Consider the following 72,089-nt stretch of genomic DNA (forward strand, 5'->3'; position numbering starts at 1 on the left):
TATGGAGCATCTTATGGGGCCATAATATATGGAGCATCTTATGGGGCCATAATGTGTGGAGCATCTTATGGGGCATAATGTATGGAGCATCTCATGGGGCCATAATGTATGGAGCATCTCATGGGGCCATAATGTGTGGAGCATCTCATGGGGCCATAATGTATGGAGCATCGTATGGGGCCACAATGTATGGAGCATCTTATGGGGCCATAATGTATGGAGCATCTCATGGGGCCATAATGTGTGGAGCATCTCATGGGGCCATAATGTGTGGAGTGTCATGATTCTCAATGGCGAGAGAACATAGCCCAGCATATATGAGAACTAGCTCTTGGAAGATGGAAACTATACTGACCATGAACTAAACCTGCCGCACAACTAGAAGTGGCCGGGTAGCATGCCTACGTTTTTTTATCCCTAGATGCCCAGCGCCAGCCGGAGAACTACCTAATCCTAGCAGAGGAAAAGACAGTCCTGGCTCACCTCTAGAGAAATTTTCCCAAAAGGCAGACAGAGGCCCCCACATATATTGGCGGTGATTTTAGATGAAATGACAAACGTAGTATGAAAATAGGTTTAGCAAAAATCGAGGTCCGCTTTCTAGATAGCAAGAAGACAGAAAGGGCACTTTCATGGTCAGCAGAAAACTCTATCAAAACACCATCCAGAAATTACTTTAAGACTCTAGCATTAACTCATAACACCAGAGTGGCAATTTCCGCTCACAAGAGCTTTCCAGACACAGTAACGAAACAGCAGCTGTGAACAGGAACAAAATGCAAAAACACACAAGGACAAAAGTCCAACTTAGCTGGGAGTTGTCTAGTAGCAGGAACATGCACAGAAAGGCTTCTGATTACATTGTTGACCGGCATGAAACTGACAGAGGAGCAAGGTTATATAGCGACTCCCACATCCTGATAGGAGCAGGTGAACAGAGGGGATGATGCACACAAGTACAATTCCACAAGTGGCCACCGGGGGAGCCCAGAATCCAATTTCACAACAGTACCCCCCCCTCAAGGAGGGGGCACCGAACCCTCACCAGAACCACCAGGGCGATCAGGATGAGCCCTATGAAAGGCACGGACAAGATCGGAGGCATGAACATCAGAGGCAGTGACCCAAGAATTATCCTCCTGACCGTATCCCTTCCATTTGACCAGATACTGGAGTTTCCGTCTGGAAACACGAGAGTCCAAGATCTTTTCCACAACGTACTCCAACTCACCCTCAACCAACACCGGAGCAGGAGGCTCAACGGAAGGCACAGCCGGTACCTCATACCTGCGCAACAATGACCGATGAAAAACATTATGAATCGAAAAGGATGCAGGGAGGTCCAAACGGAAGGACACAGGGTTAAGAATCTCCAATATCTTGTACGGGCCGATGAACCGAGGCTTAAACTTAGGAGAAGAAACCCTCATAGGGACAAAACGAGAAGACAACCACACCAAGTCCCCAACACAAAGCCGAGGACCAACACGACGACGGCGGTTGGCAAAAAGCTGAGTCTTCTCCTGGGACAACTTCAAATTGTCCACCACCTGCCCCCAAATCTGATGCAACCTCTCCACCACAGCATCCACTCCAGGACAATCCGAAGATTCCACTTGACCGGAGGAAAATCGAGGATGAAACCCCGAATTACAGAAAAACGGGGACACCAAGGTGGCAGAGCTGGCCCGATTATTGAGGGCAAACTCCGCCAAAGGCAAAAAAGCAACCCAATCATCCTGATCCGCAGACACAAAACACCTCAAATATGTCTCCAAGGTCTGATTAGTCCGCTCGGTCTGGCCATTAGTCTGAGGATGGAAAGCAGACGAAAAAGACAAATCTATGCCCATCCTAGCACAGAATGCCCGCCAAAATCTAGACACGAATTGGGTCCCTCTGTCAGAAACGATATTCTCCGGAATACCATGCAAACGAACAACATTTTGAAAAAACAGAGGAACCAACTCGGAAGAAGAAGGCAACTTAGGCAAGGGAACCAGATGGACCATCTTAGAGAAACGGTCACACACCACCCAGATGACAGACATCTTATGAGAAACAGGCAGATCCGAAATAAAATCCATCGAGATGTGCGTCCAAGGCCTCTTCGGGATAGGCAAGGGTAACAACAATCCACTAGCCCGAGAACAACAAGGCTTGGCCCGAGCACAAACGTCACAAGACTGCACAAAGCCTCGCACATCTCGTGACAGGGAAGGCCACCAGAAGGACCTTGCCACCAAATCCCTGGTACCAAAGATTCCAGGATGACCTGCCAACGCAGAAGAATGAACCTCAGAGATGACTCTACTGGTCCAATCATCAGGAACAAACAGTCTACCAGGTGGGCAACGATCAGGTCTATCCGCCTGAAACTCCTGCAAGGCCCGCCGCAGGTCTGGAGAAACGGCAGACAATATCACTCCATCTTTAAGGATACCTGTGGGCTCAGAATTACCAGGGGAGTCAGGCTCAAAACTCCTAGAAAGGGCATCCGCCTTAACATTCTTAGAACCCGGTAGGTAAGACACCACAAAATTAAACCGAGAGAAAAACAATGACCAGCGCGCCTGTCTAGGATTCAGGCGCCTGGCAGACTCAAGGTAAATTAAATTTTTGTGGTCAGTCAATACCACCACCTGATGTCTGGCCCCCTCAAGCCAGTGACGCCACTCCTCAAAAGCCCACTTCATGGCCAAAAGCTCCCGATTCCCAATATCATAATTCCGCTCGGCGGGCGAAAATTTACGGGAAAAAAAAGCACAAGGTCTCATCACGGAGCAGTCGGAACTTCTCTGCGACAACACCGCCCCAGCTCCGATTTTAGAAGCGTCGACCTCAACCTGAAAAGGAAGAGCAACATCAGGCTGACGCAACACTGGGGCGGAAGAAAAGCGGCGCTTGAGCTCCCGAAAGGCCTCCACAGCATCAGGGGACCAATCAGCAACATCAGCACCCTTCTTAGTCAAATCAGTCAATGGTTTTACAACATCAGAAAAACCAGCAATAAATCGACGATAAAAGTTAGCAAAGCCCAAAAATTTCTGAAGACTCTTAAGAGAAGAGGGTTGCGTCCAATCACCAATAGCCTGAACCTTGACAGGATCCATCTCGATGGAAGAGGGGGAAAAAATGTATCCCAAGAAGGAAATCTTTTGAACCCCAAAAACACACTTAGAACCCTTCACACACAAGGAATTAGACCGCAAAACCTGAAAAACCCTCCTGACCTGCTGGACATGAGAGTCCCAGTCATCCGAAAAAATCAGAATATCATCCAGATACACAATCATAAATTTATCCAAATAATCGCGGAAAATGTCATGCATAAAGGACTGGAAGACTGAAGGGGCATTTGAAAGACCAAAAGGCATCACCAAATACTCAAAATGGCCCTCGGGCGTATTAAATGCGGTTTTCCACTCATCCCCCTGCTTGATTCGCACCAAATTATACGCCCCACGGAGATCAATCTTAGAGAACCACTTGGCCCCCTTTATACGAGCAAACAAATCAGTAAGCAGTGGTAACGGATATTGATATTTAACCGTGATTTTATTCAAAAGTCGATAATCAATACACGGCCTCAAAGAGCCGTCTTTCTTAGACACAAAGAAAAAACCGGCTCCTAAGGGAGATGACGAAGGACGAATATGTCCCTTTTCCAAGGACTCCTTTATATATTCTCGCATAGCCGCGTGTTCAGGCACAGACAGATTAAATAAACGACCCTTAGGGTATTTACTACCCGGAATCAAGTCTATGGCACAATCGCACTCCCGGTGCGGAGGTAGTGAACCAACCTTGGGTTCTTCAAAAACGTCACGAAAGTCAGACAAGAATTCAGGAATCTCAGAGGGAATAGATGATGAAATGGAAACCAAAGGTACGTCCCCATGAGTTCCTTTACATCCCCAGCTTAACACAGACATAGCTCTCCAGTCGAGGACTGGGTTATGAGATTGCAGCCATGGCAATCCCAGCACCAAAACATCATGTAGATTATACAGCACCAGAAAGCGAATAACCTCCTGGTGATCCGGATTAACACGCATAGTCACTTGTGTCCAGTATTGTGGTTTATTACTAGCCAATGGGGTGGAGTCAATCCCTTTCAGAGGTATCGGAGCCTCCAATGGCTCCAAATCATACCCACAGCGTTTGGCAAAGGACCAATCCATAAGACTCAAAGCAGCGCCAGAGTCGACATAGGCGTCCGCGGTAATAGATGACAAAGAACAAATCAGGGTCACAGATAGAATAAACTTAGACTGTAAAGTGCTAATTGAAACAGACTTGTCAGGCTTCTTAGTACGCTTAAAGCATGCTGATATAACATGAGTTGAATCACCACAATAGAAGCACAACCCATTTTTTCGTCTAAAATTCTGCCGCTCGCTTCTGGACAGAATTCTATCACATTGCATATTTTCTGGCGTTTTCTCAGTAGACACCGCCAAATGGACAGGTTTGCGCTCCCGCAGACGCCTATCGATCTGAATAGCCATCGTCATGGACTCATTCAGACTCGCAGGCACAGGGAACCCCACCATAACATCCTTAATGGCATCAGAGAGACCTTCTCTGAAAATCGCCGCCAGGGCGCACTCATTCCACTGAGTAAGCACAGACCATTTGCGGAATTTTTGGCAGTATATTTCAGCTTCATCTTGCCCCTGAGACAAGGACATCAAGGCCTTTTCCGCCTGAAGCTCTAAATGAGGTTCCTCATAAAGCAACCCCAAGGCCAGAAAAAACGCATCCACATTGAGCAACGCAGGATCCCCTGGTGCCAATGCAAAAGCCCAGTCTTGAGGGTCGCCCCGGAGCAAGGAAATTACAATCCTGACCTGCTGTGCAGGGTCTCCGGCAGAGCGAGACTTCAGGGACAAAAACAATTTGCAATTATTTTTAAAATTTTGAAAGTGAGATCTATTCCCCGAGAAGAATTCAGGCAAAGGAATTCTAGGCTCAGACATAGGTGCATGAACAACAAAATCTTGCAAATTTTGTACCTTTGTGGCGAGATTATTCAAACCTGTAGCTACACTCTGAAGATCCATTTGAAACAGGTGAACACAGAGCCATTCAAGGATTAGAAGGAGAGAAAGAGAGGAAGGCTGCAGTATAGGCAGACTAGCAAGTGATTCAATTAAGAGCACACTCAGAACTAGAGGAAAAAAAAAAAAAAAAAATTGTAGCAGACTTCTTTTTTCTCTCCTTTCTCAGCCAGTAATTTAACCCTTTTTTTTTTTTTTGTGGCCGGTCAAACTGTCATGATTCTCAATGGCGAGAGAACATAGCCCAGCATATATGAGAACTAGCTCTTGGAAGATGGAAACTATACTGACCATGAACTAAACCTGCCGCACAACTAGAAGTGGCCGGGTAGCATGCCTACGTTTTTTTATCCCTAGATGCCCAGCGCCAGCCGGAGAACTACCTAATCCTAGCAGAGGAAAAGACAGTCCTGGCTCACCTCTAGAGAAATTTTCCCAAAAGGCAGACAGAGGCCCCCACATATATTGGCGGTGATTTTAGATGAAATGACAAACGTAGTATGAAAATAGGTTTAGCAAAAATCGAGGTCCGCTTTCTAGATAGCAAGAAGACAGAAAGGGCACTTTCATGGTCAGCAGAAAACTCTATCAAAACACCATCCAGAAATTACTTTAAGACTCTAGCATTAACTCATAACACCAGAGTGGCAATTTCCGCTCACAAGAGCTTTCCAGACACAGTAACGAAACAGCAGCTGTGAACAGGAACAAAATGCAAAAACACACAAGGACAAAAGTCCAACTTAGCTGGGAGTTGTCTAGTAGCAGGAACATGCACAGAAAGGCTTCTGATTACATTGTTGACCGGCATGAAACTGACAGAGGAGCAAGGTTATATAGCGACTCCCACATCCTGATAGGAGCAGGTGAACAGAGGGGATGATGCACACAAGTACAATTCCACAAGTGGCCACCGGGGGAGCCCAGAATCCAATTTCACAACAGTGGAGCATCTTATGGGGCCATAATGTGTGGAGCATCTTATGGGGCATAATGTATGGAGCATCTCATGGGGCCATAATGTATGGAGCATCTCATGGGGCCACAATGTATGGAGCATCTCATGGGGCCACAATGTATTGAACATCGTATGGGGCCATAATGTATGGAGCATCTCATGGGGCCATAATGTGTGGAGCATCTCATGGGGCCATAATGTATGGAGCATCTTATGGGGCCATAATGTGTGGAGCATCTTATGGGGCATAATGTATGGAGCATCTCATGGGGCCATAATGTATGGAGCATCTTATGGGGCCACAATGTATGGAGCATCTCATGGGGCCATAATGTATGGAGCATCTCATGTGGCCATAATGTGTGGAGCATCTCATGGGGCCATAGTGTATGGAGCATCTTATGGGGCCATAATGTGTGGAGCATCTTATTGGGCCATAATGTGTGGAGCATCGTGTGGAGCCATCAACCTTTATGCAGCATTGTATGGGGCAAATGTTTCTATGGAGCATCTTATTGGGCCGTTATTAACCTTTGTGCAGCATTATATGGGGCATATTTTAATATGGAGCATTATATGGGGCGTATTTTGTATGGAGCATCTTATAATTCTCCATACAGTTCATGATGGGCCCCATATGGGGCTCCTGATTCACTATGGATAATCAAAAACACTTATCCTACTGATGTCTCAATTAATTTTACTTTTATTGGTATCTATTTTTATTTTTGACATTTACCAGTAGCTGCTGCATTTTCCACCCTAGGCTTATACTCGAGTCAATAAGTTTTCCCAGTTTTTTGTGGCAAAATTAGGGGGGTCGGCTTATACTCGAGTATATACGGTAGTCACATATAGGCAAAATACACATTAATGTGATAAGTGCCATCCAAGTAATGGAATACTACAGTAAGGTAATTCAATGACAATCATGAAGTGCTGTGCACATGATCCATAAATTTCTGTCCGTATTTGCAGCGTTTTATTTTCTGTAGGCATGTCAATTCTTTTTGCATTTCTGCAGCGTTTTTGACTCATTGACTCAGGTGACATCAACCTCACAAATATTAACTCCACTTGCCACCGTAACAGGGCAAGTGGGAAAAGCGAGGCTTAGAGCCAGAATCTATAAGATGCGCCATTTCTGGGGCAGCTGAGAGCTGATGTTTTTAGCCTGGGGGGATGCCATTATCCATGGCCCCTTCCCAGGCTATTAATATCAGCCTGCAGCTGTCTGTCTAGCATTTGCTGGTTTGATTTTATAGGGGGACCCCATGTCAATTTTTTTCTAGGGTTGCCCTATAAACTAGCCAGTAAAAGCTAAGCAAACAGCTGTGTGCTGATATTAATAGCTTGGGAACCTATCTGCGCTCAGCCGTTGGCTTTTCCTCTGCTGGTTATTAAAATTATGCGGGAGCCCACACATTTTTTTGAAAATTTTTTGAAAAATAAATAGATATTGCATTTCACGCAGATTTCTGGCAGTTGCTTTCTGTTACAGCATATGTAGGTTAATTATGTTAATGCTCCTACACAGGATGGTGTGTGTGTGTTTTATTTAATATTAATAGGGGTATCTGGCTGAAGAGGTTGAACAAGTAAATTACATCATAATTCTTTTTTTTTCTAATAATATATCTTTACTTGGCTCTATGGATTTACAAAACGCATGAAAAAACGCATGCAAAAATGCATAAAAATGCATAAAAAGCATATTTCCAGCTGTGTTTTTCTGCTGAGATGCAAAAACTTTGCAGAAATTTCTGCAAGCCAATACGCAATGTGCGCACATAGCCTTAAAGTTCCGTTTCAGAATCAAATCAAGTAGTCCATAGGAGCATTGTAAATGCAGCTGTTCCCATTCAGCAACAAAATCCTTATCCTCTTGCTAATAGGAGATCTCTTTGAACACATGTATCCCACATGGAATTCTTTTACATTCCACATAGGATTTTAAAAAATTGATATTCCAAATATCTCAACCATAAGGGTCAGTGCAGCGGATGGCACAACAAACACCAACAACGGGATGGGAAAAGGGGAGGAAGGCCCTAATAGTAGAAAACTAGGGATGGGGCACCTTGTAACTCAGCCTGTGCCTAAGCTCCCCTAGTGCCCTATGCAGGTCCTTCCACCCACCACTGTCACAAACCTGGTCTTTAGCAGTCACCTCACCACTGCAGATGATACAAACACAGGGGAAAGTGACAAGCATGAGACAGACATTGAAAATACACAAGTAACTTATCTCCAGACACTACTGCCAAGCTCCATACCACAGAGGACACAGAAATAGGGCCCCAAACTCCAAAGAAGTAGTTGATTCAGTACTGATACCAGAGAGCTGCAACTATACCCCTGGGTATATTCTGGCCCAGAGGGGTATAAACAGGCCTAGGTTAATTTGTACACCAGAGTATAGTTTGGCCTAGGCCAGAATATACCCGGTGTATAATCTGGCCTAGGCCACTTTAACCCTGGGTATATTTTGGGAAGGGGCATTAATCAGGCCTGTTTCGCCGGCACCAAAAATCTCTGTGTTTCCATATATAATTGTAATTGGACAGAACAATCACGCCTAGAGGTACTGGGTGCTCACCTAATCAAGTCCATGAAAATTGCAAGAAAAGAAAAACATAGTGGCACCCAGAGGTCACAGGTCATGATGAAGGTCAGTTAGATTGAATCACCAATATACAAGTGCTTCTCATTAAATTAGAATATAATCAAAAAAGTTAATTTATTTCAGTTCTTCAATACAAAAGTCAAACTCATATATTATATAGAGTCATTACAAACAGAGTGATCTATTTCAAGTGTTTATTTCTGTTAATGTTGATGATTATGAAAACCCAAAAGTCATTATCTCAGTAAATTAGAATAATTAACAAAAAACACCTGCAAAGGCTTCCTAAGCATTTAAAAAGTCACATAGTCTGTTTCAGTAGGGTTAGCAATCACAGAAGTTTAATCAAAACCATGGAAACAAGGGGCAGACATAGGCACAGGGCCCATTCCAACCTCCAAAGCAAGTAGAATTATGCATTATGATGAGCTATTAAACTGCAAAGGGTCCATACATTGTTCTTGCAAAGGGACCCTTTTCTGTCTGTGTCCACCAGTGTATGGAATAGTGTATGGGTAAAAAATTTAACCCAGCCAAATTTTTTATCGCTTTTTTTTTTACATACCACCGTACCAATAACCGCGTTAAACTGTATGGATGACTAACTGAATCTAGAAATAAATTTGGAACGTAAATATTTTGAAAGTGTAGCAAATGTACTTCTACACTCATAAAGGCTTTGCAGAAAGTGCAAAGCCAGGAAAAATTTATAAGGAGGGTTATCCATAGACCCCTGAAAGGCAACAAATGGCGGGCCTCATTCAAATATTTTATTTATATTTATTTATATTATGTTATTTGCTGTACTCTTACACTCATAAGGGCTTTGCACAATTTTAATGAAAGTAATTCAGTAATCCAGGTTCCGCTTCTTCTCCTTTCTTGGGAGGTTGGAGGGACTGCCTCCACTTGTTTCCAAGAGCCTGATTTCCAGATTACTGGGCTGTAAGTGACCCGGCTTCTAACAGTGACAGAGCCCCAACATATAAAAATGGGCAACAACCTCCTTTTTCACCTGCACCATCGACTGCTCCCATATAGGAGGTGTGGAACCCAAGGACAGTTTGATCTTTCAGGGGTGGTAGTAGCCCTGTCTCGAGCTGCCTCAAGGAGGCTCTTCCAGGCCAGTTAATTTCTCAAAAAGGGTTCATCCTGCTCCCCTCCTTCTGGGATCACATGCACTGCATACCAGCGATGTTTGTTGTGAATTTACCTTTTGGCTCCCTCTAGTGGCTACTAGTGATTTGACTCTGGGTATGTCATTCATCCCTTGTATGCTCACCTGGGTCGTTAGGTCAGGGGTGTTGCTATATAAGCTCCCTGGACCTTCAGTTCAATGCCTGGCAACGTTGATATCAGAGCTAATCTGTAGTGCTCTTGTCTACTGATCCTGGTTCCTGCTTGATTAAGCTAAGTCTGCTTTCTTGCTTTTTGCTATTTGTTTTGGTTTGCATTTTTGTCCAGCTTGTATATAATCTGTTTCCTGACCTTGCTGGAAGCTCTAGGGTGGCTGGTGTTCTCCCCCCGGGCCGTTAGACGGTTCGGGGGTTCTTGAATCTCCAGCGTGGATTTTGATAGGGTTTTTGTTGACCATATAAGTTATCTTACTACATTCTGCTATTAGTAAGTGGGCCTCTCTTTGCTAAAGTCTAGTTCATCTCTGTGTTTGTCATTTCCTCTTACCTCACCGTTATTATTTGTGGGGGGCTACTATCCTACTTTTGGGGTTTATTCTCTGGAGGCAAGAGAGGTCTTTGTTTTCCTCTTCTAGGGGTAGTTAGTCCTCCGGCTGGCGCGAGACATCTAGCGACCAACGTAGGCATGTTCCCCGGCTACTGCTAGTGTTGGCGTTAGGAGTAGATATATGGTCAACCCAGTTACCACTGCCCTATGAGCTGGATTTTTGTACGTCGCAGACTTACTTGTTTCTCTGAGACCCTCGCCATTGGGGTCATAACAGTTTGCCAGGCCAGTATTAAATGTTAAATGCATTGCAGAAGCGGGATTATAAGAAAGAAAGTTCTGAGTTTTTTTTTCTCTCTCTCATTTTTTTTTCTTTTCCCCTTTACCTCAGAGTGGCTTGTGTTTGCTGCAGACATGAATGTCCAGACCTTCATTACAAGTGTGGACCAGCTTGCTGCTCGTGTGCAGGGCATACAAGATTATGTTATCAGAAGTCCTAGGTCAGAACCTAAGATACCGATTCCTGAACCGTTTTCCGGAGACCGATTTAAATTTAGAAATTTCAGGAATAATTGTAAATTGTTTTTGTCCCTGAAACCCTGTTCATCTGGAGACTCCGTTCAGCAAGTAAAAATTGTTATTTCTTTTTTACGTGGCGACCCTCAGGATTGGGCCTTCTCGCTGGCGCCAGGAGATCCGGCATTGGCTGACATTGATGCGTTTTTTCTGGCGCTCGGTTTGCTTTATGAGGAACCCAATCTTGAGATTCAGGCAGAAAAGGCCTTGCTGGCTATGTCTCAGGGCCAGGACGAGGCTGAAGTGTATTGCCAAAAATTTCGGAAATGGTCCGTGCTGACCCAGTGGAACGAGTGTGCATTGGCTGCTAATTTTAGAAATGGCCTTTCTGAAGCCATTAAGAATGTGATGGTGGGTTTTCCCATTCCCACAGGTCTGAATGATTCTATGGCCCTGGCTATTCAAATCGACCGGCGGTTGCGGGAGCGCAAAACCGCTAATTCCCTCATGGTGTTGTCTGAACAGACACCTGATTTAATGCAATGTGATAGAATCCTGACTAGAAATGAGCGGAAAATTCATAGACGCCAGAATGGCTTGTGTTACTACTGTGGTGATTCTACACATGTTATCTCAGCATGCTCTAAACGTCTTACTAAGGTTGTTAGTCCGGTCGCCATTGGTAATTTGCAAACTAAATTTATTCTATCTGTAACTTTGATTTGCTCACTGTCATCGTATCCTGTCATGGCGTTTGTGGACTCGGGTGCTGCCCTGAGCCTTATGGATCTGTCATTTGCCAAGCGCTGCGGATTTGTTCTTGAGCCATTGGAAAATCCTATCCCTCTTAGGGGTATTGATTCTACGCCATTGGCAAAAAATAAACCGCAGTTTTGGACACAGGTTACCATGTGCATGACTCCCGAACATCGGGAGGTAATACGTTTTCTTGTTCTGCATAAAATGCATGATTTGGTTGTTTTGGGTTTGCCATGGTTACAGACCCATAATCCAGTCTTGGACTGGAAGGCTATGTCAGTGTCAAGTTGGGGCTGCCATGGAATTCATGGAGATTCCCTGCCCTTGTCTATTGCTTCTTCTACGCCTTCGGAAGTTCCGGCGTATTTGTCTGATTATCAGGATGTCTTCAGCGAGTCTAAGTCCAGTGCACTGCCTCCTCATAGGGAATGTGACTGTGCAATAGATTTGATTCCTGGCAGTAAGTTTCCTAAGGGGAGACTGTTTAATCTGTCGGTACCTGAACATACCGCGATGCGTTCATATATCAAGGAGTCTCTTGAGAAGGGGCATATCCGTCCTTCTTCTTCCCCTCTTGGTGCGGGATTCTTTTTTGTGGCCAAAAAGGACGGATCTTTGAGGCCTTGTATTGACTATCGGCTTTTAAATAAGATCACTGTCAAATTTCAGTATCCTTTGCCGCTGTTGTCAGATTTGTTTGCCCGGATTAAAGGTGCCAAGTGGTTCACCAAGATAGACCTTCGTGGTGCGTACAACCTTGTGCGCATTAGGCAGGGCGATGAATGGAAAACCGCATTCAATACGCCCGAAGGTCATTTTGAGTACTTGGTGATGCCATTCGGTCTCTCTAATGCACCTTCAGTTTTTCAGTCCTTCATGCATGACATTTTCCGGAAGTATCTGGATAAATTTTTGATTGTTTATCTGGATGATATTCTGGTTTTTTCTGATGATTGGGACTCGCATGTGGAGCAGGTCAGGATGGTTTTTGAGATTCTGCGTGAAAATTCTTTGTTTGTAAAAGGCTCAAAGTGTCTCTTTGGTGTACAGAAGGTTCCCTTTTTGGGGTTCATTTTTTCCCCTTCTGCTGTGGAGATGGATCCAGTCAAGGTCCGAGCTATTCATGATTGGACTCAACCCTCATCAGTTAAGAGTCTTCAGAAGTTCTTGGGTTTTGCTAACTTCTACCGTCGTTTTATCGCAAATTTCTCTAGCGTTGTTAAACCGCTGACGGATATGACCAAGAAAGGCTCTGATGTAGCTAACTGGGCTCCTGCTGCCGTGGAGGCTTTCCAGGAGTTAAAACGCCGGTTTACTTCGGCGCCTGTTTTGTGCCAGCCTGACATCTCACTTCCCTTTCAGGTTGAGGTGGATGCTTCGGAGATTGGGGCAGGGGCCGTTTTGTCGCAGAGAGGCCCTGGTTGCTCTACTATGAGACCTTGTGCCTTTTTCTCTAGGAAGTTTTCGCCGGCAGAGCGAAATTATGATGTGGGCAATCGGGAGTTGTTGGCCATGAAGTGGGCATTTGAGGAGTGGCGTCATTGGCTCGAGGGTGCTAAGCATCGTGTGGTGGTCTTGACTGATCACAAAAATCTGATGTATCTCGAGTCTGCTAAACGCCTGAATCCTAGACAGGCCCGCTGGTCATTGTTTTTCTCCCGTTTTGACTTTGTGGTCTCGTATTTACCAGGTTCTAAGAATGTGAAGGCCGATGCTCTGTCTAGGAGCTTTGTGCCTGATGCTCCTGGAGTCGCTGAACCTGTGGGTATTCTTAAGGAAGGAGTTATCGTGTCTGCTATTTCTCCAGATCTGCGACGTGTGTTGCAGAGATTTCAGGCTGGTAGGCCTGACTCTTGTCCACCTGACAGATTGTTTGTGCCTGCTAGATGGACCAGCAGAGTCATTTCCGAGGTTCATTCCTCGGTGTTGGCAGGGCACCCGGGAATTTTTGGCACCAGAGATCTGGTGGCCAGGTCCTTTTGGTGGCCTTCCTTGTCAAGGGATGTGCGGTCATTTGTACAGTCCTGTGGTACTTGTGCTCGAGCTAAGCCTTGCTGCTCTCGTGCCAGCGGGTTGCTCTTGCCCTTGCCTGTCCCGAAGAGACCTTGGACACACATCTCTATGGATTTCATTTCTGATCTTCCGGTGTCTCAGGGCATGTCTGTCATCTGGGTGATATGTGATCATTTCTCCAAGATGGTCCATTTGGTTCCTTTGCCTAAGCTGCCCTCCTCTTCTGATCTGGTTCCTGTGTTCTTCCAGAACGTGGTTCGTTTGCACGGCATTCCTGAGAATATTGTGTCGGACAGAGGATCCCAGTTTGTTTCCAGGTTCTGGCGATCCTTTTGTGGTAGGATGGGCATTGAGTTGTCGTTTTCATCCGCTTTCCATCCCCAGACTAATGGACAAACGGAGCGAACTAATCAGACTCTGGAGGCTTATTTGAGGTGTTTTGTCTCTTCTGATCAGGATGATTGGGTGACCTTCTTGCCGTTGGCTGAATTTGCCCTTAATAATCGGGCTAGTTCCGCCACCTTGGTTTCGCCATTTTTCTGCAACTCTGGTTTCCATCCTCGTTTTTCCTCGGGACATGTGGAGCCTTCTGACTGTCCTGGGGTGGATTCCGTGGTGGATAGGTTGCAGCGGATCTGGGGGCATGTGGTGGACAACTTGAAGTTGTCACAGGAGAAGGCTCAGCGTTTTGCCAACCGCCGCCGCGGTGTGGGTCCCCGACTTCGCGTTGGGGATTTGGTATGGCTGTCTTCTCGATTTGTTCCTATGAAGGTCTCCTCTCCCAAATTTAAGCCTCGCTTCATTGGTCCTTACAAGATATTGGAAATCATTAATCCTGTATCCTTTCGCCTGGATCTTCCGGTGTCGTTTGCCATCCACAACGTATTTCATAGGTCCTTGTTGCGGCGGTACGTTGTGCCTGTGGTTCCTTCTGCTGAGCCTCCTGCTCCGGTGTTGGTTGAGGGCGAGTTGGAGTACGTGGTGGAGAAGATCTTAGATTCTCGTCTCTCCAGGCGGAGGCTTCAGTACCTGGTCAAGTGGAAGGGCTATGGTCAGGAGGATAATTCCTGGGTGGTCGCCTCTGATGTGCATGCGGCCGATTTAGTTCGTGCCTTTCACGCCGCTCATCCTGATCGCCCTGGTGGTCTTATTGAGGGTTCGGTGACCCCTCACTAAGGGGGGGGTACTGTTGTGAATTTACCTTTTGGCTCCCTCTAGTGGCTACTAGTGATTTGACTCTGGGTATGTCATTCATCCCTTGTATGCTCACCTGGGTCGTTAGGTCAGGGGTGTTGCTATATTAGCTCCCTGGACCTTCAGTTCAATGCCTGGCAACGTTGATATCAGAGCTAATCTGTAGTGCTCTTGTCTACTGATCCTGGTTCCTGCTTGATTAAGCTAAGTCTGCTTTCTTGCTTTTTGCTATTTGTTTTGGTTTGCATTTTTGTCCAGCTTGTATATAATCTGTTTCCTGACCTTGCTGGAAGCTCTAGGGTGGCTGGTGTTCTCCCCCCGGGCCGTTAGACGGTTCGGGGGTTCTTGAATCTCCAGCGTGGATTTTGATAGGGTTTTTGTTGACCATATAAGTTATCTTACTACATTCTGCTATTAGTAAGTGGGCCTCTCTTTGCTAAAGTCTAGTTCATCTCTGTGTTTGTCATTTCCTCTTACCTCACCGTTATTATTTGTGGGGGGCTACTATCCTACTTTTGGGGTTTATTCTCTGGAGGCAAGAGAGGTCTTTGTTTTCCTCTTCTAGGGGTAGTTAGTCCTCCGGCTGGCGCGAGACATCTAGCGACCAACGTAGGCATGTTCCCCGGCTACTGCTAGTGTTGGCGTTAGGAGTAGATATATGGTCAACCCAGTTACCACTGCCCTATGAGCTGGATTTTTGTACGTCGCAGACTTACTTGTTTCTCTGAGACCCTCGCCATTGGGGTCATAACAGATGTTGCCCATCCATTTTGAGGAACATGATCCTGGTTCCAGCCATCAGCCCTTGCAGCCTTCGAGGCAAGTGTTAAATCTCTACTGCCTGATGGTTGAGCAAGATGTGATGACAGGTCCCAAACTCTTCAAAGGACACCTTTTTCTGATGGTCTTAAGTAATGATCACCCCTTGTATCCGGATTTTCCCTTAAGCAGTCCACAGGAACCCCAGCGGTGAAGGATGTGGCTTGATTTCCAGCCTTGGTGGTTCTGGGAAATTGTCCGAATTAGGACCACAGGCACCTTTATAGAGCAAATTTTTTTTAACTTTTTTGGAGTGTTATATATCACAGAAATGTACCTCACACCACAGAATAGTGTATGGGTGAGAAATGTAACCCAGCAAAATGTTGTAACACTTTTTTGCAGTGTTATATGTCACAAAAATGTACCCCAGACCATGGAATAATATAGGGCTGAGAAATTTAACCCAGCAACATTTTTGAATGCTTTTTTGGAGTGATAAGAATCACAATAATGTCCCCAGATCACTGAATAGTGTAAGGGAGAGCAACTTAACCAACAAAAAAAATTAAAAAACTTTTTGGACCCAGTGTGGATATCACAGAATTGTACCCCACACCACAGAAAACTGTATGGGTGAGAAATTTTAGAAACTGCGGAGCACGCAGGATAGCTAAGCTGATAATGAATTAAAGCTTTCAAGAGATGTCTAAAACAATAACAAAGAATATTGCAATATGCCAAAAGTAAAACAAAAGTCAAAGATGCTATAGGATTTTTACAAGATGAAAATTGTGAAGTAGTTAAAAATGATGCTAAAGGGAGTCTGTCACTCCAAAAATCGTATATGAGATAAGGCCACTGGCATCAGGGGCTTATCTACAGCATTCTGTTATGCTGTAGATAAGCCCCGATGTATCCTGAAATGTAAGGAAAACAGGTTATATTATACTCACCCAGGGGCAGTCCCGCTGCGGTCCGGTCCAATGGGCGTCACTGTCCGGGTCCAGTGCCTCCCATCTTCATATGAACACATCCTCTTCTTGTCTTCCTGCCACGGCTCCTGCGCAGGCGTACTTTGTCTGCCCTGTTGAGGGCAGAGCAAAGTACTGCAGTGCGCAGGCACCTGGCCTCTCTGACCTTTCCCGGTGCCTGCGCACTGCAGTACTTTGCTCTGCCCTCAACAGGGCAGACAAAGTACGCCAGCGCATAAGCCGTGGCAGGAAGACAGGAAGAGGACGTGATTGTATGAAGATGGGAGGCGCAGTACCTGGACCGCAATGCCCATCGGACCAGACCACAGCAGGTCCACCCCTGGGTGAGTATAATATAACCTGTTTTTCTTACCTTTCAGGATACATCGGGGGCTTATCTTGTTAGAATCTGTTTAGTTTGTGACTATCCGCCATTTCTTGTGGAGTTCTGGCTGCTGGTCTTTTTCCTCTGGTGCTGGGTTTGTCTTGGGTCAGGTGTTTGTATCACTCTTTATTAATCAGCACCTGCCTCCCAGTCCTTGCTGGACAACAGTGTTAATCTGCTTGAGCTCTAGCTTGGTGCTTTGATTTGTCTTCTGTGTGTTTTATTTGTGCAGTTCTGGTACCTCTGGTTCTGCTAGCCTTAGTTTCTGTTTTCTATTGGTTTCTGCAGCCTTCTCTGTGTTTTCTATTAGGAGGTGACCTGTTTTTGTACCCAGTCCTTAGTTCTTTTAGGGAACCCCTTCAGCTTATCTATAGGTCTTCGCTTGAGATTAACCTAGGATTGTCGGTGGGTCTATTCACAAGGAATGGGTCGCCCACTCCATCGTAGGGTTTCAGCCTAGTCATAGTGCAGGGTCAGTTTTTCCCCTTCTACCTTAGTCCTGTGTTGCTGGTCAATTACATATCTACAGCATTACAGAATGCTGTAGATAAGCCCCTGATGCCGGTAGCCTTATCTCATATACAATTTTTGGGGTGACAGATTCCCTTTAAGAAGATCGAACTTTAAATTCCTATTTTGCATCTTTTTTCCCTCAGAAAGTAAATGTAACATCAACTGATCTTCACTGTATTATTGAAGAAATAGAAGAATCCACATTATCTATACACAGAGAGATAGTGAGAGAATACTTAGCTAACATAAATGAATTCAAGTCTCCAGGTCCAGATGAATTACATCCTAGGATACTGGAGGAGATAGCAGAGGAAATTATTGAACCACTCTCCATGTTCTTTGAATATTCTTGGAGAAATCCCAGAAGACTGGAGAAGAGCAAATGTTGTACCTATCTTCAAAAAGGGAAAGGAGGTGGAGCCAGGAAATTATAGGCCGTTGAGCTTGACTTCTATACCAGGAAAGATTTTTGAACAAATTATTAAACAACATGTATTGAAGTACCTGGATGAGAATGAAGTAATTAACCAGAGCTAGCATGGGTTTGGGACTAGTAAGTAATTTCAGAATCACTGACTGGGTGGATCAGGGAAACACAGTAGATATAGTATAACTTGACTTCAGCAAAGCATTTGACAAAGTATATCATACCAACCTTATTGAAAAAATGGCAAAGTATGGAATGGGCAAGGCAACTGTTGTGTGAATTCATAACTGGCTTAGTGATCGTACCCAAAGAGTAGTCATAAATGGCTGCACATCCAGCTGGAAGAATGTCTCAAGTGGGGTACAACAGGGTTCTGTCTTGGGCCCTGTGTTGTTCAACATCTTTATCAATGATTTAGATGAAGGAATTGAGGGCATACTGATTAAATTGGCTGATAACACAAAGAAGGAGGGATAGCTAATACTAGAGAAGAGAGAAGATTCAAAAAGATTTAAACAAACGAACTGTGAGCAGCAACTCACAGAATAGTTTTAGCAGGGAGAAGTCCTATATCTGGACAAGAAAAATGAAAAAAAATCAGATCCCATCCTGCTTCCATGTGATGTCCCATGATCCTGCCCTATCTGCCCTATCTGCCCCATGATCCAGCCCCATCTGTCGCATGATCCTGCCCCATCTGTCCCATAATCCTGCCCCATGATCCTGCCCCATCTGTCTCCATCCTGCCCCATGATTCTGCACCATCTGTCTCCACCGTGCCCCATGATCCTGCACCATGTTTCTCCATCCTGCCCCATCTGTCTCCATCCTGCCCCATATTCCTGCCCCATCTGTCTCCATCCTGCCCTGTGTCTCCAATCCTGCCCCTTGTCTCCATTCTGACCCCATGTCTCCCATCCAGCCCCCGTGTCTCAATTCTGCCCCATCTCCATCCTGTCCCCGTGTCTCCATTCTGCCTCTTGTCTCCATTCTGCCCCTTGTCTCCATTCTGCCCCCTTGTCTCCATTCTGCCCCCTTGTCTCTATCCTGGCCCGTGTCTCCCATCCTGCCCCATGTCTCCATTCTGCCCCATGTTTCCATTCTGCCCCATGTCTCCATTCTGCCCCTGTGTCTCCATCCTGGCCCCATGTCTCCCATCCAGCCCTGTGTCTCCATTCTGCCCCTTGTCTCCATTCTGCCCCGTGTCTCCAATCCTGCACCCGTGTCTCCAATCCTGCACCCGTGTCTACAACCTTGCCCCATGTCTACAACCCTGCCCCAGTCTCCATTCTGACCCTTGTCTCCATTCTGCTCCCTGTCTCCCATCCCGCCCCCATGTCTCCAATCATTTTTAATGAGGCATTTTTAATCACAGCAGGACCACTACCCCTCCACAGAGATATAGATTTCAGTCTAAGAGAGAATTCACATTAAGATCCGATACAGACTTTATTCTAAGACAGGATTGGCATTAAGTTAGGTACTGGAAATGAGAATCACCTTAATGTGGCTTCCAGGAACACATCAATTAGCCAATTTATGCGCTAAACATTCTCAATTTTTCATATTTCTAGAGTAGTAATGCCATTCAATTTTCATATTTCATATTTGCATGCTATGGCGCTACAGAGTGCTGCCTTTTTGTTTGAGTGTTTAGGAGTTGGTGACTCTAGGTAAGCACCTGTTCACACTTAGTTTATGTTTGGATGTGATGTTCAGTTTTTTTAAATTGGTAGCTTTTCATTAAAGACATGGATCCCATGCAGGTTCAATGTAGTCCATCAAATCTGATGTAGACCAAATTAGAAAAGTAAACATACCACAAAAGTTGGTTTCAATAATTTAATATTTTGATTGAATGGAATTTTGATTGAATGGATTTTTTTGGACTTGGTGATGCTATATATGTTTATTTTTATACATTTTTTTATTTCTCTAATTTTATTACTTGAACTTGTAATTGCCCGATTACTTATACAATACTAAATACTTCAGTCCTTCTGTATGGCTATTAAATAAAGATTTTGCAGTTCTGCTGTGGAGTTCAACCTGTGACTGAGCTTTCCAGGAGGGCCAAGATGGCAAATGCGGGTCCATTGGTTGTATCACTTGGGGGCCAATGGGAGCCAATGTGCACTTATCATTTAAGTGTTCCTGTTGGTACTATCTTAACCCCTTTCTGACATCCGACTTACTATCCCGTCCATGTGACCTGGGCCCTTCTGACCATGGATGGGATAGTACGTGATAGCTGATCGGCAGCACACACGGTTGGTGTTCGGCCGATCGGGTCCGGGTGTCAGCTGATTCTCACAGCCGACACCCGGCACTAAGAGCCAGAAATGCTCCCGGCACTTTAACCCCCGGAACACTGCGATCAAACATGATTGCAGCATTCCGGAGTCGGCACAGGGGCTGACAACCCCTCTGCCTTTGGATCGGAGACTTTGTGGCACACCACGGGGACCCGATCGGTGCCATGGAATCCCGATGTCATCATGATGATATCTGGGTCTCCAGAACTGAGATGCAGATCTGCATGCTATAAAAGCATTGAACCTACACAAAATGAGTGTCCTATAGTGTGACACAGTGTAAAAGTAAGAATGAAATAAAACATTTTAAAAAAATAATTGTAAAAATATTTTAAAAAATTATAAAAAAATCAATATTTATTCTATCAATAAATAATTATTACATTTTTTAAAAAATCTAAACAATAAAAGTACACATATTTGATATTGCCACGTCCGTAGTGACCCGACCTATAAAATTGCCCCACTAGTTAACCCCTATAGTGAACACCATAAAAAAAACAAGGCAAAAAGCAATACTTTATCATCATACCGCCAAACAAAACGTGGAATAACACGCGTTCAAAAAGACAGATATAAATAAACATGGTACTGATGAAAACGTCATCTTATCCCACAAAAAACAAGCCCCCATACAGCTCCTCCAGCGGAAAAATAAAAATGATGATATTTCGGTATCGGAGATGTCAATGTCTGTGTGTGTAATAATTGTGGCACACATGTGGCATGCATGTGCCGCATCAGTACCACATGGACAGGTGTCAGGGAAGAAGTGTTACAGTGTTATTCCTTGGCACCAGGTGCTGAACATGGCTCTCATCATTATCCCCTGCTCTGCCGACGATTGGCACAAGTAGGGGAGAATGACGGCTCTCATCATTCTGCCTGCTCTGCCAGGAGAAGCAGGAACAGCTCTTACTTTTATGCTTCTTCTAGGCGCCAATGCATGTCTCATAGATGACATCCATGTGTGTTATGCATATGCACGTGTGCTGGATGTTTTGGGACCTGTGCTGATGCAGCGCCCCAGAGTCCTGGTCGTTGCAGTACTGATGCTCTGCCGCTAAGGGGGGCTATGGTACGTCCGATGGCACTGAAGGAGTTCACCTGACCAGGTATCCCAGACACCAATACACTTCACAGTCTGGCCTCCAGGGGGAGCTAAGGGTGCTATGTATTAGGCCACTCGTCACAATCTGGTAAAACTGGGGGTTGGATAGGAAGTTAGGGAGAAGCTGACTGGGTTGGCAGGCCCGCAAGGACCCCACCGCTCACCAGGCCCCGCGCAGGCAGGGCACCGTCGTTGCCTTCAAGCTCCGCGGAGGCTGGGGCTTTATAAAAGAGCCGGGCCTGTACGCAAATGTCTTCGTCAACCGGCGGGATGTGGAGTCTCATCTCAGAGAAGGCCATCCAGACCGGGATCTCTACCCGGGGGACGAAGTCACTTACACCCGGCATTTTGGGGAAAAGGGGTGGTTCGCCCTGAATGTCCATAAGAAGCGAAACCCCGTGACACCCCCGACTAAGGTGCCAGTAAAGCTGTCCCCCGTAGCGAAGGTGCCCCCTTGTGGTCAGCCCACGATTATCACCACGACCACCGTGGTCACTCCAACGTGCACCATTGTCAAAACCACGACCTGCAGCATCGTCACCTCAACCACCGTCATGGCCAAGGAGGCGCCTCCTCAGGTGGTTGGTACCCCTGCTGCTCCAGAACTGAAGACAGTGGGTACGCAGACCCCCAGATGGGACAACAAACCCCCTTACGCAGTACCAGGCGGCAGGCAATATCCAAAGGGGTTGCTGCCGCCCGTGCTGCCTCCTGAGTGGTTCAAGTAAATGTCCTAATATTTTGAACCTGTAAATAGTTAACTGTTCGTCTGTTTGGCTGTTTTGCTGCTACAACCCGACCAGGGTTACTCTTAAAGGGATCCCTTTGTTTACCCAGGATCCCTTCTTTTGCTTTTGTTTTTGTTTCTCGTCTTATCATTGTTGAAAAGAACTGCTGGATCATGAACACTGCCTGATTACAAACTTATTGTAAATAGTTTGCACCTTCTTAAAGGTGCCCTCTACTGGTTTTACAAAGAAAAGGACTCTTTGCGAATAAACTGTTCCTGGAAGCAGTATCGGAGTCCTTGCTGCATACGGACTTGCAGCTTGAGAAGTTGCACTACCTCATAGAGACTTGGTCCCCTCTTAAAGGGAACGTTCATCAATAGCACTTAAAGAATGATGATGCTTTAAAAGGAAGTACTAATAATGCTTACATATAAAAGTTATATGTAGTGAGCTAGTTAATTGTGAGAAATGTTTAATGATGTTGCTAGAAGAATGAGGACAGGAAGTGAACCCATCTGGGGTTAGTCGGTGAGTCCTCCTAGGAGCCATACTGAGATGGCTCAGTGATCCTGAACTGAGAGAAGGTTGATAAGTTCTATACTGTGTATAGTAGCAGAAAGGCAGTAGGCCCGGGTGGAAAGGGGCGGTCCTGCAACAGAACAAGAGGCAGTAGGCCTGGGGCAGATAGACAGGCGGTCCTGCAGATGTAAAGGAGGAAAGTGAAGAAAAAGTTGATTAGCCTTATAGTGTGTTATAAGAAGGTCTTTAGTGGATTCAGCGTGTACGTCCTTAAAGGCAACGTTAAATTATTGTTCAAAAATGTGCACTTAGTAGAATACCCGGTAGGGTAAGAAAAGTTATTTATAGTATGTTATATAAAGTATTTAACCATGTTTGTAACGTTCAAGTGTCCTCACCTCCCATAAAGGGAAGCTCTGTTCAAATTTGCTTATTGTTATTGCATTTCAAAATTGTATGTCTTTTTGCTGACATGTATTGTTGTTTTCTTCCCAGTCCAGGAGTACTGGATTTAACCGGGGGGCTGCAGCGCCCCAGAGTCCTGGTAGTTGCAGTACTGATGCTCCGCCGCTAAGGGGGGCTATGGTACGTCCGATGGCACTGAAGGAGTTCACCTGACCAGGTATTACAGACACCAATACACTTCACAGTCTGGCCTCCAGGGGGAGCTAAGGGTGCTATGTATTAGGCCACTCCTCACAATCTGGTAAAACTGGGGGTTGGATAGGAAGTTAGGGAGAAGCTGATTGGGTTGGAACCAGGCAACATCCTGTGGCAGAGGGTGTTGCAGGGGAAGATTCAGGGGGTCCCTGTCAGGGGTGGGATCCTGACAGAGGCCTAGCGAACAGAAAGAACGTTACGGGACCGCGCCTGCACTTCATCGCGGCGGTACCCCAAGAAAGGACAAGAAGCGAGGTTTATTGTGCTGAGTGAGAAACGAGATCAATGCAACAAGGAGAAACACCAGTAGGAGTCGTGCTGTAAGACGAGGCAACATCCTACTGAGGCGCATAGCCGGTGGCCGGTACGCCGAGGTAGTATTGAGCTCCAGGCCTTACTTCAAACCTACGGCAGGACAGTCAGTTATAGGCGGGCTGTCTCACCCAAAATCACCTAAGCAGACACAGGGGGCAACATCTGGAGAGGGGCGACTATAGGGTCCCGGAAGACCTCCACGCCTACCCGTCATACGGGTGCGTCCTAGCCATATCATCTGGGGGGACAAAGCAGAACATCATAATCGAGTTGTGAGGGAACTTCAGAAACAGACACAACAGTTGTGGGGACTATCCCGTAAGCACAGCAGGGAAGGACCACAACACACAAGCGCTAGAAGGTAGGCACAGATTTCCACCTGCAAAGGGAACCCTGGAGGTGCCATCGGACTGGCCGGACTTACGCAGCCCGGTTAACCGTATTCCCGATTGAGGATCCTGAAGCCTTCAGTAAAAAGGTAAAGAGACTGCAACCTGGTGTCCTTCTTATTTACTGCGACCTGCACTGCACCATAACATCATCACCATCCACACCTTTCATTGGACACCCCTCAGCAGGGTCACGGACCGGGTCTAGCCACCGTGACAACCCCAGAACAGAGACTCAGAGGCCCGGTACCGGGTACCCCTCGGCCCTGCGGCAGTGGAGGCACTCCACTGACATTAAAAAACAAACATGCCGGCGTGTTTTGTCCATGGACACACGGTCCATGGAAACACACTGACATGTGCACAAACCCATTCACTTGTATAGGCAAATAGCGCTCCATTCCTCCCGAGAGTCTCTGCATGGCTGTCCAATGGTATAAAATTCTGTGACACACCCATGGTGTCAATATGATCACTGCACCCCTGGATGAATTCACTGTGAGGTGTAATTCATAAAATGGGGTCACTTATGGGGGGTTCTGCCGTTTTGTCACCTCATGGGCTCTCCCAGTGGGTCATGGCACCTGCAAACCATAACAGTAAAAATCTGGTGCTTCTTCCCTTCTGAGCTCTGCCATGTGCCCAAACAGTAGTTTACCCCCACATACAGTATGGGGTATCATCGTACTCAGGATAAAATGCACAATAACTCTTGGGGTTCAATTTCTCCTGTTACCCTTAGGAAAATACAAAAATGGGGGCGAAAGGTGATTTTTGTGGAAAAAATATGATTTTTTATTTTTACGACTCTACGTTATAAACTTTAGTGAAACACCTGGGGGTTCAAAGCTCTCACCACATATCTAGATAAGTTCCTTGGGGATCTAGTCCCCAAAATGATGTTATTTGTGGGGGGTTTCCACTGTTTAGGCATATCAGGGGCTCTCCAAACGCGACATGGAGTCCGATCTCAATTCCAGCCAATTTTGCTTTGAAAAAGTCAAACAGCACTCCTTCCCTTCCGAGCTCTGCCATGCGCCCAAACAGTGGTTTACCTCCACATATGGGGTATCAGTGTACTCAAGATGAAATGCACAATAACTAATGGGTTTCAATTTCCTCTGTTACCCTTAGGAAAATAAAAAATTGGGGGTGAAAGTTCATTTTTGCGGAAAAAATATGATTTTTTATTTTTACGGCTCTACGTTATAAACTTTAGTGAAACACCTGGGGGTACAAAGTTCTCACCACACATCTAGATAAGTTCCTTTGGGGGTCTAGTTTCCAAAATGGTGTCAATGGTGGGGGAATTTCCACTGTTTAGGCACATCAGTGGCTCTCCAAATGCGACATGACCCCTGCAGACCATTCCATCAAAGTCTGTATTCCAAAACATCACTAATTCCCTTCTGAGCCCTGACATGTGCCCATACAGTAGTTTTCTCCCACATATGGGGCATCTCCGTACTCAGGACAAATTGGAAAATGACTTTTGGTGTCCAATTTCTCCTGTTACCCTTGGGAAAATAAAAAATTGGGGACTAAAAGATCATGTTTGTTGTAAAAATATGATTATTTTATTATAAACTTTAGTGAAACACCTGGGGGTTCAAAGTGCTCTCTGCACACCTAGATAAGTTCCTTGGGAGGTCTAGTTTCCAACATGATGTCATTTGTGGGGGGTTTTCACTGGTTAGGCACATCAGGGGCTCTCCAAACACAACATGGCGTCTGATCTCAATTCCAGCCAATTTTGCTTTGAAAAAGTAAAATGGCGCTCCTTCCCTTATGAGCTCTGCTGTGCGCCCAAACAGTAGTTTACCCCCACATATGGGGTATCGGCGTACTCAGGACAAATTAGTCAATAACTTTTGTGGTCGAATTTCTCCTGTTACCCTTGGAAAAATTAAAAAAATTGGATCTGAAGTAATTTTTTTGTGAAAAAAGTTAAATGTTCATTTTTTTTAAACATTCCAAAAATTTCTGTGAAGCACCTTAAGGGTTAATAAACTTCTCGAATGTGGTTTTGTGCACCTTGAGGGGTGCAGTTTTTAGAAATTTTGTCACTTTTGGGCATTTTCTATCAAATAGACCCCTCAAAGTGCCTTTAAATGTGATGTGGTCCCTAAAAAAAATGGTGTTGTAAAAATGAGAAATCGCTAGTCAACTTTTAACCCTTATAACTCCCTAACAAAACATTTTGGTTCCAACATTGAGCTGATGTAAAGTAGACATGTAGGAAATGTAATTTATTAAATATTTTGTGTGACATAACTGTGTGATTTAAGGCCATGAAAATTCAAAGTTGGAAAATTTCCATTTTTTTCACAAATAAACACAAATTGCATCAAAGAAATATTACCACTATCATGAAGTACAATATGTCAGAAGAAAACAGTGTCAGAATCTCCTGGATCAGTTGAAGCGTTCCAGAGTTATAATCTCGTAAAGGGACAGAATTTTAAAAATTGGCCTGGTCATTAACATGCAAACCTCCCTTGGGGGTAAAGGGGTTAAATGATGCTCCAGACTTCAGCCGAGTGGCTCTGCTCCAAACATGCAGAAGCAAAAGCAAAGGGGAGGGCCCACCGGAAAATCCTCTGGTGCTCTGCTGCGCCAGTCCAACATCATAATCATAATCCATTTGAGACTGAAGAAAAAACATGACTGATCTATTGATGCTTTATCTTGTTACCTAGAGAACTAATCTGTTGCTAACATCTTTGTGTCATAAGGTGGAATGTAAGAAAGATCTCAGAGTGCTCTGATCATTTGACTGCATGGATGCAGATATAATTAATGACAGGTCTGCAACTCCAAGTATATGAAAAACATTTAATGAGAGATGCAATTTCAACCTGAAATTATGCATATAAAATTATAAAATTAGATCCATTCCTTACATTTATAGATAACTTTTCTCACTCTCTAACTGTATGTTCTATGTTCATTTATAAGTTACAGTAGCACTTTGTGCAAACAGATTATTTCCAGAGTATATATATCCGGTGTAAAGGCATCACCTTTTTAAAACCATGCTGGTGCGACCTTGACATATGAGCCTACATGAATAAGTAATAGCCTGGAAGAAGATGATTTGCAATACAAAGAGCAATGAGTGATGTTTAAATTGAGTCTCTCTGTAAGGTTTCATATTTAATGTATTAATGACCTACTTTTATTTCATTTTTAAAACTAAATATTAATGTTCTGCTCAAGCAAGCTGTCACATTAAGAAAAAAAAACAGATACAAAATGTAAATAAAATATTTAGGAGCTGTAATTGTGCAGCATTGGACATAGGATTCAAATAGCCAACGTCTTACAATTAAACCATGATTTTAATTACGGTATGTTGTCCTGATGTTTTTTCACATACATACTACCTTTCATCTGTATCCACTGAACAGGTAAAGTGATTCTGATATAACTATGAACTCTCCAGAGCCATTGTTGAATAGGTATTCTGGTTATAACAAGTTATTACTCATCCACAGAGTAGATGATCATTAGAGGCATAACAAGACTGGTATGGTCCCCATGCAAAATGTGGACCTGTGCCCCCATCAGCATAATGTTCAGATGTATGATCCCATGTAATAATGCTCACTGTCAATGGCCCTTATCCTGTAATAATGTCCCCCACCGTGTTATAATATCTCCTGTCCTCTAATAATGATCCCCGTCTATGCCCCTTCCTGTAATAATGTCCCCAGTTCTGGTTCCTTCCTTTAATAATGACCTCCATCCTTTGACTTATCCTATTTTAATGGCCCTCATTTTGTAATAATGCCCTCCGTCCTGGCGTCCATCCACTCATAATTTCCCCCATCCTGTAATAATTTCCCTTGTCCATGATTCCATCAGGTAATAATGTAGTAATGTCCCCCATTCTGTAATAATGGCCCCAACCAGATTTCTACCAAGTAATTATGTCCCCCGTCCTGTAATAATGTCCACTTCCTGTAGTAATGTCCCCCATTAAGTAATAATTCCCCCTATCCAGTAATAATGTCATTTGTCCTTGCCCTTCCTGTAATAATGTACCCCCTCTTATAATAATGTCCTCCATCCTGGCCTCCATCTTATAATAATGTCCTCCACTCTGGCCCCCATTCTGAAATGATCTCCTTAATCCTGTAATAATGTCCCATGTTCTGGCCTCTGTTGTAAAATAATGTCACCCATCTTGTAATAAAGTCCCTCATCCTGTGATAATGTCCTATGACTTTTAATGATGTCCCCCTCCTGTAATAATGTCACTTGTCCTGTAATAATTAACCCTTCCTCTTTTTCTGGCCTTCATCCTGTAAAAATGTCCCTCATCCTGGCCACTTCCTGTAATTATTTCCAATATCCTCTGGCTCATCATGTTAAAAAAGGCATTGCTGTCAGTTTTGTCATGTTTTTTTTTTATCCACAGTGAAATGCGCATCAGGTATTTGGTGGGTGAGCCTGTTTGTTATTGAATATGTATATTTATTCTTATCTATGACTTTTATTGTCAGCTAACTTTATGGACACCTTCTGTACAGACACCTTTTGGTAATTATCTGTAACCCTACTGTCACAAGGCAGAAACAGGACAACAGAAGATGAGGAATCTGGGCCCCTGAACTGCCCCTCAGGCTAAGGGAAGCCCTGTCTTTCCTTAACTTGGGGGTACCCTTGAAGGTAGGGAGGCCCAAGTCACCGACCTGTCCCTGTCTCCTAATAAACCCTGAACTAAACCCCCACCCCAGGAGGTGAACAGTGTAAACAGCACCACAAAGCAATTAACAGGAATAAACAATATGAGAGTGAGGGGAACACAATACAAAAAGGTGTATGCACAAACTACAAAGTAACAAAACTCAGAACTTAGCTTGTGCATGCCGCTGCAGACTCCACAACACAGAAAGTACAGCAACTGAGCTCCAAACACCAGACTTGGCTGACACCAGGGAGCTGCTACTGCAAGGTTGATCTCCAGAAGGACCTGTATAACCAACCGTCAGCTGATGCACCAGGTGACCTTATAAAGGATGAGGGGAGTGGTCACAAACATCAGCTGACCCAGCAGTAATGCAATGCAATAACATCAGTGGCCACCAGGGGGAGAACTGCATTAACCCACGATGACCAGAAAGGAAAAAAGGTTTAAATCAGATCTGCCACAGATCCAAACATGGATCGTGACACCTACATTACTAACGATGGTAATTACTTATGAACATTACTTATTTTACTTTTAAGCTAGTATGTTGTGTTGTGTACTGATTATTTTGAGGTTCCCACTTTGGCTCCCCCCCTCCAATTGTAGCCTTTGTTTCTGTTGCTGGAATCATGTGTTTTTTTTAATACTAATATTTGTATCTATATAAAGTTTTTTTTTTCATTTTTTGATAAATTGGTTTGTTTTAATTTGTCCTGGCAGTCTTCTCTGTTATTTGGTTTACTCTATTGCATTTGTGCCTTATGGGGACATTATTACTGATTACCTTCCAGGTTAGCAATTCCTAGTTTCTCAATTTTAACAATCGCCGTTTCTTGCGGCCCTGAGGAGGTGGACCTCTCTCATATGTATTTTTCAACACAGTGTTTGAATTATGATGCTAAATAATTCAACTGATAATTGATTTTGTTCACTCGATACAGAAAAGAGTTACATTAAGAAACTCTAAGGTATTAGGGGAATCCCTAAAAAAATTAGATTATCATTTTATTCATATTGGAAAACACAATTGCATATTTCCTTATGCTCCTCAGAACACTTTTCAAGTTAATGAAAACTTTTAGCCTTTTGAACTTTTCATATGCTTTTGTGAAAACCAGGAAAGAACTGTGGGTTATTTAACGTGCATGATTAGTACACCCTACAGAAAAGCTGTGATTGAGGTCACAAATAAATGGATTTATGTGGAATTTATACCTTTTGTGTGTTGGGATTTAGCTTTCAGATTTTTAAAAAAAAATGTATTACTAGACCCTCACCTATGGTGTGTACATGCCCATTTGATTTATAAAGTACTATGAAACTGAATTTGAAATAAGTCTTAATTATTTTTATTACAATTGATAGAAAAGCAAGAAAACTGTTGGGAACTGGCAGGTAAAGTATTATTAGTCAGATTGCAGTCTGTGTCTCATTACATTTGACTGTGTTTGGCATACTTTTGCTAATTATAAATCTTCAAAATATTCTTTTACGCAATGTATGGAGATGAGATTCAGACGATAAACAGAGGGCTATTTCTTTTACATTGTAATCTCCCTGATTAATTGTTCCTTTTCATCTCTTATGTTGTAGCTTTGACATATATAAAGTAAGACTAATGGTTTTATAAATAAAATACTGTCTAAAATTCCTCAGGAGATATATAATAACTAAAACATTTTCAGTTAAAATGAAAATAATATCTTTGCTCAATCATATGTTTAGCGCTAAAAGCTTTTTGCTTAATATGTATATTAAAATAAGTCATAACCTGTATTATAATATGCATTTATATATACAGATACATCCTCAGCTGCTTCAGAATAGGACTGCTTAAAATTTTGTTTTCTTTTTCTGGAAGATATTTTGGCCTTCATAAAACATTTTTAAATTCTTCTACTGTACAATTAAATTGTTTATTGCAGGTTTACGTGAGGATTTTATATAGCAAAGAGTATAATGCTGCATAAACTCTTATATAGATAACATTAAGTATATATTAACGACTATTATTATGATAGTGACAATCTCATATTACTATCACTGTAAACATTACGCAAAGGCTTAAAAACGTTCTTTTTTTCTGGGGTCACACAGTTCTTGTGAAGGGTTAGGGCTCATTCAGACTTTAGATTTTCCTGTCCAAGTTCTATCGGTGTTTTTCACCCATCCATGATTTTTTTTTTTCGTCACAAAGTAAATCAGAGTATGTGGGGCAAGCTCAGGTGCTGAGCCTGCTCCCTATGCTGCAGATGCCATCATTTATCTCTAACAAGCAGCGAGCAGGGCTGAGCTCAAGTTACTGCTGTTAACTATTTAAATGTGATTTTCATTCTCTGACAGCAGCATTTAAATGGAATGGTCACCAGAGCCGTAACTGATGGATTACCATAACAGTTTGCGACCTGTTGAAAGCCCTCATGGCTGCTATCTTGGTACTCCTGTGAAGCCCAGCCACACACCTTATGATGAAGTTTTAGATGTTTAATGCTAAGCCATCCATAACCTGTCTCCTCCATATATCTTTGAACTAATCTCCAAATATCTTCCCTCACGTAATCTCCGGTCCTCCCAAGACATCAGTCTCTCCTCCACACTTATTCGCTCCTCATCCAACTGCCTCCAAGACTTCTCCAGAATATCCCCCATCCTATGGAATTCTTTGCTCCAACACCTCCGACTATCAACCACATTCGGATCCTTCAGATGGAACCTGAAAACCCATCTCTTCAGGAAAGCCTACAGCCTGCACTGACCCCACTGCCTCCTCATCACTACCGGAAATACTGCCTCACCAACACCAGACCTCCTGCAACCCTCAACCTATTGTCTCCTTCCCCATAATCAGGACCGGACGGGGACTAAAATTCAGCCCTGGCATTTGAAATTACACAGGCCCACTTGTCACATGGTGACTGTATAATATCTTTGTACACTTGTAGGCAGGGCTGGTTTTAGGCAAAGTGGGGTCATAGGCAAAGTTTAAAATGGGGCCCCAAATGCTAACATATTGCACATCACACAAAAGCATTTCAGTTGCATTTACAAGCGCTGAGTTCAGGCCACTAAATGAGTTTGATCGACAATACTGAAGTTGTTCAACGCTTGTTTCGCGGCCTCTTTCCACCAGCTGAGGAATAATGATGGGACAGAAAGATCACTAATAGATCACTAACAGATTACCATACAGTATCATGTTATCAGCAGCACATCTACAGTTTACACCGGCGATGTGCTGCTGAGAACAATGATATCTGTTCCAGCAAAAACAACCTGAATATGCAGCATTTTACTTGCTTAGTAAAATACACCCCATAGTCCTCCATATATTATAATGTGCATGACAGTCCTCCATATAGTATAATACACTCCCTATAGTCCTCCATATATTAAAACACACTGCTGAGTCCTCCATATAGCATAATACACTCCTCATAGTGCTCCATATAGTATAATGCACCACCATAGTCATCCATGTAGTACAATTCACTTCCCATAATATAATGAACCCCATAGTTCTTCATATAGTATAACGTATTCCCCATAGTCCTCAATATTCCCCATAGTCCTCAATACAGTATAATGCAGCCCACATATAGTATAATGCACCCACCACCCTACAGAATATAATGCAGCCACCCCAGAGTATAATGCAGCCACCCCATAGAATATAATGCAGCCCCCTCATAGTTTAATGCAGCCCCCCTCAGAGTATGATGCAACCACCCCTCAAAAAAATATAAATATAATACAGCCCCCCATAGAATATAATGTAGCCCCGAATAGAATATAATACAGCCCTCCTCCCCACAGAATATAATGCAGCCCCATCAAAGAGTATGATGCAATCATTCCTCATAAAATTGAATACAGCCCCCATAGAATATAATATAGCACACCTCCCCATAATACATAATGTAGCCCCCATAGAATATAATGCAGCCCCAATAGTATATAACACAGCCTCCTCCATAGAATATAATATACCCCCATAGTATATAACACAACCTCCCCCATAGAATATAATATACCCCCACAATAGTATATAACACAGCCACATAGTATATAACATGGCCTCCCCCATAGAATATAATATACCCCCCAAAGTATATAGCAAAGCCCACATAGTATATAGCACAACCCACATAGTATATAGCAAAGCCCACATAGTATATAGCACAACCTGCATAGTATATAGCAAAGCCTGCATAGTATATAGCACAACCCGCATAGTATATAGCAAAACCCGCATAGTATATTGCACAACCCGCATAGTATATATCAAAGCTCGCATAGAATATAGCACAACCTGCATAGCAGATAACATAGCCCACGTAGTAGTATATAGCACAGCCCACACAGTAGTATATAGCACAGCCCACACAGTAGTATATAGCACAGCCCACATAGTAGTATATAGCACAGCCCACACAGTAGTATACAGCACAGCCCACATAGTAGTATATAGCACAGCCCACATAGTAGTATATAGCACAACCCAGCCCACATAGTAGTATATAGCACAGCCCACACAGTAGTATATAGCACAGCTCACATAGTAGTATACAGCACAGCCCACATAGTAGTATATAGCACAGCCCAGCCCACATAGTAGTATATAGCACAGCCCACACAGTAGTATATAGCACAGCCCACATAGTAGTATATAGCACAGCCCAGCCCACATAGTAGTATATACCACAGCCCACATAGTAGTATATAGCGCAGCCCACATTGTAGTATATAGCACAGCCCACATAGTAGTATATAGCACAGCCCACACAGTAGTATATAGCACAGCCTGCATAGTAGTATATAGCATAACCCAGCCCACATAGTAGTAAATAGCGCAGCCCACATTGTAGTATATAGCACAGCCCACATAGTATTATATAGCACAGCCCACACAGTAGTATATAGCACAGCCCACATAGTAGTATATAGCACAACCCAGCCCACATAGTAGTATATAGCACAACCCAGCCCACATAGTAGTATATAGCACAGGCCACACAGTAGTATATAGCACAGCCCACATAGTAGTATACAGCACAGCCCACATCTCTCCCCCCCCTGAGAATGGCCCCACAGTCCAGTTAAAAAAAACAACACACACTCCTCACCTCTTCTCGTGCCCGCATTGCTCCCTGCTCCTGTCCCGGCGGCTGCCGCTGCACTGCCTGGGACACAGTGAGTGCGCATGCACCCACAGTGTCACAGGCAGAGCGGGGAATGATGGGAGAGGGAGCGTCATCATTGCATTCAACTGTACCGGCGTCATAGACGCCAGTATAGTTGAATGCGGCGGCGGCACTGGTGGGGGGTGAGTCAGCGTGCAGCGGCCCACTACTAGCACTGGCCCTTCTGGCATTTGCCAGAGCTGCCCGATGGCCAGTCCGGCCCTGCCCATAATCCTGTAGAATGTAAGCCCGCAAGGGCATGGTCCTCGCCCTTCTGCATCAGTCTGTCATTGTTAGTTTGTTTACTGTAAGTGATATCTGTAACTTGTATGTAACCCATTCTCATGTACAGCACCATGGAATCAATGGTGCTATATAAATAAATGATAATAATAATGCCTAATAAGTAGGGTTGAGCGACTTATTTTTATAGGATCGGGTTGGGTTTCATGAAACCCGACTTTCTCAAAAGTCGGGTTGAGTGAAATCGGCCGATCCTATAAAAAAGTCGGGGTCGGGGTCGGCCGAAACACGAAACCCAATGCAGTGCAATGGGATACTATGGTTCCCAGGGTCTGAAGGAGAGGAAACTCTCCTTCAGGCCCTGGGATCCATATTAATGTGTAAAATAAAGAATCAAAATAAAAAATATTGATATACTCACCCTCGGACGCGCCCTGGTACTAACCGGCAGGCTTCCTTCCTAAGAATGAGCGCGTGAATGACCTGCGGTGACGTCGCGGCTTGTGATTGGTCGCGACTCGTGAGCGGTCACATGGACAAGCCGCGACGTCATCTAAGGTCCTTCACGCGCTCATTCTTAGGAAGAAAGGCTGCCGGAAAGAAGCAGGGCGCGTCCGAGGGTGAGTATATTCCTATTAGGTATATACTCACCCTCGGACGCGCCCTGCTTCTTTCCGGCAGCCTTCCTTCCTAAGAATGAGCGCGTGAAGGACCTTAGATGATGTCACGGCTTGTCCATGTGACCGCTCGTGACCAATCACAAGCCGCGACGTCACCGCAGGTCATTCACGCGCTCATTCTTAGGAAGGAAGCCTGCCGGTTAGTACCAGGGCACGTCCGAGGGTGAGTATATCAATATTTTTTATTTTGATTCTTTATTTAACACTTAAATATGGATTCCGATACCGATTCCCGATATCGCAAACATATCGGAACTCGGTATCGGAATTCCGATACCAGATTCAGAAGATCGCCGACCTCATGGCCGACCCCACACAGGGGTCGGGTCGGGTTTCATGAAACCCGACTTTGCCAAAAGTCGGCGACTTCTGAAAATGGCCGACCCGTTTCGCTCAACCCTACTAATAAGCTGCACATACTACTGAGGCATTTTGCAGATCTGTACTGTTTTCATGAACATCCTTTTAACCAGTCCCATGTGCACACAGCATCTTTTAACCGAGTTTTCCTAGGCTAAGTCACTTCAGGAAAATACCAGTGGTGGTTTTCCTGAAGCAGCTTCACTAGCGGTTGTGCCATTGTTCTTGCAGTGTGTTTTACTTTGCATAGAAGAATAAATAATGTGTTGCATCCAAGTGGAAAACACTTGAAGAATAAGGAAGTCACTTATTTTAACTACTTCACAGTTTCTGAACCCTGAAGCGGTTAAAAGATGTAACATTAAACAGAACATGTGCAAGGCAATGCTGTTTATGTTCAATTTATGGGGCACATTTTCAGATGCTGCAAATATGTACCCACATGGGGATCCATGATCATTTACCATGTGCCTTCAAAGTGTATATACAGGGTGGGCCATGTATATGGATACGCATAAATAAAATGGGAATGGTTGGTGATATCAACTTCCTGTTTGTGGCACATTAGTATATGGGAGGGGGAAAACTTTAAGATGGGTGGTGACCATGGTGGTCATTTTGAAGTGAGCCATTTTGGATCCAACTTTATTTTTTCCAATGGGAAGAGGGTCATGTGACACATCAAACTTATTGAGAATTTCACAAGAAAAACAATGGTGTGCTTGGTTTTAATGTAACTTTATTCTTTCGTTAGTTATTTACAAGTTTCTCTTTGTTTACAGCCATTGACATGTCGCAGAGGTTAACACGTGAGGAGCGGATAGAAATTCTATTGATGTCTGGTGAACGCAGTACCTGGGTCATTGCAGCAGATTTCAATGCAAGACACCCTACGCAAGAAAACTGTCACCATTCCCATTTTATTTAGGTGTATCCATATAAATGGCCCACCCAAAAAAGTTTGCCTCATCACTGAACACAATGTTCTGTGTACACTGTGGGTCCTGATCCTGCTCCTGTCCCCGCCACCCCTAATATGTATGGCAAAAAAGAAAAATAGGGCCCACACTCCTTTAGTTTAAAATTAATCTACACAAATAAGCTATGTGGCCAATATACAATCATATACATATACAATGCAAAATAATACAAAGATTGAGCTTGACTTGAGTTGGTACACATGCAGAATTTGCATGTTCACATTGGCCACAAAACATATAAAACCTACAAGAGAAAAAGTGAGCAAAAACCCTGCTGTAACTAAGTAAATAAAAACCAAAAAAGTAAATTTAAATAGCACAAAGTTTTTAGTAATACTTTTTTTTAAATAAAAAAAGCACAAAAGCCATCCCACCATGTCAAGGTAACTCTGATCGGATGGATAAGGGTGCTGAGCCCTGAAGAGGGCCCCCCCTGCCACCCCTAAGATGTATTGCAAAAAAGAAAAATAGGGCCCACACACCTTTAGTTTAAAATTAATTTACACAAATAAGCTATGTGGCCAGTATACAATCATACACATGTACAATGAATCAGGATACTGCAATCAATGAAGACATGAACTGCAATATTGCTGTACATGTTAATACCATTAGGCACCTAGTTAGCATTTTGATCAAAGAGTGCAAAAGCCATCCAACTACATCAAGGTGACTTTTAATATGGATAAAAAACATATGACCCGGTGATGAAGAATCCACTGCACCTTCAGAGGTCTTATTTGTATAAAACTTCCATTATATTGAGAAGTAGTTAAAAAATGTAAAAAAAAGCACAGTTACATTCAGTCAGATCAAATCAGTGGACATCTAGAACAACATGTTTTGGCCTATAACAAGGCCTTAGTCATGGAGATATGACCCTGGCTGACGGACGGACCCCTGGAGTGAGACGAGGCTGGTGAGATGACAAAAAATATTTATTTTTTAATAACAGGCCTCATCTGAATAGAGAATAAAAAGGAAATCAAGTATAGCACGCAGTCAAAACCTTGTGTGAAGAAGATGGATGGATAAGAGTGCTGAGATCTGGAGGGGGCCCCAATGCCCACCCTGATATGTACCGCAAAAAAAGAAAGATAGCGCCTGCAAACAATAATTTAATGCTTAAGGTGGGTGGGACTTATTTTTCTTTTTTTTTTTCAAGGCACATGCATTCTGCAGTCAGGAGAAAAACAAGTGATCAAACTGTTAAATCATACACATTATTGAAGTATGCAATGCAAGTGGATCTTTTTAGTGATTGCTGCAACTTAGTTTTAATAGCAGGGCCATTCGGAAAATGGGTGATATCTCATTCTTGATAGATGATATAATATTACAAAATCACTTCCAAAACACCTAAAGCTCACTGTTCCTCTATGTTGTGAATTCATTAGAAATTCACTCAGTTCTTCTAACTAATGTAAATGATGTTGACAGACTCCTTCCAGTATTCAGTATATTATTAAATAGATTGAAAAGAAATCTCTTCTCAGGAATACAAAGACTTATTCATGGCAGGAAAATATTTCCTGAAGTGCAGTTTGTAGCTAATAAACATATTAAATCAAACTTTCATCTGATACAAAAGCTGCGCAGTTTAGAATGAAATTATATTCTTTATTATTGTAAACATTTCTTTACCCAGCCACATCATCAAAATTAAAGACTTACGGCATAATTGAAATTCAGAACGCCATGCATCATAATTGATTAAATACAAAAAGCTGTCTGATTCATATTATAGCATGATAATAGTTTTATTAACCTAAGCACAAATGGAAAAAAAATCATTACTGTGTAGAGGAAAAGATAAGAGGATATTGGCAATTCTTCAGGTACAAACCATACAATGGCTGCATAAAATCAGATTATAGTGACGGTTTTCTCTTCAACTCTACCTATCAACGTACAGATTTAGCCTGAGAGCTATTTTTAGAGATCTGATCAGTTGTATCCTCCCAAGAATTCACAATGTCAACTACTGTGATCAACAGTCTGCTCCAAACCTGCCTGAAAAAGCACCAAGAAAACATTCAAAACAATAAACATATGTATTTCTATTAGAGTTGAGCCGATCTTTTGACATTTAAATTTGAAGATTTTGCCAACTTTTCACAAAAAATTTGATTTGTGGCACATACATTTGTTAAATCTCAATACTGAAAAACTTGTAATTGCTCAGAAAATACTCATTCGAGAGAGGAGAGAGAGAAACCTGTTGATCTTAAGTGCTTATACTTTACCGGCAGAAACAGATGACCCCGCTCCAATGGAGCTAATACACTACATAAGAGAGAGACTTAGGCCATATACAAACATTCAGTATTTGGTCAGTATTTTACATCAATATTTGCAAGACAAAGCCAGAAGTGGGTCAAATTGCAGAAGTGGTGAACATGTTTTTATTACACTTTTCTTCCTGCACGCACACGGACGTTCTCCGTCTGGGGTCCGTGTGTGTGCAGGAGACAGCGCTACAGTAAGCGCTGTCCCCCCCACATGGTGCTGAAGCCGCAATTCATATGTTCCCTGCAGCAGCATTTGCTGCAGAGAAAATATGAATAATAGTGTTTAAAATAAAGATCTATGTGTATACCCCGCCCTACCACCCCCTGTGCGCCCCCACGCTGTTCAGAAAATACTCACCAACTCCCACGTTGGCTGTCACTCCTTCCTCTCTGCCCCGCGCCTCCTACTGTATGCGGTCACGTGGGGCCGCTCATTTACAATCATGAATAGTCGGCTCCGCCCCTATGGGAGGTGGAGCCACATATTCATGACTGTAAATGATCGGCCCCACGTGACCGCATACAGGAGAAGATGGGGCCAGACCAGGAAGGAGCGACAGCCAACGAGGGAGCGGGTGAGTATTTTCTGAACAGCGGGGGGGGGGCGCACAGGGGGTGGGGGGGTGGCGGACACATAGATCTTTATTTTAAACACTATTATTCATATTTTCTCTGCAGCAAATGCTGCTGCAGGGAAAATATGAATCGCGGCTTCAGCACGATGCAGGGTACCACACGCGTGGGTACCACACGCTCCGTGTGGTACCCACTCACCATACGGGTGGCACACGTGTGCCACACGTATGGCCTACATGAGTTCCCAGGCACACGGACACGGATAACTCCGGTACCGATTTATTCCTGTACCGGAATTATCTGGACGTGTGGGACAGCCCTTAATCCCATATGACGTACTATCCCGTCGAGGTGACCTGGGACTTAATTCCTAGGGACGGGATAGTACGTCATAGGCAATCGGCTGCACTCACGGGGGGAGCGCGGCCAATCGCGGCCGGGTGTTAGCTGACTATCGCAGCTGACATCCGGCACTATGTGTCAGGTGCGGTCATGGACCGCTCCCGACACATTAACCCCAGCACACTGCGATCAAACATGATCGCAGTGTTCCGGGGGCACAGGGAAGCATCGTGCAGGGAGGGGGCTCCCTGCGGGCTTCCCTGAGACGATCGGTACAAGGCGATGTGCTCACCTTGTACCGAGCGTATCCTCCCTGCAGGCCCCGGATCCAAAATGGCCACGGGGCTACTTCCAAGTCCTGCAGGGAGGTGGCTTACCAAGCGCCTGCTCAGAGCAGACGCTGGTAAGCCAGAAGCAGGACACGCCAGATTGCTGATCTGACACAGTGCTGTGCAAAGTGTCAGATCAGCGATCTGTCACTATACAGTGATGTCCCCCCTTGAACAAAATAAAAAAAATTTTTTTGATGTGTAAAATAAAAGCAAAAACAAAAAAAATTCCTAAATAAAGAAAAAAAAATATATTGTTCCCATAAACACATTTCTTTAAATAAAAAAAAACAATAAAAGTACACATATTTAGTATCGCCGTGTCCGTAACGACCCAACCTATAAAACTGTTCCACTAGTTAACCCCTTCAGTGAACACCATAAAAAAAGGCAAAAAACAACGCTTTATTATCATACCGCCGAACAAAAAGTGGAATAACACGCGATCAAAAAGACGGATATAAATAACCATGGAATCGCTGAAAATGTAATCTTGTCCCACAAAAAACGAGCCACTGTACAGCATCATCAGCGAAAAAATAAAAAAGTTACAGTCCTCAGAATAAAGTGATCCAAAAATAATTATTTTTTCTATAAAATAGTGTTTATCGTATAAAAGCGCCAAAACATAAAAAAAAAATGATGTAAATGAGGTATCACTGTAATCGTACTGACCTGAAGAATAAAACTGCTTTATCCATTTTACCAAACGTAGAACAGTATAAACGCCCCCCCCCAAAAGAAATTCATGAATAGCTGGTTTTTGGTCATTCTGCCTCACAAAAATCGGAATAAAAAGCGATCAGAAAATGTCACGTGCCTGAAAATGTTACTAATAAAAACGTCAACTTGTCCCGCAGAAAACAAGATCTTACATGACTCTGTGGACCAAAATATGGAAAAATTATAGTTCTCAAAATGTGGTAACGCAAAAAATATTTTTTGCAATAAAAAGCGTCTTTAGTGTGACTGCTGCCAATCATAAAAATCAGCTAAAAAACTCACTATAAAAGTAAATTAAACCCCCCTTCATCACCCCCTTAGTTAGGGAAAAATAATAAAATTAAATAAATGTATTTATTTCCATTTTCCCATTAGGGTTAGGGCTAGGGTTAGCGCTAGGGTTAGGGCTAGGGTTAGGGCTAGGGTTAGGGCTAGGGTTAGGGCTAGGGCTGGGGCTATGGTTGGGGCTAGGGTTGGGGCTAGGGTTAGGGCTAGGGTTAGGGCTAGGGTTGGGGTTAGGCTTGGGGCTAGGGCTAGGGTTATGGTTGGGGCTAGGGTTAGGGTTTGGGGCCAGGGTTAGGGCTAAAGTTAGGGTTAGGGCTGGGGCTAAAGTTAGGGTTAGGGTTGGGGCTAAAGTTAGGGTTAGGGTTGGGGCTAAAGTTAGATTTAGGGTTGGGGCTAAAGTTAGATTTAGGGTTGGGGCTAAAGTTAGGGTTAGGGTTTGGTTTGGATTAAATTTACAGTTGGGATTAGGGTTAAGGGTGTGTCAGGTTTAGGGGTGTGGTTAGGGTTATGGTTGGGATTAGGGTTAGGAGTATGTTTGGGATAGGGTTTCAGATAGAATTGTGGGTTTCCACTGTTTAGGCACATCAGGGCTCTCCAAACATGACATGGCGTCCGATCTCAATTCCAGCCCATTCTGAGTTGAAAAAGTAAAACAGTGCTCCGGCTCTTCCGAGCTCTCCCGAGTGCCCAAACAGGGGTTTACGCCAACATATGGGGTGTTGAGTCCTTCTTCCGTCCCTGGCTTCCTGGATGTAGGGATCCAAGTAAATGACACGCAGCACAAAGGTTGTGTGGTCATAAACAGGGGTAGCCCTGGAGCACGCCTCCCTCACTGGGCGCTGCCCCTTCTTTATATAGTAAAAAGTTAGGCATTTTACAGACATGCGCACAAGCGCTCATATTTCACAATCACTTACAAAGCAAATCTATTCTAGTGAAAAGTTACAATATCTGGTATGTGGATGAAAGGCTACAATTTCAAGGAGAAATGCGCGCGTGATTACTTTCCATAAAAGAAAATGTCAAGTTTGCTCAATTTTCCTGTTGTAAACCAGATTTCTCAGGAGGAAGACAAGATGGATTCTTTGGTTCAGTCTGATCTCCACAATTCCCCCCTTTGACATATTCTTTTATAATCTATCACAAATTCTTGCATAAAGTCTATGCATTTTCTTCTTTATACAGCAGTATACTAAAATATAAAAACAAAAATTAGTTCGGCAATAATTAGAATCACTAAAAGATAACATAAAAACTTTATACTCTTGCATCTATTACACAAAATTTATCGGTGCATACTGAGATACCCTTGAGCACAATCTTGAATAATACATATATGATTACAATAATCATAACTATATGTATAATGCTCTGCATAATCCCAGCAACCCACCCACCAATCCCTCTGAACCAGTTGGCTGGGTTGAGAAAAGAAAAGGTATCTGACCACCAGCTATCCTTATTCTGGTCATTGTCTTTGTCATACTGATCTCTGAGTCGTTGTACGTCCTTTAATTTAAATGTCATACTCATTGGATTCATTACAAACCAGGTTCCCCGGCTTACTTGTACAACTGTTTGCATCACCTTGGGGGAACAACTCAGAATGTTCCCATTTTCTATTATGTATGTATCTTTCCAATACTACAGGTTTGAAAGCATCAGAGGGATCGGCGGTTGTACTGAAACTGAGCTGTAGATTTTCTGTGGGGACCTGTCCTAAATTAGTTAATCCAGTCTTATTCCTAGGTACCCAGGCCCCACCCTTATAGGCCAAATATTGTAGATGTGTACCAGTCCCTGAGAGATTACCCTGCCACCAAGGAAATTCTACCCATCCCACAATTGGTATGGCGATTGTAGTATTCCACAGCCTAGTATTACCAGTTTGGTTGTTGGCCAGGTTGTCTGAACAATTAGGCCAAGCGAATATTTCTTCAACTGACACGGGAACTGCTAGAAAAGGTATACTTGTGGCTGATACTGGTGAATGGGTACAGATCCAACAATCTGCCAGGGGTTGCGTATTATTTAACAAGTCATGTACTAATTTTCTATGATGTTGTACAAATCTATTGTTCAAAGGGGCTAGAGAATTCAGTCTATCCCATGCCTCCATTGAGATTAACATTATTAACATCAATATCATGAGTTTTGTACTGCTTTTTTGCAATGGCTTGCATGTATCCATGATGCCTTTCCTTCAAGCTTGACTGATGTAGGTGTTGTCAACAGGACTTGGAAGGGTCCGTCAAATCTTGGTTCAAGAGCCTTTCTGGTGTGTCTTTTTACATAGACTTGATCACCTGGTTCCAACTTGTGACTTCCTACAGTGTTGTCAGGATCTGGAAGGGAAGCAAAAACTTGTGCATGCACCTTAGTTAATTGTTTCTGAAGATTTTGCACATAAGAAGTCAATGACTCAATATTTAACACAAGTTGCTGTGGAAAATAACATCCTAAATTGGCAGTCCTGCCAAACAAAATTTCATATGGAGACAGTTTAGTCTTACCCCTTGGGGTATTGCGTATTGAGTAAAGGGCCAGTGGAAGGCATTCTGTCCAAGGCTTTCCTGTTTCAGCCATGGCTTTCTGTATTTTTAATTTTAAAGTTCCATTCATGCGTTCCACCTTACCAGAACTTTGTGGATGATACGGAGTGTGTAACTGACTTTCAACACCCAACATTTTCAGTACATTTTGAAATATTTCTCCAGTGAAATGAGTACCCCTATCTGACTCGATCACTTCAGGGAGACCATAACGGGGCACCAGTTCGGCAACTAGCTTTACAGCAGTGTTTTTAGCTGAAGCCTTCCGAACTGGATAGGCCTCTGGCCACCCCGAGAACACGTCCACACACACCAACACATACTCATACCCATTACTTTTTGGCAGCTGGATAAAGTCTATCTGTAATCGCTGAAACGGGTAGAGAGGTCGGACGTGGTGCTTCATAGGGGTCTTTGTTGTCTGTCCGGGATTATGTGCCAGGCATATAACGCATGCAGCACAATAGTCTCTTGCATAGTTGCCAAAACCTGGAGCCAACCAGACTTGCTTTGCCAGTAGTGTCATTGCTTTTGCAGACACATGAGTAGGGTGGTGCAATCCACCAACTACAATCGGGTACCAGGCTCTAGGTAGACATATTAGTCCATCTTTCTTCCAAATTCCCGCTTGTTCTTCTGCCCCTTCCTTTTTCCACCTGTCCCTCTCCTCTTCTCCTGCATCTTCCTGTGCTTGTCTCAGTCTATCTTCAGTATTTTCTGTGGGGTTTACAGTATGAACCTGTTGTAAGGGTTTGACTGCTGCTGCTTTGGCTGCTTTATCAGCCCTATCATTTCCCCTAGATTCCCTAGTGTCGAGTCTCACATGTGCAGCTACCTTGATTACTGCTACTTCTTTTGTTTCTTGTGCAGCCTCTAAAATCAGTTTGATCAGAGAAGCATGTTTTACAGGTTGTCCTGACGCTGTCATGTAACCTCTAGCTCTCCAGATTACTCCAAAATCAAACACAATACCATGTGCATACCTAGAATCAGTGTATATATTAGCTGTCTGATTCTCAGCTATTTTTAGCGCTTCAATCAATGCTGTTAGTTCTGCTTCTTGTGCAGACTGTTTCGGTGGAAGTGGTTCTGCTTTGAGAGTTTCAGATTCTGACACAACTGCATACCCTGTATGAAAGTTACCTGTGTCATCTGCAAACCTACTACCATCTATAAACAGCTCTAAATCTGGATTTTGAAGTGGTGTTTCGGATACATTGGGTAAGCCTACTGTTTCTTGTAAAATGAGCTCTGTACAGTCATGTGTGTCTGTAGGGAAAAAATTTGCGTGTGGATCAGTGTCCTTATTCCCCCCTTCAGACTCGAGAGGTAGCAGTGTAGCTAAATTGAGAGTCTGAAGCCTTGTAAATGTGATAGTAGAGGGGAGCAGCAAAGAACACTGCAGCCGCAAATGTCTGGCCATGGAAATGTGTTTTGGTTGGACTTGGTTTAATATCCCATAAACATCATGTGTAGTTTGAACTGTGAGTGGATGCTCTAGGACAATTTCTGATGCTTTGTCCAACAATAGTGAGACAGCAACAACTACACGTACACAGGTTGGCGCTGCTCTAGCTACGGGATCTAACCTTGCTGAAAGATATGCAATTGGTCTTTGTTTCCCTGCATGCTTCTGGGTAAGAACTCCTGTAGCATGGGAATCAACTTCTGCAGCCATAAGCTGAAATGGTTTAGTGTAGTCTGGTAGCCCTAACGCTGGAGCTGAAACAAGGGCATCTTTTAATTGTTGGAACGAAATCTGACCTTCTTTTGTCAACAAGTAAGGTTCACTTTTTACACAGTCATACAGTGGTTGCATTAGTTGACTGGCATGTATAATCCATTGTCTACAATGAGACACTATTCCTAAAAATGCTCGTAGCTGTTTATGATTTCTAGGCTCATTCATCTGTCTTATTGCTTCAGTTCTTTGAGGTGTAAGATGCTTTTTACCTTGAGAAATGCAATGACCTAGAAAGACCACTTTGGTCTGACAAACTTGTAACTTTTGTCTATTCACTTTACACCCTTCTTTTTCTAGAAAACATAGTAAACTTACAGTGGACCTTTCTGCAGTTTCTAGGTCTGGGCAGCAAAGTAGTAGGTCATCCACATACTGCAAAATTACTACCTGTGGTTCGGGTTCAAACCTCTGAAGGACTGTTTGTAGGGCATTTGAATAAAGAGTAGGGGAGTGTATCATTCCCTGTGGAAGGCGTGTCCACGCCAACTGTTTGCCCTTAAATGTAAATGCAAACAAATGCCAACTGTCTTGGTGTAAAGGAACCGAGAAAAATGCATTTGAAAGATCTATTACAGTAAACACTTGAGAACTGGCTGGTATCTGTGATAGTAACGTATGAGGATTGGGTACAACTGGGGTGATTGGATCTAGAACTTTGTTTATTTCTCTTAGATCATGTACCATACGATATTTGGGCATAGAACTCTTATCAAGAGTTCTCTTCTTGACTGGATACAGAGGAGTGTTAGCAGGTGATTGTATCTCTACCAAAACTCCTTTCTCTCTATATTCCTCTATCTGTTTTGTAATTGCTAGTTCCTGCTGGGCACTCACAGGGTATTGTCTGAGCTGTGGGAGAACAGTTCCTGGTTGCACAGATAGTTTTACAGGAGCTATATGCAAAAATCCCACATCAGTGTCACCCTGTGCCCACAGTGTTTCTGGGACCGTTGAGAGGTCTAGATCTGTGGTGTACTCTTTTTCTTCAGTATAATCCTCAAAAGCCTGAATTCTGACATATTGTTCTAATGTTTCTGCATCATCAGGGATAGTCAGCATAACTGTGCCATCTTCCCTAAAATTGATATTAGCTTCTAATTTCTTTAGGACATCAGTTCCTAACAAACATGTTGGGGCACCTCTGGCATACAAAAATCTGGATGCAAAACATTTAGGTCCTAATGAGACCTCTAGGGGCACAGTATATGGCAGTGTTCGAATTACCCCATCATAACCCTCAGCAAAAGTTGTTTGTTGTGAAATATCTTCCGGATTCGGAAGAAAATCTTGATTCAAAATTGAGGAAGTTGCACCTGTATCTATCAAAAATGGAATCTCTCTCCCCCCTACATTCACCTGTATCATAGGTCTTCTAGCTGGTAGGGAGGTTTGTAACACATTGAGTCAATCTGAATCTGGTATGGGACCATCCACTATGGATGTCTGTTGGATGTCTGAGGGTTTATTCTTTGGTACAAATTTTCCTGATTTTATGTCTGCCTGCTTCTTTCTACATTCTCTCTGGAAATGTCCTGGTTTCTTGCAGTAATGACAAGGAAAATTATGTCTTGCTCTCCCTCCTGTTGTGTTTGCTTGCGCTATTCTGACAGGCTTATGATTTTCTCTTAAATCCAACTCTATCCCTACGGCTTTTTGCCTAGCCAAGTGTGGGTCTTCCAAGGTTCTCCAATCAGGAGTTGCGGCCTTAAGTTTCTCCTTCACTTTTGGAGACAATCCATCTATGAAGGTTTTTGTAATTAACCTCATCATTCCTGGAGTGGTCAGATCTATTCCTTCATCTCTAAAGCTATTTTCTACCCCTAGATAATACTCATCTACTGATTGACCAGGTTTCTGAGCCACCACTCCCGTTGTTCCTCTCTGCCTCTGTTTCTGTCTCATGAAAATTATTAAGTGGTCTACGAACTGATTGCCTGATTCTACCGTTTGTAGGGCACCTTCTCCTGCTTGTCCTACTTGTCCTGCCTGTCCCACTTGTCCTGCCTGTGGCCTATGTCCCTGTAGATATGCCAGTAATTCCTGGAAGAGACCAGGAGTCATTTTCATTCTACATAATTCCTCTCCATCCGCCCAGACTCCTGCGTGAGTCTGCATAATTTGCTGTATATATTGTGCAAATCTGACTGGAAACTGGGTGGGGTCTGGCGCGTTATGCAAGAGAGACATACCTTCAGCAGGGGACCAAGGGAAATATTGCCGAGTTTGATGATACCTAGTTCTCATTACCCCGTCAGCATTTGTTTCCCTAAAAGGTCTTGGTACTACCCTAACAGGAGCAAGTACAGTGCCATGTCTAGGCGCACCACAGGCTAGGCAATCATTCCTCCAATCTGGATTTTGTTGTCCACAGTGTGAACATACCCATCCTCCTACCCCACCAAGATTGGGATACAAGGCTGGAAATTGTTTTCCTCCTTCTGCTCCTCCAGATGGTACAAATGATTGGGCATTTGGATCTAGGTAAAGGGGTGGGATACCACAACACTGTCCCTTACCCATAGTCCATTTTGAAGTATCTGGGTCATACTTCCAATTTTCTTCTCTCGCTGTTTTTGAGACTTGTATCATGCAGTGCACGATGTCTTCCCATCCATTATCTTTAATTATTCCTCCTCTCTCTCTCTTTGCTCTTTCCCATTCAGTGCTAAACACTAGAGCTTCTGAAATTCCCAATTTTTCTCTTACCCTTCTAATCTGTCTTCTGACTGTCTTTCCACATCTTTCCTGTATGATATCTGCTGCTTCCACTTGTCCTAAGACGGTTTTTGTCTGTTTATTTCCCATTTTGTCCCAATACTAGCTATGACTACCCTAGGTGACGTTTGGACAACCACTTCCTCTGTTGGTGGCGTCTCGTTGCCTTCTCTCCTAAGGAGCTAAAATATTGAAGGGCTTGTCTGCTCCGTTTTTTCTAACGTGTAAAACGTACTTGAGTGCTATTGCACATGCAAACAGACCTAGCAACACCATACAGATCACAAAACTCTCAGTCTCAGATATCATACTTGTCCCAGGCTCATGGGTCCGCGTCCTGGGCTCATTCTATCAAACCTTATCCAGAAATAAAGGGTTTCAAGCACTTAGAGAGAGTCAAGCATGGGCGGAGGTCTCCCCGAAAGGACGCAACCACATGACCCAGTTAGGCTGACTTTCGTGTATAAGGCTTGTGTCCCAAATATTTTGGCTTATTGTTCTACGTACTTTTGCTCTTCTTTCACAACATGCCACAACCTTCACACTGTTCACACACTGCCAGGGACAAGACTCATAAATCTATACAATATGGTAACCCGAGTTTTATAGGTATCTACTCACTACTAGACTAACCCAGCGTGACACGGCTCGTAGAGATCTTCCGGATAATACAGGGCAGATAAAAGAGAACTAATAATGTCTCTTACCTGGCCAGGTTTTTCAGTTCATTTGCCGTCCATTATCCCAGATCTCCGTTGTCCGTATCCGCAGGTGAATCTCGAGCAGATACTCTCGCCTCGGGTCCCTGTTCGGGCGGCCAAGAAATGTTGAGTCCTTCTTCCGTCCCTGGCTTCCTGGATGTAGGGATCCAAGTAAATGACACGCAGCACAAAGGTTGTGTGGTCATAAACAGGGGTAGCCCTGGAGCACGCCTCCCTCACTGGGCGCTGCCCCTTCTTTATATAGTAAAAAGTTAGGCATTTTACAGACATGCGCACAAGCGCTCATATTTCACAATCACTTACAAAGCAAATCTATTCTAGTGAAAAGTTACAATATCTGGTATGTGGATGAAAGGCTACAATTTCAAGGAGAAATGCGCGCGTGATTACTTTCCATAAAAGAAAATGTCAAGTTTGCTCAATTTTCCTGTTGTAAACCAGATTTCTCAGGAGGAAGACAAGATGGATTCTTTGGTTCAGTCTGATCTCCACAGGGGTATCAGCATACTCAACACAAATTGGACAACAACTTTTGGGGTCCAATTTCTCTTGTTACCCTTGGGAAAATAAAAATTTGGGGGGCTAAAAAAACAATATTTTTGTGGGAAAAAAATTATTTTCACGACTCTGCGTTATAAACTGTAGTGAAACACTTGGGGGTTCAAAGTTCTCACAACACATCTAGATAAGTTCCTTGGGGGGTCTAGTTTCCAAAATGGTGTCACTTGTGGGGGGTTTGCACTGTTTAGTTGCATCAGGGGCTCTGCAAATGCAACGTGATGCCTGCAGGCCAATCCATCTAAGTCTGCTTTCCAAATGGTGTTCCTTCCTTTCCGAGCTCTGCCATGTGCCCAAACGGTGGTTCCCCCCCCACATATGGGGTATCAGCGTACTCAGGACAAATTGGACAACTATTGGGGTCCAATTTCTCCTGTTACCCTTGGAAAAATACAAAAAATAATTTTTGTGAAAAAAAATGATTTTTTATTTTCACGGCTCTGCGTTATAAACTGTAGTGAAACACTTGGGGGTTCAAAGTTCTCACAACACATCTAGATAAGTTCCTTGGGGGGTCAATTTTCCAAAATGGTGTCACTTTTGGGGGGTTTCAATGTTTAGGCCCATCAGGAGCTCTCAAAACGTGACATGGTGTCCCATGTCAATTCCAGTCAACTTTGCATTGAAAGGTCAAACGGCGCTCCTTCCCTTCCGAGCTCTACTATGCGCCCAAACAGTGGTTTACCCCCACATATGGGGTATCGGCATACTCAGAACAAATGGCACAACAACTTTTGTGGTCCAATTTCTTCTCTTACCCTTGGGAAAATGAAAAATTGGGGGTGAAAAGATTATATTTGTGAAAAAATATGATTTTTTATTTTCATGGCTCTGCATTATAAACTTCTGTGAAGCACTTTGTGGGTTAAAGTGCTCACTACACATTTAGATAAGTTCCATAGGGGTCTACTTTCCAAAATGGTGTCACTTGTGGGGGTTTCAATGTTTAGGCACATCAGGGGCTCTCCAAACGCAACATGGTGTCCCATCTCAATTCCAGTCAATTTTGCATTGAAAAGTCAAATGGCGCTCCTTCCCTTCTGAGTTCTGCCATGTGCCCAAACAGTGGTTTACCCCCATATAAGGGGTATCAGCGTACTCAGAACAAATTGTACAACAACTTTTGTCATCCATTTTCTCCTGTTACTCTTGGTAAAATAAAACAAATTGGAGCTGAAATATAAAAATTTTTACTAATAAAAACGTCAACTTGTCCCGCAGAAAACAAGACCTCACATGACTCTGTGGACCAAAATATGGAAAAATTATAGCTCTCAAAATGTGGTAACGCAAAAAATATTTTTTGCAATAAAAAGTGTCTTTTAGTGTGTGACGGCTGCCAGTCATAAATATCCGATAAAAAACCCACTGTAAATAGTAAATCAAACCCCCCTTCACCATCCCCTTAATTAGGGAAAAATTAAAAAATTAAAAAAATGTCTTTATTTCCATTTTCCAATTAGGGTTAGGGTTAGGGCTAAGGTTAGGGTTAGGGTTGGGGCTAGGGTTAGGGCTACAGTTAGGGTTGGGGCTAAAGTTAGGGTTAGGATTGGGGCTAAAGTTAGGGTTAGGGTTTGGATTACATTTAAGGTTGGGAATAGGGTTGGGATTAGGGTTAGGGGTATGTCAGGGTTAGGGGTGTGGTTAGGGTTACCATTGAGATTAGGGTTAGGGGTGTGTTTGGATTAGGGTTTCAGTTATAATTGGGTGGTTTCCACTATTAAGGCACATCAGGGGCTCTCCAAACGCGACATGGCGTCCGATCTCAATTCCAACCAATTCTGCCTTGAAAAAGTAAAACAGTGCTCCTTCCCTTCCGAGCTCTCCCGTGCGCCCAACCAGGGGTTTACCCCAACATATGGAGTATCAGCGTACTCAGGACACATTGGACAACAACTTTTGGGGTCCAATTTTTCCTATTACCCTTGGGAAAATACAAAACTGCGGGCTAAAAAGTAATTTTTGTGGGAAAAAAAAAGGATTTTTTTTTCACGGCTCTGCGTTATAAACTGTAGTGAAACACTTGGGGGATCAAAGTTCTCACAACACATCTAGATAAGTTTCTTGGGGAGTCTACTTTCCAAAATGGTGTCACTTGTGGGGGGGTTTCAATGTTTAGGCACATCAGTGGCTCTCCAAATGCAACATGGCGTCCCATCTAAATTCCAGTCAATTTTGCTTTGAAAAGTCAAATGGCGCTCCTTCCCTTCTGAGCTCTGCCATGCGCGCAAACAGTGGTTTATCCCCACATATGGGGTATCAGCATACTCAGGACAAATTGTACAACAACTTTTGGGGTACAATTTCTTCTTTTACCCTGGGGAAAATAAAAAAATGGGGGCAAAATATCATTTTTGTGAAAAAATATGATTTTTTATTTTTATGGCTCTGCATTATAAACTTCTGTGAATCACATAATGGGTCAAAGTGCTCACCACACATCTAATTGAGTTCCTTACTGGGTCTACTTTCCAAAATGGTGTCACTTGTGGGGGGTTTCAATGTTTAGGCACATCAGTGGCTCTCCAAATGCAACATGGCTTCCCATCTCAATTCCTGTCAATTTTGCATTGAAAAGTCAAACGGCGCTCCTTCCCTTCCGAGCTCTCCCTTGCGCCCAAACAGTGGTTTACCCCCACATATTGGGTATCAGCGTACTTAGGACAAATTGTACAACAACTTTTGGGGTCCATTTTCTCCTGTTACCCTTGGTAAAATAAAACAAATTGGAGCTGAATTAAATTTTTTGTGAAAAAAAGTTAATTGTTCATTTTTATTTAAACATTCCAAAAATTCCTGTGAAACACCTGAAAGGTTAATAAACTTCTTGAATATGGTTTTGTGCACCTTGAGGGGTGCAGTTTGTAAAGTGGTGTCACACTTGGTTATTTTACATCATATAGACCCCTAAAATTGATTTCAAATGAGATGTGGTCCCTAGAATAAAATGGTGTTGTAAAAATGAGAAATTGCTTGTCAAATATTAACCCTTATAACTCCCTAACTTAAAAAAAATTGTTTCCAAAATTGTGCTGATGTAAAGTAGACATGTGGGAAATGTTACTTATTAAGTATTTTGTGTGACATATCCTAGTGATTTAATTGCATAAAAATTCAAAGTTGGAAAATTGCAAAATTTTCAACATTTTCGCCAAATTTCCATTTTTTCACAAATAAACGCAGGTAATATCAAAGAAATTTTACCACTTTAATGAAGTACTATATGTCATGAGAAAACATTGTCAGAATCACCAGGATCCGTTGAAGCGATCCAGAGTTATATCCTCATAAAGGGACAGTGGTCAGAATTGTAAAAATTGGCCTGGTCATTAACGTGCAAACCACCCTTGGGGGTAAAGGGGTTAAACAGCTGAGAAACCACGTTTGTTTTGGTCTAGTTTGCATAGTTCCTTTACTTTGAAATATTGTGAAAATTTTTGTCGGGATTGTCCTGATAAAATGAACACAAAAATTTTTCAATGCAGTCAGAAAGAGTTAAATGTTCATTTTCATTTTTTTGTGAAGTTATAAGCTATTTAAAAATATATTTACTAGACTAGCTGCCATGAAGAATTAACAATGCAGAGATGTGGCATTTTTATAGCGTTTCCTGGCTTTAATTGAAGCAGTTACATAAGCAAAGTAAGTATAATTGCTTTTTGCAGCACAGAATAATTGATGATTATCTGACAAAACAGCATCAATTATTTAACTACAACAAAACTTTGTTTGTTGGTTCTAAAGCTTGTACACAAAGAAGAAAATATTTTTCCGAAATTATCGGAGTGTTATAAATTACATTATGTGAGTTGTATTCTTTATTGTTTCTCTCTCACGTTTCCCAAACAGCAATAAAAAAGCAATTATAATTGTTTAGGGGGCTCATTACTGATATGGTTGAATAAAGCAGTGAAATAGGACAACTACCTGCATTACAATCATATATACAGATCAGATTTACATCTTCATAACTTATAGACACAGACTGTCTAGCCATTTAGATAATCTGTCAGCAAATGTGATGTGTGTTTTAGAAAAGACTTGTTTTTTTCATTAAAAAAGGTTGTCTGCATGCAGAGCAAATTGGGGCCTAGAGCAGTAAATGCTCACAAAATAACTTACTTGCCTATTAAAACCCTTGCTGCTCCAGTTGTTCCCAGCCGATCTTTGTTTTTCAGACCTGTAAGGGGAATTAAGGTATGGATATTGATGACGGTGAGCCTCTTAAAATATAATATGGGATATAGTCACCCTTGGTGGCAGACTGGTTCCTCACTAGGATGGAGGAAAGATAAGGTCACACAAATTGAACAACTTTACATAGGGAGAAGCACAGGTTTTATGGTTTTAACAGTCTGGCAACAATTTGACAGAGGTATACAACTGGTATGTGCAGTTGTGGGCAATCACTACAATAATAACTCTGTAGGGATGTTGACTGTCTTACCCTCTTCTTGACCCTGAAGACAACAGACGTGCTATGTGAATACCATCGTGTGGCTTTATATGTGAAGCAATGTGTGTCTACTGAAATGTGATATAATGTATTATGGTGATGTACACTATATAGAGTGTTAGAACATAATATGAATATTGCATAAGGATAAGCTTAGAAAAGCATAGGATATAGAACAGGATAGCATATAGATAGGAAATGGTTAAGGTTAGGATTAGACCAGGTTGGGGGCACTAGTGCTCATAAGAAGGGATGGACTTCCTGGTTATAGAGAGTTCAGTTTTAACCAGTGAAGTGTGGTGTGAGTTCAAGTTCAGGTGGGGTGGTGGGTTTACTAGATGTGCCAATTTTAGTGCTTTGCCCGTTTCTTCCCACTTGCCTTGTAGTGGTGGCAAGTGGGGCTCATATTTATGGGGTTGATGGCACCTTTGTATTGTCAGGTGACATCAAGCCCACGGATTAGTAATGGAGAGGTGTCTATAAGACACCTCTCCATTACTAATCCTATAGTTGTATTGTAAATAAAGACACAGAAAGAAAAAAGTGTTTTATTAGAAATAAAGCAAAACACAGTTTTACTTTCTTATTCAAAAATTACAAACACAGTTATATACTCACCTAACGCCTATTCCACCAAAGCCCTCGTTCTCCTGAAAAGAAACTAAAAAAAGAAAACAACAATATCCCTCACCTGTTGGTCGTTCTGTCCCACATAGTAATCCATGTCTGGGGAGAAATAGTTTTCAACCTGGACGGTGCCAAAATGCGACCGTCCAAGCTAAGAAATTTTTTTTGGGGGGATATATTTATTTCAGTAGTTTTTCAGAGCTAATATCACCCGCATTCATGTGGGTTATTAGTATATGGAGATATGTGTTTGTGTGTGTGCTCTCTAATTTTTTCGGCCTGCAGGCATTTTGATGAGCTTATGTGTTATGGTTGGCGGAACGCACCGAATATATTTATTAGATGGGATAGGTGCGTTCGCAACCCGGGATCCACCGTGCAGGAAAGAACCTGCTGCTAAGTAAGGCGGCGAAGCAAATTAGAATAAACGAACTCTGCTACTTCACAGAGCCCATAGTAAAGAGAACGCTGTGCCCTGTTTAGCTCACAGGGGACACAGCTATTGTGTAGAGCCGACAATGGTCATGCAGTCCAACCAACATGCAGCTCCTCTCCGGTGGAGCCGGAATTCTATCAGCTATTAGCCAGCCCTGAATTCACACAAACTCCTCGCCGGAGGTGCCAGCATTCTAGGGGCTTATTTCAGCCGGGTCCCTGACTGCATACACAAAACTCCTCGCCAGAGGTGCCAGCATTCTAGGGGCTTATTTCAGCCGGGTCCCTGACCACACACACGACCACACTGGCGCTGAGCTCGTACATATTTGACACTAGCGCATGGCCATGCGGTCATGAGAACCTTATATAGCTGCAGCACCTACAGACCTACAGGACCTTCCAAGAAGGACCAATGGAAGGCTGCCACAGAACTTAATCAGGTACAGGACCTTCCTGGAGGACCAATGGAAGTTGCTGCAGTACCTGAGCATGTGACCCTTGATCTCCACTGAGAGATCTTACCCTGGGCATGCTCAGTGTGTGCAAAGCAGGACTTAGTCCCAGAAAAGCCTGCTCACCGCAGATCAGTGCAGGGTACAATATCAGAGCCTGGAGAGACAGCAGTACCCTTTGCACAGTATCAGACTCAGTGAGACACTGGGACCGACATCTCCGCTGAGCAGGCTCCACTGTGGCCGATGCAGAATGGGAGACCACAGCAGACACAGCTCAAGATTCCCCCTGTGCAGCAGCAGGAACTCGACTCCTAACATTATGTCCATCTTTTACGCACAACATTTTTTATAAAAAATTACTCTTTATTAATATAATTTTTATAATAACTTTTTTGTTATTTATTTTTTATGAATTTCATTCAAATTTTATTACAATAAAATAATAAAATATTGTTTTCATATTTTTCATTTTTTCATCACGATTGTCTTATTTATTTTTGAAAAATAATTATTTTTTTCATATTTTGTACATTGACAGATTTTTTGCACTTTTTCTTTATCACATTCTGATCATATATTTTTCACTACATATAATTCAATCTTCACATTTCATATTTGTCATATCTTTTAATTTCATTCACATTTTTTTATTTTTGCCAGTATTCATCATATTTTATCAGTATTTCATCATACATATTTTTTTATTTTTATTTTATTTTTGTTGCACTTGTAACATCTTATTTCTTTGTTTTATTGAACATGTTTCTCATCTACTTGATTATATACAGTATCTATATACATTAATAATGGTGGCATTCTGTTATTAATTTTTTATATATTTTTTATTTTGGATTATGTAGATATAAATATTGCATTGTCTGTTTTTTAGTTTTTCCTAGTCACTTGCATAAATTGTTACCAGACACTTTCCCTTTGTTTCCTTTTGCATTCATGCTTTTGCCCTTCAGCTAGGTGTATTTGATTAAGCAGTTTCCCCTTTCTAAGATGGCTGCCTCACGATGCACTGCGCATGCGCCCGCCTCTAACCTGGGCTGGTTGTATGGAAGTCACGTGATCGACTGTGACCTCGGTCGCACTCGGTCACATGCTTCCGGGCTTCCTGCTCACGGTGATGGCTGCCACATGTGTTAGTAGCGGCATCACATAACATGGTGCTGCTGATTGATATCACCTTCAGCTGTCCTCCTCCTCATATATAGTTCACTGGACCCTTGCCACATCACTCGCTGACGAAGTGGTAGTGAAACTTGCAGGGGACTGCGGAACTTCAGACTGATTGGTATTACTCATTTACACCCGCACTTATGATACTGTTGACCTTTAGGCTGGTGGATCACTTGATTGATGATTTTTATATCGGTCACCACGCCTACTTTTCAGTTCTTATTCTTACTTATCTGATCATATGGCTGTATGTATTGTTCTATTTACTTTGGTCAAAACAGGTGCCCTATAACTATTTTGTATGGACATAAATTCTCTCTTAATGTTCTGATTGATTAATTGTGGTGTACACATCATTTATTTTAGGGTTTTCACTATACATATATTATTTAACATTTTTTAAATGCTCCAATATGATTATTTTGTATGGATATTAATTTTTAGTCATGCATTGCACAAAAAATATATAGTTTTTTTTTATTGAATAATTCTTATGCGCTGGTCACAGAATCACTCTTTTACACATATATAATGATTTTTTTTTCCACTGAGTAATCAATTTTTTATTTATTTGCATACACTTTGTGATGTCCTACATGATAAAGTTATATATTTTGCTGGTGTATTTTTTTTTTTTTATATAGTTTATATATTTTTTTTACCATACAGTCTGGTGTTCCTGTCCCCTGCTGCACATTTTTTATATAAAAAAAATATATTTTTAGGCTATTCACTTGTAATAAATTATTTTTGTATCATCAATTGTTCCATGTATTTGCATATTATTTTAATATAATTTTTTTAATCTTCTGTGTAACCATGTTTTTTTTATTATCAATAAAGTAAATTTATTTTTACATTCTTGTTTTTTGAATACTTTGTTTGGGTAATATATTTTATTCGGTAGTCTTAGTTTTTCTATTTCATTCATATATTGTTGGTATTTCTTTTCTATATTGGTATTCTGAGAACCACTGGTAACTGAACTGCTGCGAGTGCAGCCTCAGTGACTGGCAGTGACATCATTGAGGTTACCTCAATGGCAAATGTTTAAGAACATCCTAAATAGGCACTGTAAAGGCCCCGTCTCACATAGCAATTTACCAACGATCACGACCAGCGATACGACCTGGCCGTGATCGTTGGTAAGTAGCTGTGTGGTCGCTGGGGAGCTGTCACACAGACAGCTCTCTCCAGCGACCAACGATCAGGGGAACGACTTCGGCATCGTTGAAACTGTCTTCAACGATGCCGAAGTCCCCCTGCAGCACCCGGGTAACCAGGGTAAACATCGGGTTACTAAGCGCAGGGCTGCGCTTAGTAACCCGATGTTTACCCTGGTTACCAAAAAAACCAAACAGTACATACTCACCATCTGATGTCCGTCAGGTCCCTTGCCGTCTACTTCCTGCTCTGACTGAGTGCCGCCGTACAGTGAGAGCAGAGCGCAGCGGTGACGTCACTGCTGTGCTGTGCTCTGGTTACCAGTGAAGACATCGCTGGATCGGTGTCACACACACCGATTCAGCGATGTCAGCGGGACCTCAACGACCAAAAAACGGTCCAGGCCATTCCGACACGACCAGCGATCTCACAGCAGGGGCCTGGTCGCTGGTACGTGTCACACATAGCGAGATCGCTATTGAGGTCGCTGTTGCGTCACAAAACTTGTGACTCAGCAGCGATATCGCTAGCGATCTCGCTATGTGAGACGGGGCCTTAAGCGGTTTATACCTTGTGGGAATAAAAGGACTAGAAATAGGAAAAACCCAATGTGGCTAAACAAAGAAGTAAGACAGGCAATTAACAGTAAAAAGAAAGCATTTGCACTACTAAAGCAGGATGGCACCATTGAAGCTCTAAAAAACTATAGGGAGAAAAATACTTTATCTAAAAAACTAATTAAAGCTGCCAAAAAGGAAACAGAGAAGCACATTGCTAAAGAGAGTAAAACTAATCCCAAACTGTTCTTCAACTATATCAATAGTAAAAGAATAAAAACTGAAAATGTAGGCCCCTTAAAAAATAGTGAGGAAAGAATGGTTGTAGATGACGAGGAAAAAGCTAACATATTAAACACCACCTTCTCCATGGTATTCACGGTGGAAAATGAAATGCTAGGTGAAATCCCAAGAAACAATGAAAACCCTATACTAAGGGTCACCAATAGTGTTGAGCGATACCTTCCGATATCGGAAAGTATCGGTATCGGAAAGTATCGGCCGATACCGTCAAAGTATCGGATCTAATCCGATACCAATACCCGATCCCAATGCAAGTCAATGGGACGAAAATATCGGAATTAAAATAAACCCTTTCTTTCCTTGTAGGTAAATTCTACATGAAGGAAAACAACTAAGAATAATGTAGGATGTATTGGGGGAGGTGGCGGAGACATTAAAGGCACAGAGGTTTAGCCCAAACAAATAGAATAGCAGGTTTTTATAGTTTTTTTTTATGACGTTCCGCGTTAGAAAGATTTTGACTATGTTTTTTTTTTTTTTTTTCAGATATTGATGTTTCACTACTTCCACGTCCTTCACCTTCTTTTTTACTTCTCCCACTTTCTTCTTCATTATCCTCATCATCAGCTTCTTTGACATCAACTATCTTCACCTTATTCATCTTCTTCTTCTTCTACCTATATTTTTTTTTTTTACATTGTTCATATTTTTATTTAACTACTATTTTTTTCATATTCAACTTCTTCAGCATATTCTTATTTGTGACAGGCATTCCCGTAGTTGTTATCTATAAAAGTTTGAAGATTACACCTTCCGTTCTGCCTGTCACAAAAGAGTTACATTTGTCCGCGTTCAGTTTGGCCTGCAGCATCAGGCTTTATCCAGGGGCACCACGAGGAGGAACGGACTCACCCCCATACACTGCTTAGTCTTCTTCTGCTTATAATTTAGATAATATCTTTTGCTCTGATATTTAGTCTTATGCTTAATGTTCTTCTGCTCTTTGTTCTGCAGCCTCTTGTTCTTCTGCTTCTCGGTCTCCCATGTCGTCGTCGTCTCCAGGGTCGTCGTCTCCAGGGTCGTTGTCTCCGGGGTCGTCGTCATCGGGGTGGTCTTCAGGGTCATCGTCTCCAGGGTCGTCGTCATCTCAGTGGTCGTCGTCTCTGGTGTTGTCGTCATCTTAGGGGTGGTCTTCCGGGTCGTCGTCTTTAGGGTCTTGAACTTGGAAATGTGGCAGAAGGTACAAGAAGGCTGAGAAAATGCCGAGAAACAGCTGATGGAACTGGAACTCAGATGGCTACCCGAAGGTCCAAGAGCCAATGGAACTACCGAGGACCAGCTGACGTTACTGGAACCCGGTTACTAAGCAGGAGGTACCCGTGCCTGAAAGCACTACCAAGGACCACCTGACGTTGGTGGAACTCGGATACCCAGAGGGAGGCACCTAAGCCAAAGGCTCTGCCCGGAACCAGCTGACGGTACTGGAACCAGGATGGGGAGCAGAAGGTACAAGAGCAAAAGACACTGCCGAGAACCAGCTGACGGTACTGGAACCCGGATGGGTAGCCGAAGGTCCAAGAGCCAATGGAACTACCGAGGACCAGCTGACGTTACTGGAACCCGGTTACTAAGCAGGAGGTACCCGTGCTGAAAGCACTACCAAGGACCACCTGACGTTGGTGGAACTCAGATACCCAGAGGGAGGCACCTAAGCCAAAGGCTCTGCCCGGAACCAGCTGACGGTACTGGAACCAGGATGGGGAGCAGAAGGTACAAGAGCAAAAGACACTGCCGAGAACCAGCTGACGGTGCTGGAACCCGGATGGGTAGCCGAAGGTCCAAGAGCCAATGGAACTACCGAGGACCAGCTGACGTTACTGGAACCCGGTTACTAAGCAGGAGGTACCCATGCCTGAAAGCACTACCAAGGACCACCTGACGTTGGTGAAACTCGGATACCCAGAAGGAGGCACCTAAGCCAAAGGCTCTGCCCGGAACCAGTTGACGGTGCTGGAACCAGGATGGGGACCTATTCAAGCTTGTCTTCCTAGAGCCCCAACTAGCAGTGTTGGAGCAAAGGGTCAGCAGGAGGAGGAGAGGGAGCAGAGTGTAGGCCGAAGCCTGCACTGGCGGCAGATTTGGGTCTGTTGTGCCTGCGTGGCTGTTGCAGGACACGATGCCGGCTACACAGCAGGGGAACAGCTGGCGGTGCTGAACCCCACTGACACATTGGCTGGTGTTTTTCTCTGTGCAGCTAGCAGTACCGGGCACCAACTGGCGGTGTTAGAGCCCAGGATCTGCAGGGGGAGCAGAGTGTAGGCCGAAGCCTAATTGAACCAATTTTAAAGGTAACCTTTAACCCCCCCTCAGGTGTTACAAAGTAGAAGAGCCACAGCTTATGCAGCAGTAGTGCTGCACAAGTCAAAGGTTGCTCTTTTAATTTTTCTCCTTGCACACGCTGAAAGGAACACGTATAACATTTAGGCCCTTACACAGTCAAACTGTGTTGGAGGCAAGAGTTCCCTTCGTAATGAGACGCAGCACAGATGTCAAAAATCACACCTTGTTGCTGGGTGCAGCCTCCTGAGCATTGTTATTTGCTGTACAGGAGTCTGCGCTGTCGTGTTATCCCTTGGCCATGCGCTGCCCATCTTCTGACATCATTTCATGTCGGCTGGTGCGGTTCGCGATGCCCATGAATCCCAGCCCCGCAGTGTCTTTACAGTGTTTCACACTGTGGGGCTGGGATTCATGGCCTGGCGCAGTACATATGATCGCCTATCGCTCGGGTCCTTACACCTGCTACAGACTGTGCGGCGTCAGCTGATCCCTTATCGCATGCCACGGCCATGAAGCCGCACAGTCTGAAGAAGACGGAAGGAGATGAGTGACAACAGGCGAAGATATGCACTGCTCATGCCCGTCAATCACACCCTCGCAGTCAAAATAAATAAGACACCGAGGGGCGTTGTGTCGGGCAGGGCTGCCGCAGAGGCGCAGCCAGCCAAACAATGATGTCAGAAGACGGGCAGTGCTACCAAGGGGGTTGCAGCGTGTCATTACAAAGGAAAGTCACACCTCCGGGACGGTTAAATGGTCACACAGAGGACACATTTTAGACGTGTTTTCAGTTCCACATGTGCGAGGAGAATAAGTTTATGAGCCACCTTGCACACATGCAGCATTACTGCTGTACAAGGTGGCTGGAAAACATACAAACGCCTGGGGGAGGGGGGACAGGTTCCCTTCAATTTCAGTTCTTGTGTCTGCGTGGCTTTTGCAGGACACGATGCCGGCTACACAGCAGGGGAACAGCTGGCGGTGCTGAACCCCACTGACACATTGGCTGGTGTTTTGCTCTGTGCAGCTAGCAGTACCGGGCCCCAACTGGCGGTGTTAGAGCCCAGAGTCAGCAGGAGGAGGAGAGGGAGCAGAGTGTAGGCCGAAGCCTGCACTGGCGGCAGCTTTGGGTCTGTTGTGCCTGCGTGGCTGTTGCAGGACACGTTGCCGGCTACACAGCAGGGGAACAGCTGGCGGTGCTGAACCCCACTGACACATTGGCTGGTGTTTTTCTCTGTGCAGCTAGCAGTACCGGGCACCAACTGGCGGTGTTAGAGCCCAGGATCTGCAGGGGGAGCAGAGTGTAGGCCGAAGCCTAATTGAACCAATTTTAAAGGTAACCTTTAACCCCCCCTCAGGTGTTACAAAGTAGAAGAGCCATAGCTTATGCAGCAGTAGTGCTGCACAAGTCAAAGGTTGCTCTTTTAATTTTTCTCCTTGCACACGCTGAAAGGAACACGTATAACATTTAGGCCCTTACACAGTCAAACTGATTTTGAGGCGTGAGTTCCCTTCGTAAAGAGACGCAGTACAGCTGGCAAAAATGCCACCTTGGTGCTTTGCGCGGCCTCCTGAGCATCGTTATTTGTTGCACAGGAGTCTGCGCTTTTGTGTTATCCCTTGGCCTTGCGCTGTTAGCCCTGCCCATCCTCTGACATCATGTAATGTCGGCCGTTGCGGTTTGCAATGACCATGAATCCCAGCCCCGCAGTGTCTTAACATTGTTAAAACACTGCGGGGCTGGGATTCATGGCCTGGCGCAGTACATATGTTCGCCTCTCGCTTGGGTTCTTACACCCGCTTCAGACTATGCGGCGTCAGCTGATCCCTTATCGCATGCCACGGCCATGAAGACGCACAGTCCGAAGAAGGTGGAAGGAGATGAGGGACAGGCGAAGAAATGCACCGTTCATGCCCATCAATCACACCCTCGCAGTCCAAATAAATAAGACACCGAGGGGCGTTGTGTGGGGCAAGGCGGCCGCAGAGGCTCAGGCAGCCAAACAATGATGCCAGAAGATGGGCAGCGCTACCAAGGAGCTTGTTGCGTGTCAATACAAAGGAAAATCACACCTGAGGGACGTTTTAATGGTCGCAGAGGACTCATTTTAGACGTGTTCAGTTCAACCTGGGCAAGGAGAATAAGTTTCTGAGCCACCTTGCACACATGCAGCATTACTGTCGTACAAGGTGGCTGTAAAACGTAGAAACGCCTGGGGGAGGGGGGACAGGTTTCCTTCAATTTCAGTTCTTGTGCCTGCGTGGCTGTTGCAGGACACGTTGCCGGCTACACAGCAGGGGAACAGCTGGCGGTGCTGAACCCCACTGACACATTGGCTGGTGTTTGGCTCTGTGCAGCCAGCACATCTGGGCCCCAACTGGCGGTGTTAGAGCCCAGGGTTAGCAGGAGGAGGAGAGGGTTTAGAGTGTAGGCCGAAGCCTGCACTGGAGCAAGTTGAAAGGGAAACTTTAACCCCCCCCCCCAAGCGTTTGTAGCTGAAAGAGCCATCGTGTACAGCACTAATGCTGGAAATGGTAAACTTAGCTCTTTTAATTATGGTCCTTGCACATGCTGAACCTAACACTTATGAGAAGTGTCCCCTCCTACCGTGATACCGTCCGGTAGGTGGAACTTTCCTTTGTGATGTGACGCAGCACAGCCGTCATTCTTACCCCCTTGGCGCCGTGCGCCGCCTCCTCAGCGTTGTTTGAATCAGTCCCGGAGCCTGCGCTGTTAGGTTAGCCCTTGGCCATGCACACATTTTGCGCTGCCCGTCTTCTGACATCATTTGGTGTCAGACTGGCTGCGCCTGTGCGGCTGCGCTGGCCGAGAGCCCGCCTCGCAGTGTCGTCTAATGTAATCCCACCGCGGGTCTGGGATCCGTGGCCATGCGCAGTGCATATCCTCGCCTCTCACTCCCCTCCCTACGGCTTCTTCAGACTGTGCGGTGTCACGGCCGTGGCATGCTATTAGGGACCAGCTGACACCGCACAGTCTGAAGAAGCCGTAGGGAGATGAGTGAGAGGTGGAGGTTCAGATATGCACTGCGCATGTCCATGGATCTCAGGCCCCCAGTGGGATTAAATCAAAAGACAGTACGAGGCGGGATCTCGTCCAGCGCGGCCGCACAGGCGCAGCCAGCCTGACACCAAATGATGTCAGAAGACGGGCAGCGCAAAATGTGTGCATGGCCAAGGGCTAACCTAACAGCGCAGGCTCCGGGACTGATTCAAACAACGCTGAGGAGGCGGCGCACGGCGCCAAGGGGGTAAGAATGACGGCTGTGCTGCGTCACATCACAAAGGAAAGTTCCACGAACCGGACGGTATCACGGTAGGAGGGGACACTTTTCATAAGTGTTAGGTTCAGCATGTGCAAGGAGCACCACGAAAAGAGGCACTTTTTCCCTTTGCATCATTACTGCTGCACAAGGTGGCTCCTTCAGTAACAAACGCCTGGGGGGGGCAGGTTCCCCTAAATTTAACTTGTTGTGCCTGCGTGGCGGTCGCAGTACACGTTGCCGTATACACAGCAGGGGAACAGCTGGCGGTGCTGAACCCCACTGACACATTGGCGAGGTGTTTGGCTCTGTGCGGACAGCACTTCTGGATGGCAACTAGCGGTGTTGGAGCCCAGGGACAGGAGGGGGAGGAGGAGGTGGAGGAGATAGGAGGGATTGCCACACACACAGCAGGGGAACAGCTGACGTTACTGAACCCCAATAACAGAGGAGGGACTGTTGGGACTGTGCGTACAGCTCTACCAGGCAACAACTAGCGGTGTTGGAGCCCAGGGACAGGAGGGGGAGGTGGAGGTGGAGGAGATAGGAGGGATTGCCACACACACAGCTGGGGAACAGCTGACGTTACTGAACCCCAATAACAGAGGAGGGACTGTTGGCACTGTGCGGACAGCACTTCTGGACGGCAACTAGCGGTGTTGGAGCCCAGGGACAGGAGGGGGAGGAGGAGGTGGAGGAGATAGGAGGGATTGCCGCACACACAGCTGGGGAACAGCTGACGTTACTGAACCCCAATAACAGAGGAGGGACTGTTGGGACTGTGCGGACAGCACTTCTGGACGGCAACTAGCGGTGTTGGAGCCCTGGGACAGGAGGGGGAGGAGGAGGTGGAGGAGATAGGAGGGATTGCCACACACACAGCAGGGGAACAGCTGACGTTACTGAACCCCAATAACAGAGGAGGGACTGTTGGGACTGTGCGTACAGCACTTCTGGACGGCAACTAGCGGTGTTGGAGCCCAGGGACAGGAGGGGGAGGAGGAGGTGGAGGAGATAGGAGGGATTGCCACACAAACAGCAGGGGAGCAGCTGACGTTACTGAACCCCAATAACAGAGGAGGGACTGTTGGGACTGTGCGGACAGCACTTCTGGACGGCAACTAGTGGTGTTGGAGCCCAGGGACAGGAGGGGGAGGTGGAGGTGGAGGAGATAGGAGGGATTGCCACACACACAGCAGGGGAACAGCTGACGTTACTGAACCCCAATAACAGAGGAGGGACTGTTGGGACTGTGCGGACAGCACTTCTGGACGGCAACTAGCGGTGTTGGAGCCCAGGGACAGGAGGGGGAGGAGGAGGTGGAGGAGATAGGAGGGATTGCCACACACACAGCAGGGGAACAGCTGACGTTACTGAACCCCAATAACAGAGGAGGGACTGTTGGGACTGTGCGTACAGCACTACCAGGCAACAACTAGCGGTGTTGGAGCCCAGGGACAGGAGGGGGAGGTGGAGGTGGAGGAGATAGGAGGGATTGCCACACACAGCTGGGGAACAGCTGACGTTACTGAACCCCAATAACAGAGGAGGGACTGTTGGCACTGTGCGGACAGCACTTCTGGACGGCAACTAGCGGTGTTGGAGCCCAGGGACAGGAGGGGGAGGAGGAGGTGGAGGAGATAGGAGGGATTGCCACACACACAGCAGGGGAACAGCTGACGTTACTGAACCCCAATAACAGAGGAGGGACTGTTGGGACTGTGCGTACAGCACTACCAGGCAACAACTAGCGGTGTTGAAGCCCAGGGACAGGAGGGGGAGGTGGAGGTGGAGGAGATAGGAGGGATTGCCACACACAGCTGGGCAACAGCTGACGTTACTGAACCCCAATAACAGAGGAGGGACTGTTGGCACTGTGCGGACAGCACTTCTGGATGGCAACTAGCGGTGTTGGAGCCCAGGGACAGGAGGGGGAGGAGGAGGTGGAGGAGATAGGAGGGATTGCCACACACACAGCAGGAGAACAGCTGACGTTACTGAACCCCAATAACAGAGGAGGGACTGTTGGGACTGTGCGTACAGCACTACCAGGCAACAACTAGCGGTGTTGGAGCCCAGGGACAGCAGGAGAAGCAGAGGAACACAATGTAGGCCGAAGCCTGATTGGAGAAAGTCGAAAGGGAACCTTTAACCCCCCCCCAAGGCGTTTGTAGCTGAAAGAGCCAGCTTGTGCAGCACAAAAGATGCAAAAGGAAAAGGTGGCTCTTTTCATGATGCTCCTTGCAAACACAGAACTAAACACTTATAAAATGTGTCCCCTGAAACCGTGAGACCGTCCCGGAGGTGGGACTTTCCTTCATAATATGACGCAGCACAGCTGTCATTCCTACCTCCTTGGCGCCGTTCCCCGGCTCCTCAGCGTTGTTTGATTCCGTCCCGGAGCATGCGCTGTTATGTTATCCCTTGGCCAGGCACACTTAGCGCTGCCCATCTTCTGACATCATTTGGTGTCAGGCTGGCTGTGCCTGTGCGGCCGCGCTGGCCGAGAGCCCGCCTCGCAGTGTCATCTAATGTAATCCCACCGCGGGTCTGGGATCCAAGGCCATGCGCAGTGCATATCCTCGCCTCTCACTCCCCTCCCTACGGCTTCTTCAGACTGTGCGGCGTCACGGCCGTGGCATGCTATTAGGGATCAGCTGACGGCGCACAGTCTGAAGAAGGCGTAGGGAGATGAGTGAGAGGCGGAGGTTCAGATATGCACTGCACATGTCCATGGATCTCAGGCCCCCAGTGGGATTAAATCAGAAGACACTGCGAGGCGGGCTCTCGGCCAGCACGGACGCACAGGCGCAGCCAGCCTGACACTAAATGATGTCAGAAGATGGGCAGCGTTAAGTGTGCCTGGCCAAGGGATAACATAACAGCGCAGGCTCCGGGATGGAATCAAACAACACTGAGGAGCCGGGGCACGGCACCAAGGGGGTAGGAATGACGGCTGTGCTGCGTCATATTACGAAGGAAAGTCCCACCTCCGGGACGGTTTTACGGTATCAGTGGACACATTTTATAAGTGTTAAGTTCTGCGTGTGCAAGGAGCTAAACAAAAATAGCTACCTTTTCCTTGTGCAGCATTACTGCTGCACAAGGTGGCTCTTTCAGTAACAAACGCCTTGGGGGGGGGACAGGTTCCCTTACATTTCAGTTGTTGTGTCAGCGTGGCGGTCGCAGGACACATTGCTGGCTACACAGCTGGGGATCAGCTGACGTTACTGAAACCCAATAACACTGGGTCGTATGTTTTGACTGTGCAGACGGCACTTCTGAGCCTCAACTGGCGGTGTTGGAGCCCAGGAATTAAAGTTCAGGTGGTAGAAAGATGAACACAACAGGAGACCTGGATACTGTAGACACTGCTTCTGCTCCCTCTTTGTGCAGAGCCTCCACCACTGCCTGGACGCACTGAGCTGCTTTGGAATGCACTAGCAGCACTTCTCTCAGTTGGAATGGAGAAGATGATGGAATTCACCAGTGTGTCTTGGTACTCCCGCATTTTTCGCTCCCGGTTCAACGGTGTGATGAGGCTTTCTACGTTGTCCCGGTAGCGAGGATTGAGGAGGGTGAACACCCAATAATCTGACATGTTGAGAATGTGGGCGATGCGGCGGTCGTTTCTCAGGCACTGCAGCATGTAATCCACCATGTGCTGCAGACTGCCAACTGCCCAAGAAACGCTGTCCCCTGCTGGAGGCGTGATCTCTGCCCGCTCGTCATCACCCCACCCTCGCTGTACACACTGAGTACTGGACAATTGTGTAACTCCCTCCTCTGGACGGATGTCTTCCTCCTCCATTGACTCCTCCTCATCCTCCTCACAAACTGTCCCCTGCCTACGCGATTGTGAGGAACCACGTGGCGCTGACTGTCCAGAAGATGATGGAAATGCTGAATCCTCATCCTCCACCTCTTCCACAACATCATCCCTTAGCGCTTGCAGTGATTTTTCAAGCAGGCAGATAAGGGGGACAGTCATGCTGACTAGTGCATCATCTGCACTCGCCATCCACGTGGAATAATCAAAGGGACGCAAAACCTGGCAGACGTCATTCATAGTGGCCCACTCTGTGGTTGTGAAGTCTGTACGGCGCGGAGTGCGACTTCTTTGCGCCTGATGCAGCTGGTACTCCATTACAGCTTGCTGCTGCTCACACAACCGCTCCAACATATGTAACGTGGAATTCCACCTGGTAGGTAGGTCACATATGATGCGATGTTCCGGCAGGCGGTGTCGGCGCTGCAGAGCCGCAATGCGCGCTTTTGCCGTGCTGGAACGCCGCAAGTGAGCACACTCTAGGCGGACCTTGTGCGGCAGTGCATCAAGATCCGGATAGTCCCTCAAAAAACTCTGCACTACCAAATTGAGCACATGTGCCAGACATGGGATGTGAGTGAGGTTGCCGAGGCCCAGAGCTGCCACCAGATTTCGGCCATTATCACACACTACCATGCCTGGCTGGAGATTCGCTGGCACAAACCACACATCGCTCTCCTGCTTGATGGCATTCCAGAGCTCCTGCGCTGTGTGGCTTCGATTCCCCAAATAAATTAATTTCAAGACGGCCTGTTGACGTTTGGCCACGGCTGTGCTCATGTCGGTCGTAACAGGTAAACGTTCATCACGGGTCCATGTGGAGGTGGACTGTGACGGCTCCTGCAGCGATGATTCTGAGGAACTGGTGTAAGAGGAGGAGTCAATGCGTACAGAATGGATTCCTGCAATCCTTGGAGTGGGCAGGACACGTCCTGCGCCACTCGCACGATCTGTACCCGGCTCAACGACATTAACCCAATGGGCAGTGAGGGAAAGGTATCACCCCTGTCCATGTTGACTGGTCCACGCATCGGTGGTGAGGTGGACCTTGCTACTGACGGCGTTCAGTAGCGCGTGTTTTATGTGTCCCTCCACATGCTTGTGCAGGGCAGGGACGGCTTGCCTGCTGAAGTAAAAGCGGCTGGGCACATTGTACTGTGGGACTGCCAATGACATCAAGTCACGGAAGCTGTCAGTCTCCACCAGCCTGAATGACAGCATTTCCAGTGACAGAAGTTTGGCAATGCCTGCAGTCAGAGCCTGTGCTCGTGGGTGGTTTGACGAGAAAGGCCGCCTTTTCTCCCATGCCTGTACTACCGATGGCTGTAGACTGGGCTGGGAGTGTGTGGATGACTGGGAAAGTGGTGCTGCGGGTGGAATTACAGCGGGTCTCTGGACAACAGGGCCAGAGGTTCTTCCACGGCGATCCTGGGAGGAAGCCGAACCAGCTGCGTGTGAGCTGGAGGAAGAGGCAACACGAGCTGAAGAGGTGGTAGCTGCCGCTGTTGGTTGGCCTAGCTCTTCAGTGCGTTTCTGTAACTCCGCCGCATGCCTGGTGCGCACATGTTTCCACATATTTGTGGTATTGAGGTTGCTGACACTTTTCCCTCTTTTCACTTTGTGATGACACACCTTGCATTTGACATAGCAAATATAATCTGCAACTGTGTCAAAAAAGGACCAGGCACTGCAAGTCTTGGGAGCGCCCTTTTTGGCTTTTGGAAGAGACATGCTCCTAACGGGTGCCAAAGTGGAGGCTGCAGGATCCACAGTCTTCCCCCTCCCTCTCCCTCTTTGGGCCGTACAGGGAATCTCTTCCTCAGAGCTGCTCCCACCACCTTCCTGTCCCTCACGCCAAGATGGGTCAGGGACCTCATCATCTACACTACCCTCTGCCCCCAACTGCTCCTCCTGGGTAGTCTCAGCAGCAGAGCACGCACCAGTAAGTGGCACCTGAGTGTCATCATCAGCTGATGCGGCCTGCGATGTGGTGACCGGAGCCACTGGCCCACCCGCCTCTTCAGAGGAAGAGAGAAAAAGCTGTTGGGCATCACTGCACCCTGCCTCTTCTTCCATTTCTCCAATGCTGCTTGGCTGGCCCCCTGTTTCCAAGCCAAGAGATTCAGAGAACAGAAGTAGAGACGGCTCCTGTCCTGGGCTCTCTGTCTGCCTGGGCAATTTGGCAGGTGGTGAAGAGACAGATGGCTGCTCTCCAGTGCTCTGTGTCTGAGAGGATGTGGCACTAATTGAAGTTGATGCATTAGCTGCCATCCATCCGACAACGGCTTCAATTTGTTCTTCACGCAGCAGCGGTGTACGGCGCTCTGCGACAAAGCTGCGCATGAATGACTGTTCCCTGGTGAAAGTGGGTGCTGATGAGTCACCGGTGCCCGCAGCAGGCACAGAATCCCCACGTCCCCTCCCTGCTCCCCGCCCACGCCCACGCCCACGTGCCTTACTCACTGCCTTCTTCATCTTGGTTGACTGATAAAGATAAGCAGAAAAGTACTAACGGCTTTGTGTGCTTATTCCTGAACAACTTCTAACAGGTATAAGAAACACTAATTTTCTAAAGTGTGGACTAGACTTTAATATGAGCTAATGTGGCCTACACAAATGTAAAGTGGTGTCACTGGTGTGTTTGGTGAACTTTATTATTTATTTATTTTTTGGGGGCTGAACTGACAACAGATAGAGCTGCAGTCACACGGAGACCGTGCAGGCAGCCGTAAACGGCGCTGCAAGGCCCAAAAACCCTCCTCTACGTTATCCTATGTAGTGTTTTTCCACAAATTAGCTGGAGACGGGTGAAAAGACACTAATAGGAATTTTTTGAAAAAATGTGCAGCAGCCTGCACTACTTAAAACAAAATGAAAATTGATTTTGCGGTATGATGCAGTGAAGAACCCTGAGCTGGAGACAACCAGGCTATGGCTGCTCACAGACTACAGGGCGAGCTGCAGTCACACGGAGACCGTGCAGACAGCCGTAAACGGCGCTGCAAGGCCCAAAAACCCTCCTCTACGTTATCCTATGTAGTGTTTTTCCACAAATTAGCTGGAGACGGGTGGAAAGACACTAATAGGAATTTTTTGAAAAAATGTGCAGCAGCCTGCACTACTTAAAACAAAAGGAAAATTGATTTTGCGGTATGACGCAGTGAAGAACCCTGAGCTGGAGACAACCAGGCTATGGCTGCTCACAGACTACAGGGCGAGCTGCAGTCACACGGAGACCGTGCAGACAGCCGTAAACGGCGCTGCAAGGCCCAAAAACCCTCCTCTACATTATCCTATGTAGTGTTTTTCCACAAATTAGCTGGAGACGGGTGGAAAGACACTAATAGAATTTTTTTGAAAAAATTAGCAGCAGACTACACTACTTGGAAAAAAAAAAAAAAGAACAGTATGAGGCAATGAACCACCCTCCCTGAACTGAATACAACCAGCTATGGATGGCCTATGTGGCTGCACTCAGACTAGAGAGTGGGCTGCACTCACACACACACACACACAGACCTTGCAGATCGCTGTGAAAACAGCGCTACAAGGCAAAAGCAAGGTGATTAGTAGGTGAACACAGCGGTTGCTAAATTAGCCTTGGAAAAGCACAAAGAAGCAAATCGCTATCTCTAAACTGGCCCTCAGTCAGCAAACAGCGTCCTGTCACTAACTGAATTCACAGCAGAGTGAGCGCAAAATGGCGCCAGCGACTTTTAAACTGCATCATGACATCATTTCAGCAGCCAATCACAGCCTTGCCAGTAGTTTCATGCCCTCCATGCTGAACAGGATGTGCCCACACTTGGAATCATTCTCATTGGCTGAATTTGTGCAGTTTGAATCTGGGAACATTCGATTCCGGTATCCGATACGCGGCAAGTATCGGAATCCCGGTATCGGAATTCCGATACCGCAAGTATCGGCCGATACCCGATACTTGCGGTATCGGAATGCTCAACACTAGTCACCAATCTAACCCAAGAAGAGGTGCGAAACCGGCTAAATAAGATTAAAATAGATAAATCTCTGGGTCCGGATGGCATACACCCACGAGTAGTGTTGAGCGATACCTTCCGATACTCAAAGGTATCGGTATCGGATGGTATCGGCCGATATCCAAAAAATATCGGATATCGACGATACCGATACCCGATACCAATGCAAGTCAATGGGACACAAGTATTGGAAGGTATCCTGGATGGTTCCCAGGGTCTGAAGGAGAGGAAACTCTCCTTCAGGCCCTGGGATCCATATTCATGTAAAAAATAAAGAATTAAAATAAAAAATATGGATATACTCACCCGTCCGGCGGCCCCTGGACCTTACCGATGTAACCGGCAGCCTCCGTTCCTAAGAATGAGGAGTTTAGGACCTTCGATGACGTCGCGGCTTGTGATTGGTCGCGTGACCGCTCATGTGACCGCTCACGCGACCAATCACAAGCCGCGACGTCATGAGTGACAATGATCCAAAACACAAGGACAAGTCGACCTGTCATTGGCAATAGTAGAACAAAGCTGAACGAGCTGATGAGTGCAAATTTGCCTCCAGTATTTGCCGATTTCGTACTGCATTCATCTTGCCTTCAACTTTGAATCAACTTTTATCTGACGCCTTTGTAGCTC

Source organism: Ranitomeya variabilis, chromosome 6, assembly GCF_051348905.1.
Source record: "Ranitomeya variabilis isolate aRanVar5 chromosome 6, aRanVar5.hap1, whole genome shotgun sequence".
Lineage (NCBI taxonomy): Eukaryota > Metazoa > Chordata > Amphibia > Anura > Dendrobatidae > Ranitomeya > Ranitomeya variabilis.